We start from the raw sequence: 72,089 nt of genomic DNA on the forward strand, positions 1-72,089 counted from the left end.
CGGTGTAGAAAGTGCCATATCGAGAATATTATGTAATGGATTTGGAACCTTGTTGCCTATTGAGGAGTTAGTGGTTTTCGGGAGATGGGTCAAGACATTACCAGCGGCAGTGAATGGTAGAGAATTGTTAGTTGACTTGATAAAGTTGGCTATGATTGACTTGATGGTAACCTTTTGGCCTAAGGGTGAGGGCCCCTTTGGTATTTGTTCGCACTGTTCATGGACCCTATACCTATGATATATGTACTTAGAGCTAGTGACCGATTGCAAATGGGGTGCATAAGAGTCCTAGCTAGTGTGGTGATTATCACTTAGGTCGTGCCAGTGGGACCATGGCAGACTAGATTAGTCGGTGGATTTTTGGATGTGTTTCCAGAGGATTTGTCAGGATTACCTCTACACAGGTAGATATAGTTTGTTATTGAATCGATGTCAGGGATGAATCAATGACTGGGGCACTGTTTTGAAGGGCTCCAGTGGAGTTGAGGAAATTAAAGGTTCAATTACTGGGTAAGATGGTTTTCTCGAAGGTGGATCTTCGATCTGGTTAATAACAGCTAAGGATCAGGGGGGATATTATTTAGATGGCGGCTTCTTATATCAGATATGGGAATTATGAGTTCTAGATTATGTCACTTGGATTGACTAATGCCTTGATAACACTTATGGATTTGGTGAATAGAGTGTTCAAGGAATTTTTAAATAAATTTGTGATCATCTCAATCGATGATATTTTAATATACTCTCAGTCAGAGATTGTCCAAGGTCAAGGAACACCTTGGAGACCTGGAGTTTCCTTTGATAGGACAGGTTATTACATGTGTTTGGTGGACGAATTCTCAAGGATAGTTACTTCATTAATAAACTAATGCGCGAAAATCAAAAGTGTGCATGGTCAGAAAAGTGCGAGAACAGCTTCCAAGAACAGAAAAGGTGGTTGCCTATGCATCACGTCAGTTGACGAGTATAACCAGAGCGAGAATAGAGTTACTGGTGGGCAAGTTAATGTACATTATGCTATAGTTTACTTTTAGAGAGGATCAAAGGAAAAAGGGGTAAGTGACCCCCCCAACTGGGGAAAATGGAGAGGATGCCCTAGCTGGAATAGCTAAGGACTATACAGTAGGAGGGCATCACAATGGGTTTCATGGTGGGACTGCCCAGGATAGTGGGCCAGCATGATTCATCTTGGGACCATTATGGACCGATATATAAATTTAGCTCACTTTTATTAGTAAGGACGAACAACATAGTTGACCAGTAAACAGATCTCTATGTGAGAGAGATAGTACGCCTTCATGAGACTCCAAGGTTCATCCTATCAAATAAGGACTCTATCATTACTTCCAAGTTTTGGGGAAGGATACAGAAGGCGATGGATACACAATTGAAGTGTAGTATAGCTTATCATTCTCAGACTGATGGTAAATCAGAGAGGATTATCTAGATATTGTGGGGCCATTTGGAATCTTGGAAAGGATCGGTCAAGTGACCTATAGATTGGCCTTATCTATGGTAGTGTTGGCTGTATATAAAGTATGTTATATTTCCATGATGAAGGAACACGTATTAGATGGGACTCAGGTGTTGAGTTATGAGGAGTTGGGATTCCAGACAGATCTCTCATATTAGGAACAGTCAATCCAGATATTAGACAGAAAGGACAAGGTCCTGAGGAATAAAACCATACCTTTAGTTAAGGTATTGTTGAGGAACATCAAGGTCAAGGAAGCGACTTGGGAAATTGGAATCAACCATGCGAGACCGGTATTCCGAGCTGTTCAGGGGATAGTTGTAACATCCCAAATTTCCTAATATGGCCTAGTGCCTGGATTAGGGGGCCAGGAGGCAATAATTGTATTAATTATGTGTTAATATAGTATGAGCATGTTATTATGTGAATTATATTATAATATAATTATGCTTGCATGTTAGAAATGTTAAATACGTGTATGTGGGCCAGTTTCTTATAAGAAGGGCATTTCAGTAATTTTGACTCATTGACTCATTGAAATTAAGCGTTTGTGTGATTGAGACCACATTATTATGTGGATATATTTGGGTTACTCGATTCGAGGCGATTCTGGTGAGAAAGTTAGCAGAAGAGTCGCAACGGGGTGAAATACCCGGCTCGGGGTGAGCATAGGGGTATTTTGGTAACTTAGTACATTACCGTGATTTAGCAGGTAATGGGAAATTATTTGGTAATTATGTGAGAGTATTGGAAGTAAAGGGAATTATAGGATGTAAATTGTGAGTAGCGGGGTATGAGACAAAGGACAAAATTGCCCTTGGGAGCATGTGAAGAATATGCTAAGGGCAAAGGAACAGTTTGGTCATTTCTAGCCATAGATGTGACTTGGTTGGCTGGGAACCTTTGAGAGGGCTTAGGAAACCAAAATAAAACTCTTGGGAGCATCATTCTTTCTCTCTCTCATTTTCTCTCTGTCTCTTGGAGCTTGGGAGGAATTTTGAGGAAAATTGGAGGGCCAAGCTTAGGAAAATGAAGGGGTGGATTGGCTGAGTTGGGGATTCAATTCAGGGTGATTTTATCTTTGAGGTAAGAGCTTAAAACTTGATTTGGTTCTTGGAAATTTTGTAGTTTTGTTTGAAGTTTAAGTGTTTGCATGCTTAATAGTTTGGAGGGTGAATTCTGAAGTATTGATAAGTTTTTAATCTAGTAATTGCTAGGTTTTGCTGCTGGAAAGGATTATGTTGATTATAGGGATTGAATTGAAAGATTGGGATATAATTGGGTGGTTTCTAGTTGGGTTCGGCTAAGGAAAAAACCCAGAAATTCTGGGTTCGAAGGTTGGGCCGCGGCTCTGTTCTTGGTATGTCGCGGCCCTCTAAGGGAAAGTTGGGAGCTAGGTTGGCTCAAAGGCAAGGGCGGGCCGCGGCGCCACAGGGGAAGTGTTGCGGTGCATGTCTAGTTTTTAGGGAGGTCGAGCCTCTGATTAGAGGCGGGCCATGGCATGGGTCCATAGGGCCGTGACCCTTAAGGGGATTTTTGGCCTTGAGTATGTTTTGGGTTTGGGGACTTAACCTTTTGGGCTCAGGATCGATTCTACTCTTGTGTTGGGTGGAATTCGACATCCTAGAGGCTAGGACTCGGTCTGAAAGCCTTTAATCATTCGTTGTTGATGGAATTCCTTATTATGGTTGTGACTAGGTCAACGCTAAGGGCTCGGATTAGGAACCGTACTCAAAGGGCGTCTCTAGTAACTTGCATTCGGATCGAAGGTAAGAAAATTGCACCCATTATGTGATTGTATGATTAGGACTTGGCTTGGTAGTTAAATATAGATATGATTAAGGCTTTGGCCCTGTTGATGAACATGATTATAATTATGTTTGTGAATATCTGGTTAAGTACACTGGAATGTGCATAATTATGATTATGCCTATGATTGTTGTTTGAATGTATTATAATGCAGTGTATCTGTGGGTATGTATGTTAAATGAAATATGTGATTGTCTGTTGTGACTAGATAGCTCGGTTTATAAACCAGAGGGTTATGAGGATGTTAATTGGGAATCGACTTATTAGTCAAGGGCATATTGGACTTCGAGAGACTCGTCTTATAAGCCAAGGGTCCTGAAGCTTGGACTTATAAGTCGAAGGCTTGTGAGGTTCAACTTATGAGTCGAGGATCAGGAGGACTCAGCTTATGAGCTGAGATTGGCATTAAGCACGTGAAGTGCAGGCCACCATGGCTGGGCCACCCTGGGAGTGTAACACGCACTTGACTGGCTCGGATGCCAAACAAATGGAAAGGGAGTGCGACACATACTTGACTGGCTCAGATGCCATACAAATAAAAAGGAGTGCGATGCGCACTTGTGTAACCCTGTGGTTGTAAATCTGTATATCTAATTGGGAAAGTTCAGCTTATAAGCTGAAGATTTGTCTGTGTTATCTGATAAAGGGCCTGGCTTAATAGTCAAGGTTATAACATGCTCTACAAACTCGACTTATTAGTCGAAGGTTAAAGGATTCAACTTATCAGTCGAAGATGGAAAGACTTGACTTATCAGTCAAAGGATGAAAGGATTCAACTTATCAGTCGAAGGTTAAAGGAATCGACTTATCAATCGAAGATTACAGATCCGACTCATTAGTCGAAGGTTACAAATTCGACTTACCGATCGAAAAACAAAGATTTAACTTATTAGTCAAAGGTAAAGCACTCGACTTATCAGTTGAAAGTTAAAGGACTCAGCTTACCAGTTGAACTATAAAGGAATTGACTTACTAGTCAAAGGCTGATGCACTCAGCTTATTAGTCGAGAGTTTAAAGGCTCGACCCAGGAGTTGAGGGCGGTAGTAACGTGCCAAACATTGACCAATAGGTTTAAGCCAATCCAGAAGCGAGATATACATTTGAATGCTTCTAAGGTCGCCAGAAATGTTAACATCACACCCTCTTGGCCAGCTTTGGGGACGATTGTATGAAAGATGGAGACGGGTTGTAGTGTGGCTCTGTAGCCACTCAGCTAAGTTAATTGCATGCATTAGTAGGATTATTATTATTAGGCATGTTAGTTGTAAATCTATGATATGTCAATGTACTGCTTATAAGTATGATTATGTTTTCTTGCTGAGCCTCGGCTCACGGGTGCTAGTTGGTGCAGGTAAAGAAAAGGAAAGGTTGGACCAGCCATGAGTTAGAGAGCTTCAGGGTGGAGTGTACATATGCAGCTTTCTCGTTCGCCATGGCCGAGGTTGTTAGTTAGAACTAGGATTGAACCCTGATTTTTCCGCCTAGGTCGACTGTTGTATTTGTTTTTCGATTTGTAGCCGTTTTTAATTACTATGGAATTCCATGCGTGGAAGTTAAATTTTTTTAATAAAATTGTTTACTTTGATCGAAATTTTTAGTACCTAAACCTATGGTTAGCTTAATTACACAGTTTAAACTCAAATGACTCGTTTAGCGAGTTAAGCACTATTTAAACTACATAGTGTAATGATCCTTATTTGGAGGGCGTTACAGAGGGTGTCCTCGACCTTGACCTGGACCACCCTGTCATCTTTAAGAGAATTCTCGGCCTTGGACTGGGCTCCCTTGGCCTCTTTAAGGTTGCCCTCAACCTGGATTTGAGCTTGATGGGTGTCGTTGACCAGTATCTCGTCGATTGCGACCTTCGAGGACAGGAGGGAGTACTGGCGCATAAATCCGAGGAGGTCCTGAAGGGAAACACATTAACAATTAGAGAATATAAAAATAACAATGAAATTTAAAAGTTGAAGAAATAGAGCGGACTCACAAAAACCCCGAGCTCCAAGGTCTAGTTGAAGAGAGTCGTGGTGTTGTCTCCCCTCAGAAACCTCCACACATTATTGTCAAGGTTGCTAAAGGATTGGCCAGTCCAAGAAAGCAGGTCAGAGCACAGGTCGACTCCTAAGGCCCCAGCCTCGTTCGCCAAAGGGTACTCTGGCATATGTGGCAAGGCGCAAAACTTTCGAAGCACAATTGGAGTCGGGGCACCCGCTAGCATCGATGCCTTGTGCTCCACAATTTTTTTTACCTTTATCCATAGTAAAGAATTTACTGGGGGAAGGATGAGGAGCCTTGGTCTTTGGTTTGCTGGGGGTATCTTTTGAGTTCGCCAATAGAGGGTCCTCAGTAACCCTTGTGGCCTTGGTGGGAGGAGCGTCCTTCTTCGAAGTTATGCAGCCCCTCTTGCTGCCTTGGGCCTTGGGGGGCATCCTAAGGATGTTATCGAGATCTGAGTCCATATTGCCTGAAAAAGGAGAAAAGATTGATTATGTTTGGAAAAAAGAAACTATATATAAGTCCAACATTGAAACTGCTAAGTAAAAGGAACCTAACTGGATGACTCCTTTGAGCTCAAGCTCGGGGACTAGGAAATCCCCCTATCTTTTTACGAGGCTATGGGAGTTACCTCCCTAAAAGTAGGGGATATCCTCAATAGATCCCTATAATCATTAGTCTCGTATTGGACTGTTATCCCATCCCAAACTTCATTTAAACTATATATTGTTTGGTATCTCCCCAACAAACTATCGAACCTATGCACCTTAAGATCTTCCCCCGACCAGACCATAAACTTGTTCCGGAGATCTTTAAACAGAAGTACAACATTAGGTTCCTATCTAAGAAGGGTAGGAGACCACATAGATAGGTTTAGCACAACTTTACCTCCATCAAACGAGCTCATTGAGGCCTCGTCTTGTGCTTCAATTCCCGAGCAGGAAGGTTCGACTAAGCGGGGAATGGGTCTGCGTGACTATGAGCTCGAGTGTTTCTTCCTAGAGGGAAGCTTGGTTGTTGGTAATGGCACGTCTTCCCACCTCGTGAATTTGCAAATCTTGACGTCTTCTACCTTCGCCAATGAGACTGCATCGTCAAAGCCTGTCCTCGTGATGGAGATAGTTGAGGGACTGTCGAGCATACGGGAGCTTGAAAGCCTCTTCCTGGTGGTCTTTCCTATCTTTGGTAGGTTGCAGGTAGTGATAGTTGGCTGAACAATTGATTGGAATAAGCATTATGAGCTCGAAATAAAAAAAAAGGAGATCAAATTAAACCATGGCAAAATACTTACAAATCCATTTAAATGAGTAAAATATGGACGGATAGAGACCATTAGTCTAGAGGAATATGGTGGGTTGACACACAAGCTTCCCAGATAGTTTTAGCCTGTGGTAAGTTAGGAGTTATGGAATCTGTTTGGTAGATGTGACAAAATTCTAGTAATGTTCAGCCTCGAAGAAAGAGCTCTTTAAGACTGGGGCCAAGGGATTTTGGGGGCAATGTGTGTGATTAATTGATTTGATGCGCTCTCCATGAAGTTGAAGGAGAGTTCGCCTGGAGAAAAAGCTATTGTCACCCTACACTTGGGATCAAGTGGAACTGGTCGAACTTCGGGGTCTGGATCTGTATGCATGAAAAATCATAATCTTTTTCTTTTTCCTTCTTTGACCTCGTCAATCTGATGAAAAACATGGGTGTGAATGTCTTCCTACTCGAGGCGCTCTTTGTGTTCCCGAATCAGCTACTGGTTTAGGGAAAATGGAGACTCAATTCAAGGAGATGGTGGGTGGTAAGGAATCGTGAGCTCGGGCCTCCACCGATTCTCTGAAGAGTGCGACATCTAACAAGAAAGAAAAAAGTGAGGGCCCATTATTTAAAAAAGAATATGAAGAATTAAAATCTTGATAACTCGAGTTTGCAAGCTCGAGATAACAAGATCACATTAATCGAGCCTAAAGGTTCGAAATAGCGAGACTGACTCAAATGCCATAACAGTTCGGGGCATCAAGAGTGGATCCACGCGAGAGTGGGGCGGTTACTTCCAGTTTGGGGTATCCCGAATTTCTAGGAAGAAATGGGCAGTTAAACAAAAAGGAGATATCATCGGGCTACGTGCGTTAAAATCCTATTTCAAAACTCTATTTCTTACACTACAAGAAACCTATAACCTATTACCCCATCCCCTAAAAATGTGTAATTTTTTCCAGTTTTACCAAATTTTTTGCCTAAACAAATCTTTATTCACTACAAGTACTCATCCATACAAATCAATAACTCCCTTTTTTACAGAGAAGACTTCAAGAATACAACAAGAACCAAGAAAAATTTCTCATGCATGAAAACTAAAAGAATGATACAAAGAAAACAAACTTACACAAAGTCGATCGTGGAAATGAGTAGATCGTCAATCGGAAGCAGGAATGATCCTATGGAACCAAAAAATTGAAGGGTGCTTTGTTGTTTTGGCTTTGAGAACATGCGAGGATTCGGAACTCTGGTTCGTAATTCTTTTTTGAAAGATGGGAGAGTAAAAGTGAAGATGGAGGAGATGAGTGGGAGTATAAATAGGTGAATGTAGGTGAAAAGGTGGCATTGGGAAATTGATCTAAACCCTTGAAGAGGGTCAGATTATGATTCAATAGACTGTGTTTAATTTCCAGGACGTGTGCAGAGAAAAGAGTACTCGAGTACTCTTAGTATGCAATCCCCTAAGAACATTTGGCCACACTAGAGTGTGGTAGGTGGGCACGTTTTTCAAAAGTAGGAGTTTAAAGTTTCCTTCTCATAGGATTTGAACCAACACTTTTAAGGGGGCAAAATGTTACACCAAAATTTCGAGATTAAATAAATAGCCTCGAAATGTAGGCTCATAAAGAGTAAGCTCGGGATTAACAAGTGTTAGCAGTACACTTGTAAAAAAAATCAAATGGTTCTAGATGTGTTATCAGCGCTCGAGCATGAGTTGCAGGCTCGAAGATATCAACATTCTCTGAGGGATGAGTTCGATAGACTTAGCGAGTGAGGAGGAGGCGACAACTGGAATGATGAGCTTGAAGTTTGTATGGTCTCGAAAGCGAGTTAAAGCAATGTTCAAGCTTGATGATGCGTTTACCACACGGAAAAGCTGTTAGGAAATCCCTATTTCTTTGGGATTAGTTAAAACCGTGTGTCGAATCCCTAGTTTTATGGGATCGTCACTTAAATAATGCATTTAAGTTGTATTATTATGATTATTCAATCATTTATTTGAATTTAAATACTTGATTGTAACTTCCCTAAATTTGGGAGAATATATTCTTGCAACCAGGTCTATAAATAGCCTGGATCTGGTCATTTGTGGACTATGTACAATTTTGTACTGAAAGGAGACTATGCCAAATTGCTTTCACTTGAAGTTTTCGCATAGAGTTCATAATAATAGTGAGTCGTGGATGTAGGCAGAATATAATTGCTAAACTATGTTAAACATCTCTGGTTTATTCTTTTGTTCCTAAATTAATTTTTTATTGCTCTACATAATTAAGTTGACGAAAAATTGCATCAACAATTATATATTAATTCATCCATGCAGAAGTATATAATCAACAAAAATATTACTAATTTTTCTTCGCAATGGCTAAATTAGAATGTCCAAGATATTTATATATACATTTAATTTATATGAATATTTATTTATAGAAAATTATTAGAATTTTTATTCAATAACTGTGATCAATTTTAAGAAAATATTTAATAAATGTTACAAGTCAATGTTCAAAATTAATGGGAATATAGTTTTTTTTTTTTTTATAAAATATTTAATACAAGACTAGATATTTAATAATTATATTAATATAAATTAAAATGTTATAAAATATTATTATGATAATAATATATAATTTTAATTTTTTAGTAATTAAATTAATATGAATTTAATTATTATTATTATAATAATATTTAATACAAAACTAGATATTTAATACTTATATTAATATATATTTAAATACAATAAAATATCATTTATATTTAAAAAAAAAGTTAACATATTATATATATATTTTAAAAAAAATTGTAAACAATATTTTTATTTATGTCATTTTTTATATATAATATTGTTTATTTATTTGAAATTTATATGACGGTGATACAAATTTAATTAAATATTAGTAAATTCTATAAATAAAACTATGCAAACATGCATTAAACATTATTTGTATCAATTGTACATGTGTGCTACAATTAATCCCAGTCCTCCCAGCTTTAGTTTTGGATAAATTATTTTTCCTCTTCTATTTTTAAGCCAACAGAGAGACGCTAACAACAAAGTCTGACTTGATCTAGCTAGCCAACAATACTTTAGAGCTCTAACAAATTCATACTCACTATTTTTTATTTATTTACGGGGAGAGTCAGTGAAGATCTTCTAATGCGCAAAATTTTTAGTTAATTTGAATTTAGTACAATTTTCGAATCTCTGTTTTGTATCTTAATTAAAGCTCTTTTGATTGGTGTAATTTATTCTTATTTTATTGAAGATAGTTATTGTGTTGGGTACAAAATTTATCTCAATTAATACTTTCTACATTTAGTACTTCTTAATTAAATGGAGAATCTACAGACGTTAATTAATTTACACTCTTGATCCCACATAAAAATGATCAAATTGACCATTAAATGTATTGAGTGTAAGTAGAAGAAAGAACCCAGAGTACGTGTAAGAAAATATTAGGAAACAGAGAAGGAAAAGTATTCTTCCTGATGTCTTGTTTCTTATGATACAAAAGAACAAAGAGCTTGCTTTATATAGCAAGTGGGAAAAAGAGATTAATACACTAAACTGAATATCATAACCGACTAACTAATCTTAGGTAACTTAATACTCCCCCTTAAGATGGAGTGTTCAAGTTTTTGACCCCCATCTTGGATAGAAGGCTATGAAATATAGTAGGAAATAAAGTTTTAGTGAGAAGGTCAGCCAAGTTGTTGCATAAGTAGTATTTGCCATTGCTCTATATTTAGCTTCAGCAGAGGAGCGTGAGACAGTGTTTTGTTTCTTTGACTGCCAAGATATCAGTGAGTCGCCTAAGAAAACACATGAACCATAAATAGACCTCCTACTATCAATGCAACTGCCCCAATCAACATCTGCAAAAGTGGAAAACTGAGAGTTGTGAAGATTTTTGGCAAGTGAAGATGAATAAAAGAGTCCCTATCGTGGCGTTGCTTTGAGATATTGGAGAATGCGGAGGCAGCGTTGAGAAGTGGTTGTCTTGGGTTAACAAGGAATTGATTGAGATGGTTGATGGTATAGTTGATGTCAAGAACTGTAATTGTAAGATATATCAACTTCCCAATCAAGCTTCTACAAGCAGGGGGATCAGGTATGGGATCCCCAGAATCTTTGCTAAACTTAACGTTGGGTTCCATAGGAGTGGAAGTTGCTTTGGATCCTAGATATCATGTACCAGACAACAATTGAAGAGTGAAAGGTCTTTGTGACAAAGAAATGCCATTTTTGTTTCAGCCAATCTCAAGGCCTAAGAAAAAACAGATTGGACCAAGGTCCATTAATTTGAAAGTTTTGTCTAATTTAACTTTAAATGCTTTGATAGCATCTTCACTGTTGCTTGTTATAATTATGTCATCAACATAAATGAGAAGAGATAAGAAAACACCTGCTAGATTTCTTGTGAAGAGAGTGTGGTCCGAATGTGATTGTTTGTAGGCATCTTGGATTAAAGTATGAATAAGTTTGGAATACCATTGTTGCGATGCTTATTTTAGTCCATAAAGACTCTTTTGAAGTTTGCAAACAAATTTTAGTGGTAATTCCCCCTTAGTAGAATATCCTTGTGGAAGCTTCATGTAGATGACCTCATCTAAGCTACCATGAAGAAATGCATTATTGATGTCAATTTGATGGAAAAATCAATTATTAGTGGCTGCAAGGGCAAGCATTAATTTAAAAGTAGTTAGCTTAGCAATAGGAGCATAAGTATTGAAATAATCAATTCCTGGCATTTGAGTATATCCTTTTGCAACTAATCGGGATTTGTACCGATTTATAATGCCATTAGGATTATACTTTATTTTGTAAATCCATTTGTTGCCTACGACATGAGCATAATCAAGTAAGAATACTATGTCCCAAGTATGATTATTCTTTAAGGCTTTTAATTCTTGTTGCATGGCTGTCTGCAAAATCGATTATTGGGAGGCTTGAGAATAAGTATTGGGTTCAGAAGCTGCAGTAACTAATATGACAGCTTGAAATGAAGGTGTGCATTTGGAAAAGGAGAGATAGTTGAGTGGGCTATAGAAAAAGAAGTACTAGTGTAAGTACAAACATAGTCTTGTAAGTGTATAGGTTTTGTGACTACACGACAAGCTTTGGTAAAAATAGTTTTTGTTGGAGAGGATTGTGGCTAAATAGGTGAATGGTTTGTATTGAAAATGTGATTATCATGCTATCCTATAGTAGAAACATATTGAAGTAATATACTAGTAGAAAACATATTTTCAATTAAAGATGAGGAAGTAGTACCCTGTAGAGGTAAAATGTTCTCATGGAATTGAACATCACAAGAATGAAAAAAATTATTTGATTGAAGTTCAAGAAGAGCATATGCCTTGTAACGATCCAAAATTGCTAATAAGGCTTAAGTGACTTGATTAGTGTGCCGAGAGGGCATAATTGGTATTTATGTGAATAAATGATTTAATGCATGATTGTGTGGCATGCATGACTATATGATTATATGGAGATGATTAAATGCATATTTATGAGTATTAAATATGCATGTGGGCCATGTTTTATTTATAAGGGCATATTTGTAATTTTGGTCTGTGGAGGGCATAAATGTAGTTATATGTGATAAATTGTTGAGACCACATTATTATGTGGATATATTTGTAGCATATGGCTCAAGATGGTCCTAGTGAGTAGATTGGTGAAATAGTCACAGCGGGGATTTATACCCGGCTCGGGGGAGCCTAGGGGGTATTTTGGGAATTTAGAAAAATATATTGGGAATTATTAGACATTTGGGTAAATAATTGGGAGTTAATTTGATGACGAGATTAATTGGTAAATGATAGGAAGACTCGAGGAATTAGCGAGAATTTGGAGTAAATGTCTAGTATACCCTTAGTTGACTAAAGGTTAAGTGTTATGTGGGAGGGCAATTTGGTCTTTTATGAAATGAGATATACTCAGGCTTAGTAGGAATAAAACAGAAAGGAGTAGAACCTCCCTGCCCCTTCTCTTTCACATTTTTCTCTCTCTCACTCTCTCCTTCATGAATTGTGAAGCTAAGGGTCTAAAAGATGCATAAACAAAGCTTGGGTTGAAGGGAAATTGAAGGACACGGAATGCTGGAATTGTTGAAGGAAGTTGGGGTCTTGGAAGGGAAAACCAGAGGGAACTTCAGCTGGGAAGTCTGGGAGTCTAAACTCAAGAATTGGAGGATTGAAACTGAGGATTAGCTGCCATGGAGGTAAGGTTTCAAGCCTTTGAGTTTGCTGTGTTTTAGTTGAGTTTGATTTCTGAATTTAGGTTTTGGGATGGAGCTTTAAGGGATTAAGCTTGGGAATATGAGGAGCTAAAGCCTGGAATAGTATTCGAGGCAACCTAGGGTCGAATTCCTCTCTAAGGTAAGGATTTATTTAATGTTCTCAGAAGTTTTATGGTTTTAAGTTAAGGTTCTTGAGCTTCAAAGCTCAAACTTTGAATTCTGTGTTTGGTGAGGTTTTAGCTAAGTTTTGATGTTATTGTGTTGTTTTGGATGAGCTATAGTGATTTATGTGGTTAATTTTGGGTTTGGAGGTCTTGAGGGTTGGATTTTTGGAGCTTTGGCTTGGGAAAATTCGAAGAGCAAACCCAGAAATTTGCAGGTCGAGTTGCAGTGTTGTAGCGCTAGATGGGGAGCGCAATAGCGCTAGGCTGTGTTTTCTGGGGGTTTTTGGTTTTTGGTTGTAGCGCCCTATAGGTAGTGCTATAGCGCTACCCTGCCTCTAGAACTTGGTTTCTAGGTACTTTTTAGGGTTTTTCTTGGGGGCTTGGAGGGACGGTTTCACCACTTTGTTTGGTGGAATTAGAGGTCCCGAGAGCATGAGTTTGGTCCCGGGATTGTCCTTTGGAGTTTTAACTCATCAAGGTTCCATTTATGAATTGTGACTAGGTTTGTCGCCATGGCTTGGAGCTAAGGATCATGCTCGGAACCATTTCGCATTCTCCGCTCAGAATTTAAAGGTAAGAAAAATGTACCCTTTTATGTGGATAAGTTGGGACTAAGAGTTCCCTTTACTTGTATATGATGTTGTATGATGGTATTATGCCATGTGAGTATGAAATAAATGACCTAAGAGTGCAGAAATCAATATTGGCGCACAAGGATGCGGCTCGGCCACTGGTAGCTGAGGTTAATTAAATAGCTCACTTGGCCTAAGTGAGCCAGAGTCAGTGGGTTGAACACTAGGCTTGGCCTAAGTGAGCTGAAGATAGTGACTTAAACAGAGGGTGTGGCCTAAGGGCGTCGACCCTAGTTATTGAATGATATGTTTATTGTGTTAATCTGATGAGTATGACATGTGTAACTCCCTACTTCCTTAGAGCCATTACTAAGTGAGTTTAAAAACGTGCTTTCGACTCGCTAGTCGAGGTTTTAAATCAAACAGTGTAATTAAGCCATAAACAGAAGAAAAAAAAATATAGAATTAACTCCATATCATTGAAGATCGTAAAAGTTTGACACCTGGGATCCCAAAATACAGTTTAGAAATATTTACAACATAAAAACTGTACTAAGTCTACTAAACGACAAAATCTAAGTTCATTTACAAGCATCTCCCAAAATCCTCTGGCTGTGGCAGCCAGGCTGGCCAAACATGTACACGCCGCCTCACGCCTGCTGTACTCATGGTTGGTTGATCTTCTCTTTACCCTTACCTGCACCACAGAGCATCTGTGAGCCAAAGCCCAGCAAGAAAACCCACAAACAGATAACATATGCAACACATATATCAAGCATATAAACAGGCCACCAATGGCTAAACACATACGGCCTAGCCGTCCCAGGTGTTTACCAGGCCCTGGGTTCGCGGACCACGCTGTGAGGATATCCTAGGTATCCTTCTAGGGACTCGCCCTGGCAACTCGCACTCCACGTGCTCAACGCTACTCCTGGTCCCTTGCCGTTCTCGGCCTTGCACTCAACGTGCCCAATGCCGTTCCCGGCCCTTCACCGTTCTCGGTCTACACCGTTCCCGGCTCAAGCCGACCATTCACATCATAATATACATAACATAACAAGCAAGTATAGAATTCTAACATATTTAGTTAAAGGGCTATGCCCCGCAGTTCTAACATATTGAGCTCGGCCCTGCATATCAATTCTATTCAAATACATTGGGCTCAGCCCTGCACACAAGCTCTATGGGAACAAGGGTTTTCTTACCTGAGTTCCGAGCTTTCTGAGCACCGATGCCCCGAGCACAGTCCTCTAACGTGAGCCTCGTTGAAACCCTAGTCACAACACATTAACAATGTCCATCCATCAAATTATAATCCAATAAATAACTTCGAGCCATAACCCTAACCTCCGGGACCTTGAATTCTATCAATCCGGGTGATAAAATCCATCCAGAGCCTTACCCATTGAGTTCCCAAGCCTAAATACCCTTAAAAACCCAAATTGGCACTAAGGGCCGCGGCCCCACCCACAAGAGCCGCGGCTAGCCTCGAAACAGAGGCTAGCACCTCACTGACCCCCACACGGGCGGCGGCGCGCATGAGCTTCTCGGCCTCCCATGGCCGCGCGCGCACACGGGCCACATCACACCCCTCCTAGGACGCGACTCTCACCTCCAAACCCAGAATTTTCCATCTTCTTCCCTACCTTTTCCTCAAGCTAACTCATTCAAGGCCTACTTAACAAACCCAGATAAATAACACATGTATACCAGCTCAATATCAACACTAAAACCCATCAGAAATCTGCTCCAAAATACTACTAGAATACCCAAAAACAGATTAAGCTTGACTAACATGCATGCTCCAGCAAACCAGCAAAAATTCTCAACATAATCCCAATAATTAGAGCTTACCTTGCTGAACTCAATCCCTGGGTTGATCCTCAACCCTTAAGCTTCAAGCTCCTAGGATATCACAGCTGAATTCCCTTTAGTTCCTAACCAATTCCTTTGAGTTTCCCTTTGAGTTTTGTCTTAGAGAGTGAAAGAGAAAGAGAAGTAAGAGCTATCTTCAGTTGGGAGGAGGTATGAGTCAGTTTCTAAAGCTTCTAAACAATTCTCCCTTTTTGTTTTATTTACTTAAGTCTATGTGGTTACCTCAAGGCTCGGGGTACCAAAACGTCCCCGAGGGCAAAATGGTAAATTTCCCAAATATTCCCGCCTAGACATTCTATCCTCAAATATATCTCCAAATATTTATTTTCATGTCCCGATAATCCCATAACACACTTAGTACCCAAATTACCCCTCGACTCACCCCGAGTCCGAATCTCAACCCCATTGTGACTCTCTGGCTAAGCGCTCCCCAAGACTGTCTCGGATCGTGCTACACAGACATATCACATATATATAACATTTATCACATTAATACCCCTAATATCCAGATGGGGTCCACATGCTTATCTAACTTAGCTAAACATGCATCATAATAATATATACACATAATTCCACATATTAGCATATTAAATCATTTATGGCCCTCCAGGCACACTAATCAGGGCCCTAAGCCCGTTAGCAAATTCAGGTCGTTACAACATGTTAGATACTTGGTTAAGAGACTGTTGATTTGTCAATTACTATCGCTGACTATATGAATGTTGTGGACTAGTGAATATCTGGTGATGCTTTGTGAATTATTTGGTTATCGATATTGATTGTGTTATGATGTTATAGTTTTCTTGCTGGGCCTCGGCTCACGGGTGCTATGTGGTGCAGGTAAAGGCAAGGGTAAGACGAATCAACCATGGGTTGGAGAGCTCTGGGGCGAGGTGTACATTGTCAATTGATCGGCCGCCACGTTCGGGGGAATTGAATAAGGACGGAAACCTAAAATGTATATTTTGCCATTAGAGTGACCTGGTTTATTTATAACTTTTGGATTTTTTGTAAATATGTCCTTTAAACCCTGTTTTGGGATCCCATGTACTAAACAATTATTTTAATGAAAATTACCTGTTTATGACCAAAATCTTTTAAACTTAACATGTTTTCGACTATAGGATGATGTTTTCGTTTGAAAGACATAGCAAGTCTTGCACTATTTTAAACACATAGTGTAACAGTCTTTGTTATCCAGGGCGTTACAACTTGGTATCAGAGCAGTCTAGGTTTAAGGGTTCCTGAAGACTGGCTGGACATGTACACTTGCCACTAAAGACAAGCTCGACTCGGGGTTTCATAGCTGAACATATGAGATTATATGCTTAAGTGCTTGAATGGAATATGAATGCAATAATTTGTATGATTAATAAGGAGCATGAGATTTTGATAGGGCCTGGCCCTTGACTGCCATGTGATGATATTGAGACATGCTTAATAGCATTGCTATTGCATGTGGATGAATATTTGGATAATGGTTTGTATATTGATTACATGAGGTTAATTGTTTAAATTGAACTTATATGCTTTATCTGCTTATTGGTATATGGAAAGCACGATGAATATGATTATATTTAGTAGCAATGAATTTGTTAGCAAATACATAGTAATGTAGATTGGTGTTTGTTATGCTTTTTGTGTGTATGGTTATTGTGATTGTTTGGACCTGCTCGTGGGATGGTTCTAGATATGAACATCAAGGCTGAGGGGTTTAGTCAGTGATGGCAGATGAATTCAGATTGTTTGTGCTCAGAGTGGTTAAGTGTACCTGGTAATGTTATAGTGGGGGTTGCAGATGATAGCTAGGGTTTGAATCCTCCATCTGCCCCTGAAGGTCACAGCAGGCGTTCGCTGGTATGTGAGTAAGTTGTGAGGTCTGATAGAGGAGACTAGATGGGTGAAACAGCGGGTTTTTCTGGGGAAATAGCTACTTTGTATAGTGTAACAGCAGGGGCACCAGTGTTGGTTGACTTAAACGTATAGACAGATAATAGTACTATATGGAAGGCTTTAGAGGCATTATCCCCTGGTTTTGAGGGAGGTTTGGATTTTCCTAGGAATTGATTAGTGGATGAGCATAGCTAATCCTATCCTTGAATACATGAAGGTGACAGAGTGGTTGCACTAAGTGGTTGTGGCAGAAGAATGCCTGAAAGTAGTACTCTGACCCAAGATGTTGTCATAAAGGGTTGAGAGGAATTCAGGCAGTGATTCAATAAAGAGGTTATAAAGACGTAGTCTGAGCTACGGAGACTAATAAGTTTATGAACTTGGTTGAGAATAATAAGGCAACGATAATGTATGTCAATTAGCTGGTGGGTTGGTTGATTCGCTTGGGAGATTGATATAAGCGGATGTAGCTGGAGATGATGACTCATTTAAGGATTAAAATCTGGGGTGGCCCAGAGCATCAGGGCTGCTCTGGTGCATGAGATTTTCATCTGTGCCTGGGCAGCAGGGAGGGTCATGGTATTTGAGATATAAGGAATGAGGTATGGAGTGTGAATGCCAAAAGGCAGGAAATGTGGATGACAGTAATCCGATTGGTGGGATTTGGTCAGGGCAGATACTCAGTAATCGGAACATAAGAACCCCTGATAGTTCTTTGATTCCTAGTTTTGATAGGAAGGGGTATAGCTTACAGGTTAGCTGTCGCGACAGTAAAGAAATCTAGTGAAATTATTTAGTATGCGGCAGAAGCAGGAGACACCATCTGAGAAGGTGTCAGGTAAGGACATGTGATCTACATGGAATGGTTTAGTATGTTAGGTCGGATTAAGGGTTGCCAGGATAGAGACTGGAATGTCTTGTTGCATTCAAAGGTCGAGGCCAGTTCCTCAGAGGTGACCAGTTGACTTGATAGTCCTTACTCTAGGTTGAATAACGAGCTAAAAGAGTTCGGTGCTGTGTATCTCCTAGGAAAGGTTCATATATGAAGTACATGCCTCAAGGTTGTTATACGAGGGGCTTGAGATATTAGTGCTTGTTGGGGATGAACTATAAACTCCTTAAAGAAGAATTATAATACAGGTAGTAAAGAGATTCATAGTGAATGTGATTGAGCTTGTCATATGAGGGTCTTGTTATGAGCCTGAGTGAGAGCTAATTTGTTAAGAGACTACCATGGATTGCGAGGGACATCACGTGAAGTATATAAGTTGGATTGAATGGAAACTGAAGTGGTTAGTAGGAATTCAGATGAGTATGTAAGGAGTGGTGGGTACACTTCATGATTTAGCTACGGACAGATTCGGTATCAGGGATAGTATGAAGAATGGTATTAGTTTGGTAGAAAGAATTACTGGTTTAGTTGAAGAAGTATCTAGCTTAGGGAGGGATTAGACAGAGCATCGTATCGTGGGATTCATTGACATCTTCTGTGAAGGATATAGAATTTAAATGCCCAGTTACAAGATAGGACAATGTCTTCAGGAATTGATCTTCGATCTGGTTATTACTAGCTAAGGATCGAGGAAAGAGACATTTCAGGAATTATTACTTGTACGCAGTGGGTGTGATGGATTATTAGTAAAGGTTCTTAACTAACTTAAGCTTAAACAACACATGTAAGTTCGACAAGCAGAGAGTACATGAATGATATGAACAAGTCACATCCAGGGTCGTCAAGGATGTGTTGGAATACTCCCCAGATAGAAGCGGAATGTGAATGACTACTACAGTGGTGATGTTAATAATGAAGAAGCAAGATTACAGGTAAGGCTCCAGAAGGTATCAGTTTCAATCTCGCCAAGGGTATTTAAGGTCATGCTACAGGAAGTGAATGGATCAGGTATGAAGAGATTCAATTTCAAGCCACAGAGAAATTACTGAAGAACGTCTGAAGGATAGGAAGTACAACGAGATTGATGAACATGTCATCTACTACATAAGTATATTTGGAGGACGGCCACATCAAAGATTAGAATGACAAAAGAACCTAAGGGTAGGCTGAATGGACAACTTTGTATCAGATATTGGGAAAATGGACTAAGGATTGATTAACACCTCGTGGTATAGAAGTCCATGTGTAATGGATGGTTACACATGTGTAATGAAGGGTAGTGTGAAGGACCTTGACTTTGTTTAAAAACATGAAATTGTAAGCAGTGCATCAAGTCTAAGATGCGCCCAGATATGGATTTAAAGGATGATGGTTTGAGCCTCGCGGTAGGTGAAAGAATAGGAACATGGTCAGTATATAGAGAATATTAAGGTGACAGTGAAGGCTTAGCGTAAGAGATTTTAGCGCTTGGTCATTTGTAGAGGAATAACCTTGAGACCAGGATCCAGTGAGACTTACTGGGTAATTCATATTATAAATCCTTGACTGTACAAGAGGAAAATTAATTTGGAAACTGATCTCTTACATGGGATGGTCTGTGTCGGTTGGATAGGACGCCATGGATTACAGCAAGGTCAGATAAGGTAATAATTGGGATTGATATGGCGTCGGTGATGGGTTGTGGATAGATATATGTCTCAATGGGCAATGAAATTCAAGGAGAGGAACTTGTGGGAATGGTTAAGAATCCTACCATCGTAATATGAATTGAGAAATGAAGATCGGATGAGTGATCCGATGGAGCCCGATGTTGAGGTGGAGATCCTAAAGGAACATTGTATTACCTCCTTAAGCATATTGTAATAAAGAAGTTTAAATGGATAGTAAGATCTGATATTCTTATATTGAAAGGCAATATGGTATAGGAGTGGACCATGTTATACTACAAGTAAGATAATTGGACATGAAAGGTTGTAACTCAATAGATTGATTTGACATACTTTGGTTCGTGTGAACGGGTGACGCAGCATGATAAGTGATAGTGTCGGGTTGAGACCCTTAAATTTTCCAAGTTTTGGAAAGGAAATAGAGAACAAAGGGAATAAGGTTGGAACCTAGAATTATTGGTTGTCTACAGATAGAATGGCAATCTGAAGGATGGATGGTTATTTTAATGAACTACGCATTGAATATGCATGTGTCTGGGGTATCAAGAAAAGTATAGTTCTTTCGTGAGCAGTCACAGTGATGAATGCTGGCTTGCGGCTGAGGTGACACAACATAAGATATGGAAAGATAGGAAGCATGAAGTGTTGATTCTAAGTGAGGAAACAAAGAACAAAGAGTATTATGGTTCAGTATTGGTTCGGGGGAAAACCAACGAAGTTATGAGAATCATTAGGGAAGGAGCATCTGCCCATCTGGAAAGACATAAGAGTTTGCAAGATTCAAGTGTCGGAACACGAAATTTCAGAACGGGAGACTTGTAACTCTCCAAGAATTGCATACAAGAAAGAGTATGGTATTCTGTGGAAGAAAAAGGGTGTTTGATTCTCGATTTAACAAAAGTTCTGAGATCATACCTATGCTTAGGACAGGGGCCTACAAGTTAGCCTTACCCTGGTGTGGGTGGTGGTTTATGGGTGTTAGTGGTGCCAGTGACCAGACGGGAAACGACCGTTGATGAGATAAGCAGACCCTAGGGTTTCAACTGAATTATTGGGCAAGGAAAGGTTAATGAGATTACAGTTATAAGATAAGATCTTATGGAACAAGATTGTCACTCTAATAAGAGTGTTATTGCAGGATTAAAGGTAAGGAATTGGACTCTGGAGTTATGGTCAGAGGTATGAGATTTGTTACCTGATGTGTGTTCGAATAAATTTCAAGCACGAAATTGTTATAAGGAGGGGATAATTGTAACGACCCAAAATTGCTAATAAGGATTAAGGGCCTTGATTAGTGTGCCGAGAGGGCATAATTGGTATTTATGTGAATAAATGATTTAATGCATGATTGTGTGGCATGCATGACTATATGATTATATGGAGATGATTAAATGCATGTTTATGAGTATTAAATATGCATGTGGGCCCTGTTTTGTTTATAAGGGCATATTTGTAATTTTGGTCCGTGGAGGGCATAAATGTAATTATATGTGATAAATTGTTGAGACCACATTATTATGTGGATATATTTGCAGCATATGGCTCGAGACGGTCCTAGTGAGCAGATTGGCGAAATAGTCACAACGGGGATTTATACCCGGCTCGGGGAGCCTAGGGGTATTTTGGGAATTTGGAAAAATATATCGGGAATTATTAGACATTTGGGTAAATAATTAGGAGTTAATTTGATGACGAGATTAATTAGTAAAAGATAGGAAGAGGAATTAGTGGGAATTGGGAGCAAATGACTAGTATACCCTTAGTTGACTAAAGGTTAAGTGTTATGTGGGAAGGCAATTTGGTCTTTTCTAAAAGGAGATATACTCAGACTTAGTAGGAATAAAATAGAAAGGAGTAGAACCTCCCTGCCCCTTCTCTTTCACATTTTCTCTCTCTCATTCTCTCCTTGATAAATTGTGAAGCTAAGGGTCTAAAAGATGCATAAACAAAGCTTGGGTTGAAGGGAAATTGAAGGAAAGGGAAGGCTGGAATTGCTTAAGGAAGTTGGGGTCTTGGAAGGGAAAACCAGAGGGAACTTCAGCTGGGATGTCTGGGAGTCTAAACTCAAGAATTGGAGAATTGAAGCTGAGGATTAGCTGCCATAGAGGTAAGGTTTTAAGCCTTTGAGTTTGCTGAGTTTTAGTTGAGTTTGATTTATGAATTTGGGTTTTGAGATGGAGCTTTAAGGACTTAAGCTTGGGAATCTGAGGAGCTAAAGCCTGGAATAGTATTGGAGGCAACCTAGGGTTGAATTCCTCTCTAAGATAAGTATTTCTTTCATGTTTTGAGAAGTTTTATAGTTTTTAGTTAGGGTTCTTGAGCTTCAAAGCTCAAACTTTGATTTCTGTGTTTGGTGAGGCTTTTAGCTAAGTTTTGATGTTATTGTGTTGTTTTTGATGAGCTATAGTGATTTATGTGGTTAATTTTGGGTGTGGAGGTCTTGAGGGTTGGATTTTTGGAGCTTTGGCTTGGGAAAATTCGAAGAGCAAACCCAGTAATTTGCAGGTCGAGTTGCAGCGTTGTAGCGCTAGGTGGGGAGCGCTACAGCGCTAGGCTGTGCTTTCTGGGGGGTTTTTGTTTTCTACTTGTAGCGTTGTAGGGCCTTATAGGTAGCGTTGTAGCGCTACCCTACCTCCAGAACTTGGTACCTAGGTATTTTTTAGGGTTTTGCTTGGGGGCTCGGGGGGACGGTTTCACCACTTTGTTTGGTGGAATTAGAGGTCCCGAGAGCGTGAGTTTAGTCCCAGGATTGTCCTTTGGAATTTTAACTCATTAAGGTGCCATTTATGAATTGTGACTATGTTTGTCTCCATGGCTCGGAGCTAAGGATCGTGCTCAGCACCATTTCACATTCTCCGCTCAGAATTTAAAGGTAAGAAAACTGCACCATTTTATGTGGATAAGTTGGGACTAAGAGTTCCCTTTACTTGTATATGATGTTGTATGATGGTATTATGCCACGTGAGTATGAAATAAACGGCCTAAGAGTGCCGGAATCAATATTGGTGCAAAAGGACGCGGCTCGGCCACTGGTAGCTGAGGTTAATTAAATAATCACTAAGCTTGGCCTAAGCGAGCCAGAGTCAGTGGGTTGAACACTGGACTCGGCCTAAGTTAGCCGAAGACAGTGACTTAAACAGAGGGTGCCGCCTAAGGGCGTCGAACCTAGTTATTGAATTATATGTTTATTGTGTTAATCTGATGCTTATGACATGTTAGATACTTAGTTAAGAGACTGTTGATTTGTCAATTACTATCGCTGACCATATGAATGTTGTGGATTAGTGAATATCTTTGATGCTTTGTGAAATATTTGGTTATCGATATTGATTGTGCTATGATGTTATAGTTTTCTTGCTGGGCCTCAGCTCATGGGTGCTACGTGGTGTAGGTAAAGGCAAGGGTAAGATGAATCGACCAAGGGTTGGAGAGTTCTGGGGGCGAGGTGTACATTGTCCACTGCTCGGTCGCCACGGTCGGGGGAATTGAACAGGGACGGAAACCTAAAATGTATATTTTGCCATTAGAGTGACCTTATTTATTTATAACTTTTGGAATTTTTGTAAATATGTAATTTAAACCCTGTTTTGGGATCCCATGTGCTAAACAATTATTTTAATGAAAATTACCTATTCATGACCAAAATCTTTTAAACTTAACATGTTCACGACTATAGGATCACGTTTTCGTTTGAAAGACTTGATTAGCAAGTCCTGCACTATTTTAAACACGCAGTGTAACGGTCTTGGTTATCCAGGGCGTTACATGCCCTCATGCCTTCGGGATATTCAATGAATACACAAGCTCTTGAACGAGGTGTGCATTTGGTCCTTGGACCAGCTAAAGTTGAAGCATATGCTAAACAACCATAAGATTTTAAGTGGTCATAATTAGGCATTTTTTTATGTAAGAGCTCGAAAGGAGTCTTATTTTTTAGCACCTTAGAAAGGGATGCGATTTATCAAATAATCTGCAGTTTTGACCAAAAAACGCCAATAAAGTGATGGTAGACCTGATTGAAATGGTAATGCTCGTGCAACATTTAAAATTTGTTGATGCTTTCTTTCCACAACAAAGTTTTGTTGAGGAGTGTCAACAAAAGAATGATAATAAAGTAATTATTTACTAGCATAAAAATAAGTGAGGTTAAGTTCTTTAGCATTGTAAGACCGAATGGCCTTAATGTTATTAGCATATTGAGTATTAATAAAAGCATAAAATTGAGGAATAATGCTACGGACATCAACTTTAGTTGTAAGTATGAATACTATTAAGTCTATTTTTATACTATTTTAGAATGTGTTTTAGGTAGTGTTTTTAATCTTTTAAATTGTTTTGTGAAGTATTATGCTTGTGTTTTGTGTATTTTCAGGTTTTAGCAATTACTCAAAGGTTGTAGTGGATGTGGTCTAAGAGGTGCTAATTTGGGGATAAAATGTTGATGTCATGCATTAAATGGTGTTTCGTCATGTTGGGACGCTTGAGAAGTAGTCCAAGGTCGAAAAGGAGTTAAAAATGATGAGTTGTAAAAATTGAGAAATTTGAGCCGCGACGCATTCAAAGACAAAGAGATGTTATTTCCTAAAGGCGGTAGAGCTGCAACACTTGAATTAGATTTGCGGCGCTAGAATTTATTGATGAATTTGAGTTGCGGAGCTGGAATTTATTGATGAATTTGAGTTGCGGAGCTTTAAAGTAGGGCCTTGGGGTTGGCGAATACAGAGACAATTTGATTATGGGAAATCGTAGGCGGGCCACGGTGCCTGTGTCTGCACACATGTTGAGAAAAAGGGAATTTGTATCTTTTCGAAGGGAAAATTAGGGTGAGCTAAGATTTAAAACATTTTTTGGGGGAGAATAGAAGGAGAAGAATTGTTAATCTTGCATTAGCAAATGGTAGAGTGGAAAGTTGATGAGAATGAAATCCCTAATTTTCTTTATTCTTGATTTAATTATTCTTTTTATTTGTTTACTCTTGCATTTTACATTTGTTTATATGTTTACTTTTAGATTTTACAAACTAAAAATTTCATTAGCCAAATAGAAACTAAAGGTTAATTGTTTTGTAATTGATAATTCAATCTTCGTGGGACGATAATCGGATTTATCAAATTTTATTACATTCCACGATTACGTATACTTATGTAGCTTAAAAATTTGCAACAAGTTTTTGACGCCATTGCTGGGGACTGAAATTTTATCAATATCAAAATAGTTAATTTTATTTCTAATTTGGTATGTTATTTAATTATTCTACTAATTGGGTTTGTGTGCACTTTGTGATCTCGATATCAGGCACTGTTGTTATAAGCGCAATAGAAGGGGAGCTAACAGTTCAATTCATATTAATCTTGAAATAGAGAGAACTTGCAAGCAGATTCGGAGATAGAAGAGAGCAGAATTCAGTATGGGTGATGTCAGGGATGATGAGCCTAATGTTAATGCTACCCAGGGCCAAAAATGCCTGAACACTAAAAGATTATGTACAACCTAATGTTACGGGAGTGCATTCATGCATTAGACCACCAGTGGTTGCTGCAAACAACTTTGAGATCATGGCAGAAATCTTACACATGGCCCAATCCACAATTTAGTTTGGTGGACTCTCCTTGGAAGATCCTCACATGCACATAGCAAATTTTCTGAAGCTATGTGCAACGTTCAAATATAATGGGGTGAGCGATGATGCAATCAGATTGAGGCTATTCCCATTCTCGCTACGAGATCGAACTAAAAGTTTATTGAACACCCTTCAATCCAATTCTATAATTACTTGGGAGGAATTGGCTCAGAAGTTCCTTACCAAGTTTTTCCCTCCTTCAAAGGCTGCAAAATTGAGGGGAGAGATTAATAACTTCTATTAGTTGGATGGGGAATCTTTATATGACTCTTGGGAAAGGTTTAAGGAGTTGTTGAGAAAATGTCCTCATCACGGTATTGAAAAGTGGATGTTGGTCAACAACTTTTATAATGGATTATGCGATACTACTCACACCATAATTGATGCCGTAGCTGGATGGGCATTCATGAGCAAGAGTGCCACTGAGGCATATGATTTTTTGGAAGATATGGCAACAAATAATCATCAATGGTCTGATGAGCGGGCTACTAATAACAAAAAGGTAGTTGGGGTTCATGAGCTAGAAGCAATTACTGCTTTAACTGCTCAAGTTACAACTTTGACTAAGTAGTTGCAGCAGAGTACTATGGCAACTAATATCGTTCAGACACATACGGGTTGGGAAATTTGTGGGGGCTCCTCATTATTTTAGTCAATGTCCAGTAGTAGACCCTCATAATAATATTCCCATGGATCAAGCTTAGGTCCAAGCTGTTGGGAATTTTTAGAGCCCTTACGACAATCCTTTCTCTAACTCATATAATCCGGGTTGGAGAAATCATCCTAATTTCTCTTGGGGAAACAACCAAGGCCAGCTCAATATCAGTAGAATTTTCCACAACAACCCATGCCTCAAGCTTCATCTTCTCAACAGCCTAGGCCACTAGCCCCTCAAGAGAAGACAAATGAATTACAAGCTACTCTATTGACCTCTCACAACCACTCAGCCTCAATTTATGACTGAGACTAGATCCTCGATCAGAAATTTGGAAACACAAGTGGGTTAGTTGGCTAGTATGTTGAATAATAGGCCTCAAGGGAATTTTCCTAGTAATACTGTGGTGAATCCCAAGGAGAAATGTTAGGCTATAACTATTAGGAGTGGGAAACAAATTGATTAGCCTGCATCACAATCATCTCCTGACAATAATGAATATGTGGGAGAGAAATTTGGTTCAGTTGAGAAGGGGTTATTGAAGATCAACTTGTTTCAGAAAAGGCTCCACCAGCGGTTGTTGATTCTCAAGTTAGAATTCCTTATCCTCAAAGACTTCAGAAAAATGTTATTGATAAATAGTTTTCCAAGTTTTTGGAGGTCTTTAAAAAGATGCACATAAATATTCCCTCCGCTGAAGCTCTAAAACAGATGCCTAGTTATGTAAACTATCCCATGAACTATAGGGAATTTTGAGTGCAAGCATGAATTATGTGATTTGGGGGCAATTATTAATCTGATGTCCTTATCTGTTTTTCTTCGACTTGGTTTGGGTGAAGCTAGGCCAACAACAGTTACTTTACAGTTTGTAGGTCAATTAGTGAAGCATCCAAGGGGTATTATTGAAGATTTCTTAGTGAAAGTGGACAAGTTCATTTTTCCTGGTGACTTCATTGTTCTAGATATGGAGGAGGATGCTAATGTACCTATCATACTTGGAAGACCATTCTTAGCCACGAGACAAGCAATGATTGATGTTCAAAAAGGTGAGTTGAGGCTCCGGGTTCAAGGTGACGAAATGGTTTTCATTGTGTTTAAAGCAATGTCTTATCCCAGAGCAAGTGATAGTTGTTTCTCTATTAATGTGATCGAGGGGGTTGTTTATGAAAAAAATGTTAGCACTGATGCTCTTGAGGTGGCTTTAAGACAGTTTGAAGAAGATGATAGTGATGACGTAGAGGTCATGGATTATGTCAAGTGGGTAAATTCTTATGGGTCATATTACAGTAAGAAGTACGAAGAGTGGGGAAAAGGGCCTGAAAGACCATTGCTTTCTATAAAAAAGCCACCAGTGCTAGAGTTGAAAACTTTACCAGACCATATTCGCTATGTCTATTTGGGTGAGAAGGAGACTTTACATATGATTGTGTCCGTAACGCCTTAGATAACCAAGACCGTTACACTATGTATTTTAAAATAGTGCAAGACTTGCTAATTAAGTCGTTTGAACAATAATGTGTTCCTAAAGTTAACTATCAGGTTAGGGTTAAAATATTTTGATCATTAACGGTTAATTTTCATTAAAATAGGTTTTTGGTACATGGGATCCCAAAAACAGGGTTTATGAGACAATTTACAACTCCCTAGAGTTTTGTACAACCAGTAGCCACTCTGATGGAAAAATACAAAAATTAAGGCTTCGTCGGTCGTGGCGAACGAGCAGCTGACAATGTACACCTCGCCCCCAAAGCTCTCCAACTCATGGTTGGTCAAAATTTCCCTTGCCTTTACCTGCACCACGTAGCATCTGTGAGCCAAGGCCCAGTAAGAAAACCATAACAGCAAATACATAATAAGTAATAGCAATCAATCAATCATAAGATAGTCATCCAGAAGTTCAACAAATCACAGGCATCAAACTAATAACAATAAACAAGTATGATCACAAACATATCTTAATCAATATACAAATGTACAGGGTCGGCGCCCTTAGGCCGAGCCCTCTGTTTACTCAACTGACTCCAGCTCGCTTAGGCCGAGTCCATTGTTTATTTAGCTGATCCCAGCTCACAGTGGCCGAGCCGCATCCTGTGCACAATTCATCTGCCCCAGCTTTCATAGGTTGTTCAATCTCATATACCATATCGTTCATTCAGTCATACAACACACATACTCAAATATTTGGAATCTCAGTCCCGTTCATAACCATTCAAGGGTGGAGTTTTCTTATCTCGAATTCTGAGCGGAGAATACAAAACGGTCTCGAGCACAAGCCTCAGTCCTGAGTCTTGGCAATAAACCTAGTCACAGTGGCCAATGGGTAATCATCAATTTCTAATCCATATAAATCTTTAGGAAACATTAGCTAGCCACCGGGATCTCGATTTCTACTAAACCGGGTAGCAGAAATCGTCTTGAGCGCTTAGGTTCGAACCCCTGAGCCCTTCTAATTGTAAAAACCAACCTAGGCCAAAATGCCCTAGGTGGGTCACGGCGCACCCCCAAGTCAGAGACAAAACCCTCAAGCCTCAGAGGGAGGCGGGCCCCGACTTTCCCCCTTATTAGAGCTCAAAAATACCATTTTATTAGTTTTAAAATATAAAATAAATTAAGTTTTAATTAATATTTTTATGGATTTATTGTAATATATTTTATATTTGAAAATATTAATCTTAATTTAATTTGTGTTCAAAATTTCAGGAAATATGTAATTGCGTATATGACGATTGATGTAATATTTTTTAGTTCCATTGTCTGGTCTCTAAAATGTATTTTGACACAAAGAAAAATGAAGAAGAAAGAATAAAAACAAATGGCATTTTTGAAAAGCAATTGTTAAGAAAATTAGGCCCAAAACCGAGCCCAGGCCCAAAGCCTTCAGCAGCCACTCTTTCTGAGCCACGTGAGCCAGCAACCGAGTCGAGCTAAGCCACCTGAAGTCTTCCTGACACGCCTCCTGACGCCACAGCCCCACACCGCCTGCCACGCCTCATGCCGAGCCAATCAGAAAGCATCACGTGGCCTTTTGTCCCCCAGTCTCCTGCAGCTATTCCCCACGTGCCCAACCACAGCCTGCCGAAGCCTACAGATGCCGACACGTGCGCACGTTGTCCCACCAGCTCCTGCCACATTTTCCAAAACCAATCTGAGCCTGCCACGTGTCCCACTTGCCCCATTTTTCATCAGATTTTGAAGTCACTTTCTCCACTTTCTAATGCACGAAAAACCCACTTTGGAGCAAAATTTTCTCTACAAATAGAGAACCAAAACCAGTGTAAAAGGGGGAGATTGTGGAATTAAGTGTGGAGAGTATAGTTAGAGAGAAAAAACATTATTTTTCTTTAATTTGTTTTACACTTTTTTTGAGTGAAAACAATGTCTATTTTAGGATAAATTCTCTTGTGGAAAGGCTAGAGTGAAGTTCATGTTTCACATTATATTTTTAGTATATTGCTTCGTTATTTTGTTCTTCATTTCTATATATTTGTTACAATTAAATTTATTTTCTTCTAATTTTTATTCTAAATTTATTAGTGTGTTTTCCATAAGTCTAGTCTTGCTCTTCTTATGTAATTTAGGCTCTTGATTTAATTTAGGATATTCGTTATATTATATGCTTTTTACTGCATTCTGCCATTGGTATTTTATCGCTCTAAGGTATATATTATATTAAGTTTTTAAAATTAGAAGTTAGTATAATTTAATTAAGAACATATTTTAAGGTGAGCTTTATTATATATATTTTCCAACTATAGTTAATGGTGTAGAATTATAGTTGAGTAAAATGAATCAATTTTACTAAAATATATATATGTTTGCATGAATGAAATTTATGACTTCCATATTTTCTCTCTAATTCTAATTCCTCAATTTTTTTTATTTAGTGTTTAAAAAATATATATTGTTTTTCAAAGTTACATTATTTCAAAGTTTATTATTTCTAATTAACTAATCTTTCTTTTTTACTTGTATTTTACCTCTTTGTGGATACGACATAGCCCGATTACTACTACAACCGATTAGGAGTTTATTGGGCGATATCGATTTTTGGCGCCGTTGCTGGGGAGGTAATTCTACAATTAAAGGTTTGCATAGTAAATTAATTTTTTTATTTTAAAAAAAGTAATATAATTTTTTTAATTTCTCTTTTATTTTATTTTTCCTTAGTAATTTTTATTTATTCATTTATTTTATTTATTTATTTGTTATTGTTTCATTTTATTTATTTTCTAGATTTAGGTTTTTTCGGAAAAAAAAGCATAAAATTTTAACGCTTAAAAAAACAAACAAAGTTGAGAACATTTGTGTAAATTTGGAAATCAGTAAAAACCAAACTTGTTCTGCCTTAGAAAAATTGGTTCTTAAATAAGGTCTGTGTTAGCGTTACCCTCCAACATTTTCTAAGAACCTTGGGGAGTTCTAGAAAAGCTCTGGGCCTAAAGTTGTACCTTGGCAGCCTTCCCAATTGGCCTGGGAAATTTTTTGGTGTATACTTACTACACTATTACACACATACGCTTATAATATTTACAAAATAAAAAATATATATATAATAAAAACAAAAATTTATGCCATGAAATAGAGTAGAAGCTTTAGAAAATTCTCCTAGTTCGTCATTTTCTTCCATTCGTTCAAATTCTCTTGATTCACCCAGACTTCCTGAACCACCCACGATGGCTCATCAAGATGAAGTCCAACCAAGAACGCTACAGGATTATTTACATCCTACGCGTACAGCCACACCTTCATGCATAATGTATCCCAACAATATGCCAAATTTCAATTTCAAACCCGGCATACTTAACCTCTTACCAACCTTCCATGGGTTGGAAATTGAGAGTCCGTACATGCATATACGGGAATTCGAAGAGGTGGTGGCTACATTCAACAACCGAGCTGATGTCACCAACATTGTTAGATTGAAATTTTTTCCTTTCTCTCTCAAAGATAAAGCAAAAAGCTGGTTGTATTCCTTAAGGCCTAGATCTATCAGAACATGGGACGAAATGACAAAAGCATTCTTTGCCAAATATTTTCCGCCCCATAAGACTAACAACCTTAAGAGGCGAATCTCTACCTTCACCCAGAAAGACCATGAAACTTTCCATCAGGTCTGGGAGAGGTTTAGAGATTTGATAAAGCAATGCCCACATCATGGATACGAAAGTTGGCGTCTGATCAGCTATTTCTATGACGGTCTCACAACCGGACAAAGACAATTCGTACAAGTGATGTGTAATGGCGAATTCCTTCAGTGAGATCGTCGAGGTACTCGAAAGCTTCATCGGGATCTTTTTGAAGGAATTCTACAGTTAAACTCCTAAGTGGTCGCAGTAGTATTGGGCTCCGAAAATTGATATCGCCCAATAAACTCCTAAGCAGTCGTAGTAGTAAACGGACTATATCGTATCCACAGATAGGTAAAATACAAGTAAAAAGAAAGATTAGTAAATTAGAAATAATAAAGTTTGAAATAATGTAACTTTGAAAAAGAATGTATTTTTTTTAAACACTAAATAAACAAAATTGAGGAATTAGAATCAAAAAGAAAATATGGAAGGCGTAATTTTCATTCATGCAAACATATATATATATATATATAAATATTAATAAAATTGATTCATTCTACTCAACGATAATTCTACACCATTAATTATAGTTGGAAAATATATATAATAAAGCTCACCTCAAAATATGTTCTTAATTAAATTATACAAACTTCTAATTTTAAAAACCTATCATATGATATATCTTAGAGCGACAAAATATCAATGGAAGAATGCAGTAAAAAATATATATAATATTACAAATATCCTAAATTAAATCAAGAGCCTAAATTACATAAGAAGAGCAAGACTAGACTTATGTAAAAGACACTAATAAATTTAGAATAAAAATTAGAAGAAAATAAATTTAATTGTAACAAAGATATAGAAATGAAGAACAAAATAAAGAATCAATATATTAAAAATTATAATGTAAAACATGAACTTCACTCTAGCCTTTCCACAAGAGAATTTAGCCTAAAATAGCCATTGTTTTCACTCAAAAAAATATAAAAGAAAGGAAAAAAAATAGGAAAAAGAATTTTTTTTTTTCTCTCTAACTATACTCTCCACACTTAATTCCTTAATCTGATAATTTTTTCCTACATTTGGCTCTCTATTTATAGTGGAAATAGGACTCAAAATGTGTAAAATCGTGTACAAATTAATGGGAAAGTGGCTACAAAAACTGATGGAAGTGAGGCAAGTGGTGTTGGACCGTCAGGGACAGACGCCAGGCAGTGGGACATGTGGCAGTAGCTGGTTGGCTCGGCTTTAGGCATGGCAGGAGCATGGGGGACATCGTGGGCCACGTGTCATGTGTGCAGGGAAGTTGACAGGCGCGTGGGATTGTGGGGTCAGGCAGCGTGGGACCGTGTTAGGAGGCGTGGCAGCTGGTGGGACTTGCAGGGAAGGCGCGACAGGTGGTAGGCGGCTCACGTCAGCAGCTTGGCTCTGCTCGCTTGGCTGCTGGCTCGCATGGCTCATGAGTGGCTGCTGAAGACTTTGGGTCTAGGTTAGGTGTTGGGCATAATTTTGTCAAAAATGCCATTTTTTCATGATTTCTTCAATTTTAATTCTTTCTTTCTTCTTTCTTTTTATTTGTGTCAAAATACATTTTATTTCTTGAAAATTAAATTAAAATGAATATTTTCAAATATAAAATATATGACAATTAATCCATGAAAATATTAATTAAAACTTAATTAATTTTAAACTTTAAGACTAATAAAATGATACTTTTGAACACTAATCACAACCCCCAACCAGCTTATTGCTAGTCTCTAGCAATTCAAGTGAAATAATAAATGTCAACATGATATATTTCAGGTCAAAAATTATAAAAGAACTTAAGTATTAACAGAAAATGTTAGTAACAAGTCAACAAGAGTTATCAAAATTACTTTGAATAAATCTAGAATTATGAGTGTGTGCACCAAACTTGAACCTTTTTACCGCAAACCATAGCACATAACGCCTTCGAAATTATGCCAAGTAAAAGTCTAAACTCCATTAACCTCTCATGTAATTGAAAATATTTAAAGTTAAGGGTTTCTCTCATGGAGTTGGAAATAAAGAAGTAAGCACTCATCAGATGAATATATATTTAAGACAAACTTTTAAATAATCATCGAAACGAAGTTAGGAAATAAATTATTTGGACAACCACCATTAATAGTACCACAAAACCTATTTTTCGGAAATTCTAAGTTAAATAGACAATATTTACATTTATTCTAAGAGCCATGAAATTAAATAACACACTTTTTTTTTGGACACTAGAGACAACATAATTGAAAATGATAAACTATTGCTCTTTTGTTTTTCTTCATTTTTTTTCTTTTGTTTTTCTTCTTTTTCTTTTTCTTTTTTTTTCGTCTCTTTTTTTTCATGTAGAACATAATAAAAGGCTCTCTAATAAGATTTGTCTATAGAAAATATTATCCCTAAAACGTTATTCATTCATACCACAGTACTTTGTTCAAATAATTATAACCATTTCTAAGAATCAATAAAAATTTTAAAAGTTGTTTTCTCAAGTCTCATCTCTCACACAAAAGAATGAATCACTTAAACATGGAAATTTTTTTAAGCAAATATGTGCTAACAACCATCTTACCACAATGTTTGGCATGTGCATTAGGTAACTCTAGAGAAACTCTTAGTAATACATATAACAAAAATTGACTCAAAAGTAACATTTTGCAAGAATAGATAAGTAATTTTAAAAAAATTGACCATGAAAATATTAGTATGACAAAAATCAACATGAACATGCATGAATATGCTCACCACCCCCAACCGAAATCAGACAATGTCCTCATTGTTTAAAAATATATGCATGAAGATCGTGAAATGAGAACATGTAGAGAGTGAGCTAATACAAAATGATATGATATTGATTCTTAGAAAAAGAAAAATAAACGACAAGACAAACTATCATCAGCGATTACTAAACTAAAAAATGAATGAAGAAGATCATCGACGTTTTGAGTACTATTATCCAATATATCTCTCTTCACTTCAAAACAATCCAAAATCTAGTGCTACTGAGGGTACTAGCAATTTTAGAGGTGCTCATCAACTTAGCGAAAGAGAGTACCTTAAATCTGAAGTAGAATTCTTGACTAGAGAATTCGAAAACTTGAAAGCTAAGTATGGTCAAGAAAGTAACGAGGTCATAAGGGTAAAGTATGATGAACCATATTTTGACTATGAAAGAGTCGACCATTTTGCTCAAGATTACTTAACTCTTTGAGAAAGAGAGGAAGCCTTTCAATACCATTCTTACTACAAGAACAATAATCTTAGCTGGAAAAACCCTGTTTCTTCAAGTTGGAAGTCTAAGTACAACTACCGTGCACCGATTTGTTGGGAATTGACACCAACTAGTAGGAATGTTGAGCACGATTTTTCTAATGCTTACCATGAACCTCCACATAATGTCTAGACTAATACAGATTCCTTAGAGGAAACATTATATACAATTATGGAGGAACAAATAAACTTTACTGAACACATAAGAAACATTACTAAACACATAATGGAGGAACTTAGAGAAATTCAGACTCACTTTTCAGAATTGACCGACAAAGTTAATTCACATTATTTCAATCAATTCCAATCAGATGATGAAACAATGGCACCAATCTTTAATCCTATTTCCTAAAAATTTGATGAGGATGATGCCATTGCTATTCCGAGTGAAAATATTTCTCATGCTGAAATTCTTCCAACAACTCCGAATGAAAACAAGTGTTATCATACTAATGTGATAAACCTTATTGTGGAGGAAATTTACAAACTTTTCTCAAAGAATCAATCACACTATTTCCTCCACGATACTGAAAACGAACATTTTCTTTATCCTGAAAATGTTACTAATGCTTCCATTTTTGAGACACAGGATAAAAGAAAATTCATTTTTGATACTGGATAGTCTAGAATATTGAGTTGGTGAACCAACCTGAGGAGACTTTTATTCGGTTTGCCAAGACTAATCAGGTTCTATCTTTCCTTGCTTTCTTTATTTTTAGTATGTTTTATTTTTGTTTTTCCTTTTTATTTTATTATGATAGTTTGTCTTGTCATTTATTTTTCTTTTTCTAAGAATCAATATCATATCATTTTGCATTAGCTCACTCTCTACATGTTCTCATTTCACGCTTTTTGTGTATATATTTTTAAACAATGAGGACATTGTCTGATTTTGGTTGGGGGTGGTGAGCATTTTCATGCATATTCATGTTGATTTTTGTCATACTAATATTTTCATGGTTAAATTTTTTAAAATTACTTATTTATTCTTGCAAAATGTTACTTTTGAGTCAATGTTTGTTATCTGTATTACTAAGAGTTTCTCTAGAGTTACCTAATGCACATGCCAAACATTGTGGTAAGATGGTTGTTAGCACATATTTTCTTAAAAAATTTCCATGTTTAAGTAATTCATTCTTTTGTGTGAGAGATGAGACTTGAGAAAAAAACTTTTAAATCACTACAACAATATTTAGTATATATTACATTAAAGACTAGCATATATTTAGAAGTGCTATTATTGGAGGGGATTAAAAACACACAGAAGACTTGGCGCCATATGAATAAAACTCAGGCGCCAAAATGAATTTTTTTTTGTTAGTCTCACATCTGCCAAATTCCCTAAATCTAAGTTACCCGAAAGTTTCTCTCAGCCTCCATCTCTCACTCACGAAGACTCACTCCACCCTCTCCGCCCTCACGAAGTCTCTCTCTCGTCTCGTCTCTCCGCCCTCTCCGCCTCACGAAGTCTCTCTCTCGTCTCGTCTCTCCGCCTCACGAAGTCTTCTCAACTCATCTCTGCCTCACGAAGACTCGCTCCAGAGTGGAGCTCTTTCTCCGCCTCACGAAGTCACGCTCCAGAGTGGAGCTTCTCTGCCTCACAAGTTCTCTGCCTCACGCCCACTGTCTCAGGTTCGTTTCTTATCTTATATATGTAAAAAAAAACACAAAATCTTATTCTGCTTCGTTCTTTCTTTTCTATTTTCTATTTTTTTTTATTAGAAACACACACAAATGACATCTTTTAAGTCTTATATGTAGAGGGAAGAGATTCACATCCCAAAATACATCAGAAAATATTTCAATATGGATCATTAGTCTTAATGGGGAAGTTTTCTGCACTAAGCAGTTTTGTCTTATTGTTTTGTTTTGCTTTACATTATTATTCTCATAATTGTATTCAGACACTTTTAGGTCATCTTCTCATGATATTAGTACAAAGAAGTTTCTTTTAGAAAAAAAATTAGTATTTATTTTTTCCCATCTGATACTGTTATGGCTGTAGTTTTTTTCCCTTTCAATTTGGTCAATTTTTGATGTGTTTCATCTGTTTTAACATTCATTATTAGCAGACATTATGAACTAAGTTAAAGTACCCAGTATTTTGCTTGAGATCCTACCAAGGATTGTTGGGTACTTTTTTTTGAGCTGACTAAGGGTTGCAGGGGTTTGGTGCAATGACCCATTATGATATAATCAATGTTCAGCCTGACTAATGTTTATTAGCTTAAATATTTTTTTAAAGATTTCACATATTTGCCTGTATTTACTTTTAGGAATATTTATTATTATCGTTGTTTGAGATTATTTTGTTATTTATCATTTTATGTATTTTTATTATTTTATTATGTTTTTGCAGAAGAGAGCTGGCTAAGGAAGTTGTTGAAATTTTGACCACTGCTGCAGATGGTGCTAAATCTTTGATTGATGCTAGTGATAGGCTGATATTATATGTTGAATTAGCTCGATTATATGGTACTCTTGGTTATGATCGTAAGGCGGCGTTCTTTTCAAGGCAGGTAGCTCAGTTATATTTGCAACAAGAAAATAAGTTGGCTACTATTAGTGCTATGAATGTTTTGGCATTGACAACAAAAGCATATCGTGTTCAGAGTACAGCATCTGTTTCTAGATCTTCTGTTGTAAAAGTGAGTATATAAATATTATCTGGGAGATGGTTTTTAATTTTCGGGGATCTCATGTCTTTACGTGTATTAAGCAGCATTCTTGGCTCATATCATTCATTTGACACGAGGAGTTGGGTTTCACTTTGTCTACTTTGATTGTCGGTGGACTCTTATGTTTCTTATAGCTATTTTAGAGCTCGTTCTTTACCACTATCTGTCATTTATTAAACATTTTTTTTTAATTTTCACTGACCAGATCCTCTTATTTTGTGGAACATATCTTGTAAATATGTTGTTAACAAGTTTATTTGCCTTTATCTTACTTGGAAACTTTACTGAAGGAGGCTGGATCAGGTCATGCTGATAGCACAAAAATGTTGCACCAGGCCGTAATCTCTCTTTTTGAGTCTCAATGGAGCACCCTGCAAATGGTTGTACTGAGAGAGATTCTGCTATCTGTTGTCCGTGCTGGAGATCCTCTTGCTGCCTGGAGTGCAGTTGCACGACTGCTTAGGTCATATTATCCTTTAATTACACCTGTAGGGCAAAATGGTCTTGCTAGTACACTTTCAAATTCAGCTGATAGGCTGCCTTCTGGAACCCGCTCTGCTGATCCTGCTCTACCTTTCATTAGGTAAGTATACAATATCTTAAGGAGGCTATTCTACTTTTACGAGCAAATAACACGATATTTTTTAGTGATGTATGCGCACAGAATGCATAATGCTTAAGCAAGGGTAGTGCTTTACTTTGTGAGTTGTGAATTGCTGAACTGTAGACAGACTGAGGCTAGGTTCTGGCTTTCCTTTCTTTGTAAAAGAAAAACTTTTCATGGTGTTTATCTTGCTATATATGTTTGTATGGATAATATGTGTATGATAATCCACTTTGATTTATTGTTTATACTTGGCTGTTGATTTTTATAATTCTTGTCCAAATCTGTCCATTATTGATAATGTGATAAATGTAGCTGATACTAACTTGCATGTGAATATTTCTTTTGCTAAACTGAGTTCTCGACTGTTGCTTTTGTTTGATCAATTTCACTTGTACATATTACTAAATCTAGATTACTATTAGAGATGGTAAACACTCTTAAATTAGAAGCAATTATGGCGACATTTGTACTGCTTAACTTTGATTTGAATACAATCTGAAATATTTGGCAACTTTAAGATATAGTATGACATAGATACTGCTAGCATTTTTTCCCCAAAAATAAAAATGTTATGGATGGTAGATGTTTTCCATATATATATTTGTTTTCTTTTACTTCTTTTCAACTCAAAATTTCTAGCTTCAGTAGCAGTTTCAACTATGTTATTTACCAGTCTATCTTTTAAATTTTCCCAGGCTGGATCGTTAAAAATAGGGTAAATTCACTCTTAGAGCTCTACTTTTATCATCACATATTATTCTGCAATTTTCAATTTATTCCAGATTGCATTCTTTTCCCCTTCATCAATCACAAATGGACATTGTTAAGCGGAATTCAGCTATAGAAGATTGGTGGGCTGGATCAGCTCCTTCTGGACCTTTTATATATACACCATTCAGCAAAGGAGAGCCAAATAACAACAGTAAACAGGAGTTGATTTGGGTTGTTGGGTTTATTTTGGAAAGTCCTATTATTTACTCCGGTTAAAATTTGTTGATATGTGGAAATTGGTTTCTATTTGGCTCATGAATCAATACCAGAGACAGGATTTATTATTTTTGCCATCTGTGCGCTCTGCTACTTTCTTGGTCACCTTTTAACTACTAGCTTCAAAGTTTCATCATTCATTCATTCATTAACCACAACTGTGTGTAATCCCAATTGTCACTTTCTCATATGCAGGAATTTGGTAACATTGAGTCTCCAATGTATACCAGACTTAGACAGTTTTTTTCCACTATTTATAGCAGGTAGCTCCTCTCTTTTTCTTTGCTTTGGCTTTCATGAAATGAGCTTCTTTACTCACATATGTATATTTGATATGTCTTTTACAGGATGCAGGTAAGAGCACCATCACAGCCAGTGGTTGTGTCTATACCAATATTGCATTATGATGGTCAGCTTCTATATATTCATTGCCTTTTCTGTAATTTAGATAGTTCAATTTTTTAGAAGTTTGGTCGTGTAATTCCTTAGTGAGACACTTGAGAATTGTGTGTTTTTCTTGTTTGAGACACTTTCTGTCCTTATGGTGTGGTTTCTGTCTTTTTATTGCAGATACTAAATCTGCAAAAGCATCAAGACGACAACTCAAGGAAGCTATATATACAGCACTATTTAACATGAATGTTCCTGCTGTTTGTGCAATTAATCAGGTAAATTTCGCTAAGCCTTAACTTGCCGCTGCTGTTTAATATTCTAAAATATTTAATACTAAAAGAAATAAGAGTAATTTTTTATTTTTTTAAAACTATGATTCCGCTAACAATTGCTATGTAGGTATCCAAGAGAAACTTAAACCTCATACCTTGTGATATAACAAGCCATATGCCTTATCATTTGAGCTACCCCTCTTTGGTAAAGAATTAAGATTAGTTTGTTTCATGCAAAAATGACATTTACCATCGGATATAGATTTCGAGGCCTTGATCCAATTTTCATTCTTCATTTTCCTTTTGTAAAGCAAGCTTCTATGACTTGAGTGGTTGACAATCCTGAACAGGCACCAAATTTACTTATTAACACTATAAGCTAAGATGCTTTATGTACTTATGCTTGTTTATGAGTAATTTGGACCTTTTGCTTTTGGCTTAAAATGTTCGATTGATTCTTTGATAGATGTTTTTTATTTGTAAGATCTTATCCATTTTCTGTTTTTGAAAATGTAGGCAACTTTAGCTTTGTATGCTGCTAGAAGAACTTCAGGAATTGTTGTAAATATTGGGTTTCAAGTCACATCAGTTGTTCCAAGTAAGGAGTGATAGTTTCTCTTTTATCTTTTATATGCTTTATGCTTCCTTAAACTATCAACAAGGTTTCATTTACCTATGATATATACTGATTAGCCCTGCAGTATAAGTTACAGTTTTAACTTTCCATGCAGCCTTGCTGCTTTTATTCTTCTTTTTTCATTTTCATTCTATGGATTTTCCAGTGCTTTCTTTTATATCATATCTTGGTTGCATTCAATGTTTGGGGATCTGAAATATACTCTTTTCTTTTCTTTTTCGGCTTCTAGTTTTACATGGTAAAGTAATGCGCAAAGTGGGTGTGGAGGTTGTGGGACTGAGAGCACTAAAACTTACTGGGTTTCTTAAGGAGTTGATGCAGCAGAACAATATTAGTTTTGAATCGCTGTACACCGTTCGCACTTTGAAAGAGGTACAAGTCTTGCTTGTTTCTTAAGTGCAGAATATTGTTGTTGAATATTTATCCTCGTTTTTCCTGACTGTAGTTATTCTGTTTTAATACTATCAGCTTTGTACCCTCAAAGAAAATATTTTTCTCATGGTACATTAAACTACTAATACCATTAGTATCCTGTGTTTTAGTGGAATGTTTCAATTTTGTTTTCTACTGCTCTTCTCTCTCATTTTTGTAAGGAGACCTTGTTGAAGCTGAGTTCTATTTATGACCTTATTTCTATACAGAATCTCTGTTATGTTGCCTATGATTATGAGGTTGAGCTACTCAAAGATACACGAGCATCATCTGACGCAGCAGGAGAAGGTCAGTTCACTCTTTCAAAAGAGCAGTTTCAAACAGGAGAAATCTTATTCCAGCCACGAATGGCAGGAGTGTAAGTTCTGGAACTTATAATATTTATTGCTTCACGAGCACTGTCAGGAAAGTTCCAACTGTGTGGATGCATGTGAGTGTGTGTGTGTGTGCTGCAAGGATATTAAAACTTCTACCATATAATTCATCGAAAAAGATGTCTAGAAATGCTTTATGTCTTGATTCTAGGCGTTAAAAATGTGACGAGAATACAGTTCTTCTAAGAGAATATAATTGAGACTTCATGAAAGTATAGTGTTTAAATTGTGAAAAACATATGAATAATATGCATATAATCAGGTAGTTGTTTCATTATTCTTCTGCAAATTTGGTATAGCTAATCTTGTTTTTCACTAGAATTGGAACTCTATAATATTGTAGTTTTTGTAAGTTACTATTATGTCTAGAATAAGGATAGTGGTATTTGTATATCTCATGTATTAATGACCACATAATGCCAACAAATGTATACATAAATAATAACCAGGCAATTAAAATATAACAAGTTACAGAAGTCTACTTGACACATGTTTATCTTATAAACCAGAAGTACAGTTGATGAATTTATAAGTTACTAATTTTCTCTCGACAACCTTTTGTTTCTTGCTAACTTACATGCAGTAAAACACTTTACTTGAACCTGGTTAGGCCATTGTAACCCATGAACACTATTTATGTCTTCCCAAGTTGGTATCCTAGTGCAATATGAACCTTAATTTCAGGCCATCAAACAATGAAACCATTTGAACAATTTCATAAATTTCAAGTCAAATTCTTTAACTTAATTCCACCAAATAGAAAACCCAACATCATGATTGCTTCAGATCTCAGGAACCATGTAGAATAAACCAATAGCTATCTATACAAGAAAAATTTATAACTAAGAATTGAAACTCATTTTAAAAAAATATATACATATAGACAAATGCATATACCTGTTAAGGATCATTGTAGCCAAGAAAAACTTGGAAAACATCACTGTCAAGAGGCATGTCTACTATTTTATGACCTTTTCTAACAAAAGTGCTTGTTTCACTTCCATTACAGATCAAGGAACCAACAAAAAACTGGTACTAAAATAAAGTAACACACTATTTCATGGTAATGAAATTCTAATTCATTAATTGAACCATTTTTAGATAAGAATTATTTGTTCTTATCTCATGTAATTGTTATTAATTTTAGACTATTTCAGTAAAAAAAAATATAGTACATTTGACAATTTAATTATTTTGTTTTCTATCCATTTCATAAAACCCATTTCAGCATTCCATCCTCCATCCCAATCTGTAGTTTCATAAAACAATACCTGGTCATAATCATATTGGAATAATCTTACTACATCAGGAGTACAGCTATTGCTTATGGTTAAACAGTTTGATGACATTTCCTGGTCATGATATGGTGCTTATGGTTAAACAGTTTGATGACATTTCATGTTGATCAAGAATAATTGAAATTAGAGCATATGCATATAGTCCATGATTTATTACATGAAGATCTTAAAATAGGTATTTTAAAACACTATTGCTGTCTTGTGCCAGCAAAATAGTACAAAATGCCCCATAACATACCAATTGCAACTGAAATTGTGAAAGGCAAAAAAAAAAAACATAAGTTTATAGCCTCTGCATTTGCTTACAGTAGGAAACCTCTGCATCTGCATTTAGTATACTGTTTCATACTGAAGTCACTGAACCATGAATGGCTCATATCATTGATGTTTCATTTCATTTCCATGTATAAATGAGAATACAACTCTTCTTTTTCCTGTGCTTATATCAGTGTTTGGTTGTTCTACTAAAAGTTCTCTGTCATTGTTAATTATAAAGTTCCATAATTTTGATAATGATTGTAAAACTAGTCTAAAAAACAATAAAAAATGGATATAAATCTTTTGCAAAGTAAAAGAGAAATCACATCTGTAAAAACGAGCTTGTGTGAGACTAAATATGCTGATATGTATGTTGAGTCTACTTTGCTAAAGTTTATTTTAAGATTTTGGTATCAATATCAACTTTGACGAAGTGGGTGAGTTCAAATAATAAAAAAATGCAGGGGTCAAAACATGAGATTCTCAATAGTGTGTGAGTTATTAATACATCTGCTCATCAGTTTTTTCTAAGGCTTATTGGTAGCAGTAATAACACTCCCATGAAATGTTGCAGAGCCTAATTTCCTCATTAAACTTGGATTCTTGCAGGTAAAACCACAATGATAAAACTTGAATACTAATAAAACAGTCCCAACATGGACAAATTACTCATCTAGTTAATTTTCATAACAATGATCAAAGTTACATATGAACAAACATGGAAAACCACAAGGTTTCTTTTTTAAAAGAAGGATTAATAAAGAAATAATATAAGATAAAACCACTGTTGTTACATTTATTTGATATTCCAACTTTTATTTTTGGTTGTTTGAGCTTGCTTGTCATGTTGTTTAGTTTGTTAGTTTATCATACATGCTTGTTTAATATCTATTGACAAATTTTAATTTTGTATTAATCTTTTAAGTATTGATTATATTCTTTAGGTTGGGGATCGAATTGGCAAGGAGCATTGCTAAGGTAATTTGCAAGAGATACGGAATTTGTTCTTTTAACTCTTATTATTAATATCTTTAAAATGTTAGAGGAGTTTGAATATCTTAAATATTCATCCATAGAGAAGTAGGTTCTGAGATTAAAATTGTGTCCTGCGGTGATAACGGAAGGTTGAAAACTTGTGTGTATTAGAGAAGTAGGTCCTGGAAAATTTGTTTGTGTGCTGCGGTGATATAAGGAAGAAAACTTATTGTGTGTTGTTTGAATTTTTTGACTTGGTATTGATAGATGGTTAGGTAAGCTTTTATATGTAAAGATTAGATTTTTCATTATATGTATAGATTAAAATTTTCATTTAGTCATATTGTTTTCATTATTTCCATATGTATAGATTAGATTTAATTGCCACAACCCAAGCTAAAATCTTGTCTTTGATCCAAACCCAATTAGTTAGTGGCTACCATTTTAAAATCTGATTTTTAAATTAAAAACAACACTAGAATCTCTTGAAAGCTTAATGAAACTAAAGTACTAGAAATTAGTAATAGATTTAGACCAAGAAATCTTTAGTGGGACTAAGAATCATGGTACTAGAAAATCAAGTAACTGCTATAACATACAATTAAAAATCTCAGCACTAGAACAATCAAAACCATTTGAGCAATAAGGAATGAATTTTAATAGATAAAAAAAGAAAAGACCCTATTCATTTGATAATATGTTTTCAAGTGGTCCAGAAGAACATAAGATAACAGTCTAGTTTCAATCATTTTGGTTGGATCATTTTTCATTTTTGACCCTTTGATTCTTCTTTCTCAATGATTGAATGCTATTCATACGTACCTACAAATTATGATTACTACAAAATCAAAAATAAATAAATATACAACATTTGAACCTCAAAATTTGATTCAAAATATCTAGTGGATCCATCCAAAACAAATGTATATTCACAGTTCATGTCAACACTAACTATATATCTATAACTAACCATCACACAGTTTCAATTTATTGCAATTATTATGGTTTAATTTTAGTTTTTTTTTTAATTTTAAATAATTTAAATTTACTTTTAATTAATTATATTAAGACACATGTATATAATTAGTTAGAGCACATATTTTGTCAAGTATTAAATCATCTCAATAAATTTGAACCCTTTAGTTAGGCCTTCAAATTGGGATTTAACTTCCTTTAATGAGTTTGAAACCTCTGTAAACAGTAGTATCCCTTTTGTATACACTTATAAAAGATTAGAGGATCAACTTAATGAGTGAAGGAACAAAATAGTTCAGTAGTTGATGAAAAATATGTTAAAAGCATCATAACAAACAAACAAAAAAATATTACAAACAACCTCAACTATCGAATGAATCCCTCGACCTAGTGAAAACTGAATTCTGTCTTCTCTTTGATGTAGAAGAGAAGAAAAGAGAAGAGGAAAACAGAGTGTTTCTTGACTTTTCTTTGTCAGTTTTTTTTTTTTTAATTTTCCTCCCAATTTTTAATGACTAAATAAATGAGTTTGGAGAAAACCTCTTCCGTAGAAGATTTCATTATTTTTTTCTCACTATTTTTTATATTTTTTTCAACACTATTTATATTGCCACATTTGCTTTAATAGTTGATCATAAAACACATAAAATACTTTTCTTAACAAAATATTTCTAAAGAGTAATAATTGTAATTTGACTCGTAATAATTAGCATCAAAATAGGCAAATTCTACTCGTACTAAATTTGTTTAACGATTTATTGGTTGACAAAAAAAAAATTGTTTTAAAGGTTAAAAACAAAGTAACAAAGTAGGTGTTATTGTACTATTGTATACGTATTAGTACTTGTTAGAAGAAAAAAAATCATATAATTCAAAAAGTGATATATGTTGTAACACTATTTATCATTTTTAATTGTTTACTGGCCCACTTATGGTACTATATTTGAAAGACAAAATGCAACACATGGAGCAACTCATTGTTTCTTTAATGAAAAATCAAGTAAGTATTTTGATGCTGAAACTATATTTTCATGTGGCTGAATTGCAATAATAACTAAGATTCATGTTTAATGTTTTGGTTAGTCTTTACTTTTGTATTTTTTTAAATTTTGATGTTGAATTCATGTCTTTCTATCTTACTTGTAAATAGAATACATCTACTCAGAGTGAGGAGCAATCAAATGTCAATGTTCAATCAAATTCTTATGTTCATTCCACTCAGGTAATTATGATACTAATTATATGAAAATGATCAAATCTAAAACATATAATATTCAATATAAAATCATTTACTGCTGCTGAATTTGTTATATTGATATATTGTTAGAGTGTCAAGAACCACACATTTGGCTCAAAATGCAAAATATTAGATTGGATTGGATCTGGAGAAATTATTGCAGAAGGTTATTTTATCTCAAGTGACCCAAAGGATGAGGTTCACCATGTTCCTCTTGGGCCTAGTGCTATGAAAGTGGGGATAGATCTTGTGAGAAAGAATGATGCATTTCTGTGGAGGCCTTCAACAATTATGTCTACTATAGAAGATGTTGTAGGTAGTATAATTGCATGGCCAGCTAATAAAGTTATAATTAGGTAATTAACTTTTTTTATGTACTCTTTTAGTTTACTATAACTTTAAGTTGAAGCATTACTTATTTAAATTTTGTTGTAGCTAAACAAATGGACTCACAACAAAGACAAGTGCACAAAGGATGATGAATTGAAGGATGGAGCAAGTTTCACGCATGGTTTACTTTTGTGTATCTTGTAATGTTTCTATTTTTCATTTTTGAAGTAAAAATTGTTCAAGATTATAAAACTTTATTATGTTATGCTTTCAAACTTAAGTTAGAACTAAGATCTCATGAAGTAGACACATTCGTGGTTTGAATTAGTTATTGTTTAATGTAATACTTATGGTTTATCAATCTATTGAGAATTACATTTTATGATTAATTTTGAATTTTTTTTATCAAAATACAATAATGAAAATCTTTTAATTAAAAAAAAACCATATAAGTATGCTTATCAAAATAAAATTTAAAATTTTATTACTATATGTTATGATTTAAAAACATATTATAAGCGTAAAAAATTGTTATGGTTTATATAATATAACAAACTAAAAATGTTATCAAAATAATCAAATGTAACAGTTGAAAAGTGTTATGAAAAAAGTACAAGATTAAACTTCAAGTTTATAACCAAAAACTTTATCTAAATGTTATTATTTGAATATTATAGCACCTAAAAATGTGTTATTGAATAGTTTAAGATGACACCGAACATAACATTAAAAAACTGTTATAGAAAAGACTGGACTTTTAATAACAGGGGCTATGTTAGCATTTTCAGAAGTGATATCAATAGTCCCGGTTAGCAGTTTTTAAGTGTTATGAATACTGTTTTTTCTTGTAGTGAATTTTTTATTGATTCTTAGAAATGGTTATAATTATTTGGACAAGGTATTGTGGTATGAATGGATGATGTTTCAGGGATAATATTTTCTATAGAAAAATATTATTAGAGAGCCTTTTATTATGTTCTTCATAAAAAAAATGAAGACGAAAAAAAAGAGAAAAAGAAAAAAAATAGAAAGACACAAATGCAATAGTTCTATCATTTTCAATTATGTTGTCTCTTGTATCCAAGAGAAAAAATGTATTTATTAATTTCATGTTTTATTTTGTGGCTCTTGGAATAAATGTAAAGATTGTTTATTTAACCTAAACCCGAAAAACTTGTTTTGTGGTACTCGTTATGGTGGTTGTCCAAATAGTTTATTTCCTATCTTCGTTTCAATAATTATTTAAGAGTTTGTCCTAAATATATACCCATTTTGGTTTCTTAAAAACAGGCATGGATGACATGGCAAACGTTTAATACATGTGGTTGACATCTGGTAGGAGTCTTGTTCGACCATCGACCAGAGAGATGTCTATGGCGCAACGCTCAATCTTTATATATGACCAGCCTGGTCGTATACTCGCTATATTTGGAGAAAAATTATGCAGTTATAATCATATCCGAAATTATCTCCCATGATTTCCTGAGTATCTGATTATTTAGGAAAGAATATTTGTAACAAATTAATGTAATCTTCCTTGAGCCTATAAATAGAGAAAGATAGCTCAAGGGGAGGGACTTTTGGCTTTCTAATTATTGGAGATTAGAGTTTTACGAGTGTATTAGAGCTATCACATTCGATATATTGCTTTGTTCTTCAGAGGTTTGTGAAACTCATTGAACCCTAGTTCTTTGATCACTCCTTTGAATCTTATATCAATAATAGCTCAAGTGGAGGTAAGTTATTACCAGATTCTGGGGCCGAACCACTATAAATTCTTGTGTGTGTTTATTGTTTTTGTCATTATTTTCATCTCAACATTTCTATCCACATCAAGCAATTTTGACTCCGTGTCAGTTGACCAAAATCTGGGTCAACATATTGTAATATATTTTATATTTGAAAATATTAATCTTAATTTAATTTGTGTTCAAAATTTCAAGAAATAAAATGTATTTTGACACACAAAAAATGAAGAAGAAAGAATAGAAAGAAATGACATTTTTAAAAAGCAATTGTTGAGCAAATTAGGCCCAAAACCGAGCCCAATCAAAAAGCGCTACGTGGCCTTTTGACCTCAGTCGCCTGCAGCTGTTCTCCACGTGCCCAACCACAGCCTGCCAAAGCCTCCAGATGTCGACACGTGCCCAAGTTGTCCCACCAGCGCCTGCCACCTTTTCCAAAGCCAATCTGAGCCTGCCACATGTCCCAGTTGCCCCATTTTTCTTTAGATTTTGAAGCCACTTTCTAATGCACGAAACACCCACTTTGGAGCAAAATTTTCTCTACAAATAGAGAACCAAAACCAGTGTAAAAGGGGGAGATTTTGGAATTAAGTGTGGAGAGTATAGTTACAGAGAAAAAACATTATTTTTCCTATTTTTCTTTCATCTCTTTTACACTTTTTTTGAGTGAAAGCAATGCCTATTTTAGGCTAAATTCTCTTGTGGAAAGGCTAGAGTGAAGTTCATGTTTCACATTATATTTTTAGTATATTGATTCTTCATTTTATTCTTCATTTCTATATATTTGTTACAATTAAATTTATTTTCTTCTAAATTTATTAGTGTGTTTTACATAAGTCTAGTCTTGCTCTTCTTATGTAATTTAGGCGCTTGATTTAATTTAGGATATTCGTTATACCATATAATTTTTACTGCATTCTGCCATTGGTATTTTGTCGCTCTAAGGTATATAATATGATAAGTTTTTAAAATTAGAAGTTATTATAATTTAATTAAGAACATATTTTAAGGTGAGCTTTATTATATATATTTTCCAACTATAATTAATGGTGTAGAATTATAGTTGAGTATAATGAATCAATTTTATTAAAATTTATATATGTTTGCATGAATGAAACTTATGCCTTCCATATTTTCTCTTTGATTCTAATTCCTCAATTTTATTTATTTAGTGTTTAAAAAAAATATATTCTTTTTCAAAATTTATTATTTCTAATTTACTAATCTTTCTTTTTAATTTTATTTTACCTCCATGTGGATACGACATAGCCTGATTATTACTGGGACTGCTTAGGAGTTTATTGGGCGATATCACCCCCTAGGGCCGCGACGCGCCTTCAAGATAGGGAGCACACCCAGGGCCTTCTGGGTATGCAGGCCGCGGTGCCCATGAGTTGGGTCGCAATGCGCCTCCACGTACCTAGAACTTTTGGGTTTTCTCCTCATCCTTCCCAGCCAAAAACCTCAAAAATTCAACCAAACTCTTAGCCAAATTCAGAACCAAATTTAGAATCCTTATCCCCACAATTTAAACATCATATCCAACCTTATCAACAATCTCTACCCTTCCTAACAGCCAAAACCAGCTAACCAAAACTAAGCCTCATGCAACTCAAACCTCTTAACATAAACTTAGTAGTAGTAGAGTATTAGACTAGAACTCTTACCTCAAATTGTAGCCTAGTTTCCCCAACAGTAATCTTGAATGAACTCAGCTTAATCCTTAGGTTCCCACAGCTGAATTTCCATGGTTCCAATCTTGAATTCATCATAATTCCTCAAGCTTAAGGGAGAGAGAGAACCGTGGGTGAGAGGGGGTGAGAATGAGCTGAGAGTCTTCCAAAATCTTTTGGTTATTACTTAGGATTTTACTGAGTTTCTCCCTTGCTTAAATAGAAGACTTCTTTGCCCCTCTAAGCTTATCGGTCCACTAAGGGTACTAAGGGGTAAAATGGTCATTCTGCTCCTAGTTCCCGCTAATTCCTCAAGTGTTCCTACCATTAATCAATTAACCCCGTCACGTCTAATTAATTACCAAATATTTGCTCATTATCTAGTAACTCCCAAAATATTTCTCTATGTTCCCAAAAATACCCCTAGGCTCTCCCCAAGCCGAGTATTAAACCCCGCTGTGACTATTTCGCTGGTCCGCTCACTAGGACCATCTCGAGCCATATGCTGCAAAGATATCCACATAATAATGTTGTCTCAATCATAAATGACATAGAATCACATTTAAGCCCTTAGTGGGCCAAAATTACAAATATGCCTTTATAAGCTATAAAGGGCCCACATGCCTATCTAATACTCATAAACATGCATATAATATATCCATATAATCATATTAATCATGCATGCCATGTATTTAACTAATTAAACATACACATAAACCAATTATGCCGTCCCAGCATACTAATCAAAGCCCTAAGCCATATTATTGATTTTGGGTCGTTACAATGTCTTCTTTTCTTTCTAACATGCAGGTGGAGAAATTGTTGAGAGTGTTACGGGCTCACAAGTTGGCTATTGGGTGGACACTAGCAGATATTATAAGGATAAGTCATTCGACAGTGATGCATAAAATCATGATGGAAGATGAGAGCAAGCCCTCTATTGAAGCTCAAAGAAGATTGAACCCAACTATGAAAGAGGTTGTGTGAAAAGAAATACTTAAACGGTTAGATGCTGGTGTGATTTACCCTATTTCTGACAGTGCATGGGTGAGCTTAGTGAAAGTGGTGTGAAAGAAAGGTGGTATGACTGTGGTAAACAATGAACATAATGAGCTCATCCCAACTAGAATTGTGATTGGATGGAGAATTTTCATAGATTACCACAAGCTGAATAAGGCGACAAGGAAAGATTATTTTCCTTTTCCTTTTCTAGATTAGATGCTTGACAGGCTTACGGGCCTAGTTAATACTGCTTTTTGGATGGTTATTCAGGGTATCATCAGATAGCCATTGCACTAAAAGATCAGGAGAATACCACTTTCACTTCTCCCTATGACACTTTTGCTTTTCAGAGAATGCCATTTGGGCTTTGCAATGCCCCGCTACCTTCCAACGATGTATGATGGCAATATTTTCTGATATGGTTAAGAAGAGTATTGAGATCTTTATGGAAGACTTCTCAGTTTTTGGGCCATCATTTCATGAATGCTTGAAGCATTTAGAAGTGGTGTTGCAGCGATGTGAGGAATCTAATTCTGTCTTGAATTGGGAAAAGTGTCACTTCATGGTGAAGGAGGTAATATTTCTTGGGCACAAAATTTCCAGAAGATGTATTGAGGTAGACCCAGCAAAAATTTCAACTATTGAAGATTTTCCACCTCCTGTTTCAGTCAAAGGGGTAAGAAGTTTCCTTGGGCATGCTGGGTTCTATAGAAGATTTATCAAGGATTTTTCGAAAGTCTCAAAGCCTCTCTCTACCTTTTTAATGAATGGTGTTACATTTGACTTTAATGATGAGTGCCTTAATGCATTCAAGGTACTTAGGAGAAGTTAACTTCAACACCAATTGTTGTTGCACCTAATTGGGTTCTCCCTTTTGAGTTGATGTGCGATGCGAGTGATAATGTTGTGGGAGCAGTTTTGGGGCAGCAGGTTGACAAGGTATTCAGTCTATATACTATGCTAGTAAGACTCTCAATGATGCACAACTTAATTATGCAACTACAGAGAAAGAGCTTCTAGCCATTGTGTATGTCTTTGACAAGTTCATGTCATATCTCATTGGTAACAAGGTGATTGTATACACTAAACATTCAACCATTACGTATTTAATGACCAAGAAAGATGCCAAGCCCCGTCTCATTAGATGGGTATTATTACTTCAAGAGTTTGACATAGAATTTCGTGATAAAAATGGCACATAAAATCTTGTAGCATATCACCTGTAATGGCTTGAAATATAGGAGAGCAAAAATGCCAAGGAAGTGTAAATAAATGATTACTTCCCCGATGAGAAAGTATTTGGGTATGTGATAGTTCTATGATGCCACGGTTTGCTGATTATGTGAATTTTTTGGTAGCTAAGAATGTGCCTCCTAAGATGTCAAGGCAATAGTTGAAAAAGTTCTATTCCAAGGTGAAGCACTACTATTGGGAGGAGCCTATTATTTATAGGCACTGTGTTGATCAGGTAATAAGACATTGTGTGCCAGAAGATGAAATCGATTCAATTCTTACTCATTGTCACACTTTGAAATGCGGTGGGCATTTTGGAGCTTCAAGGACAGCAGCAAAGGTATTGCAATGTGGTTTTTATTGGCCAAGTTTGTTTAAATATGCTAATACTTTTGTGAAGGCTTGTGATCACTATCAATGTACTGGAAACATATCAAGATGGAATGAAATGCCAATGAATGTGATTTTAGAAGTTAAGCTTTTTGATGTTTGGGGCATTGATTTCATGGGCCCTTTTCCATCGTCTTACAACAATCAATTCATCTTGCCAGCGAATGATTATGTATCTAAGTGAGTTGAGGCAGCAACAACTCAAGCTAATGATGGTAAAGTGGTCTTAAACTTTCTGCACAAACACATATTCACCCAGTTTGGTACTCCCCGAGCTATCATTAGTGATGAAGGGAGTCATTTTTCTAACAAGAAACTTGATTCTCTTCTTGCTTGATATGGAGTCTATCAGTGAACTGCTTTTCCTTATCACCCTCAATCAAATGGTCAAGTGAAAATTTTGAATCAAGAAGTGAAAAGCATCCTTGAGAAGACAATGGATAGTTCAAGGAAAAATTGGTCCAAGAAGTTTGATGATGCACTTTGGGCTTATATGATGACATTTAAAACCCCTAATCGAATGGAAAGGCTTGTCACTTGCCAGTTGAATTAGAGCATAGTGCCTATTGGGCCATGAGAAAGTTGAATATGGATGAGAATGCACCATGAAAAAATAGTCTAATGAAGTTGAATGAGCTTGATGAGTTTCAGAATGAAGCCTATGAGAATGTAAAGATCTACAAGAAATGCACCATCATGGCATGACAGGAACTTGTTTCGTAAAGAGTTTCAACCAAGGCAGCATGTAATTTTATTTAATTCAAGGTTGAGATTATTTCAGGGCAAGTTGAAATCAAGGTGGTCTAATCCATACATTGTTCTAAAAGTATTACCTTATGGATCGGTGGAGGTACATGGAAAGAACAACGAAACATTCAAAGTGAATGGTCAACGTTTGAAGCGATACTTGGGGGGTACCGTTGATAAGGCCAAGTCTATCAATGTAACACCCTAGATAGCCAGGACCGTTGCACTATGTACTTTAAATAGTGCTAGACTTGCTAATCAAGTTATTTGGCCATAAACATGTAACTAAAAGTGATTAATGAATTAGGGTTAAAAGTTATGGTAAAAAGGAATGATCATTTCATTAAAATGTTTAACATCGTACATGGGATCCCAACTTATGGCTGGTACAGCTTCCCTTTTCCCTTACCTGCACCACATAGCACCTGTGAGCCAAGGCCCAGCAAGAAAACTTAAACATGCTCATAAGAAATTAATAGCATATTACATAATCATAATCAACATGCATAGTAGTAATAACCCTACTCAAGAATGCATTCAATCCAATAAGTGACTATGGAGTCACACTGTGGCCCGTTGCCCTATATAAGTGACTGTAGAATCACCCCGGGGCCCATTGCCCTATCCTCTATATAACCAGCCTTAGGGCTGGCCAAGCGTACCTAACGCTTTATTTTCCAAATGACCATTAGGTCGGTCAACCGTATACCAGCTCATGGATAGGCCTAACCATATCGGGCAGTGCTCAGTGAGCTATTGCCGCCCTTGAATTATAATTCAAGCCTTTCGGCTAGTGCTTAGCATGCTATTGCCACCCTTGACTCATTAGCCAAGCCTTTTCAATCAAATAATACAAATAAGCATACATCATATACCACAAGTATGCACAACATAGTTAACATGTCTAATAAAACAGTCCAAGCATGGTAATAACCATGATCAATAACTAGGCCAAGCCCTAATCACATATATCACATAATAGGGGCATTTTTCTTACCATTGGTCCAGGCACTGGCTAAATAAAAATGACCCTTGAGCATGTCCCCCTTCTGAGCCCTAGTGGTACCCTAGTCACAACCACAATAAATGATATTCATCAATATTGAGTAAATAGAGGATTTCGAAATAGGTCCTAGCCTTCAGGACCTCAAATTCTACTAAATCGGGTAATAGAATTCTTCTCGAACCCTTAGGTTTGAGTTCGCACAACTCGAAACCTCACTTGGAAAACTTTTCGAACTAGCATCATGGCGCACCCCTGAAAGGTCACGGCGCGCCTCAATTCAGAGAGCCCTTCAAGCTATCTCCCTGGACACGCGCTACGGTGCCAAGACAATTCAGAGAACCGCCCTAGCCTTTAAGTTCAAGTCGCGGTACTCCAAGAACAGAGCTGTGGCACAACTCACCGAACCCAGGTTTTCAAAGCTTTTCTCCAAGGAAAATCTCACAAAATTCACCCTAACTAACAACCAAAGTAAGAATTGAGTTATAAACTCAAAGCAATTCATACAGAACGACAATATAACACCACAATATAACCAAAATCTCCATAGAAACCCATAAATCCCATCTTGAGCTTTGAAACTCAAGAACACCAAAAATGAAAAAGGAAACCCAGAGATTACAGGACCAAAAATGTTACCTCAGTGGGGATTCACCCTCCTAACTGCACCTTAAACAGTTTCCTAGTTATATGATCTCCTCCAAGCCTTTAAATTCAAGAATCCTTCTTCAAAAATCTCAAAACCCCAACACCCACTAATAGAGAAAGAGAGAACCAAGAGAGAGAGAGTGTGAGTTGAGAGTAACCAAGCGGGTCACTTTCCAAGCGTCAAAAAGCTGATTCACTTTCCAAAGCTACCAAGCGGGTCATGAAGACCCCTGATAAGACTCCCTCTCAGAAAAAGGTGCAAACACCATCGTGCAAATCAGGAAAAAGCAAAGGACTTTCTGCAGAAGAGGTAACCCATACGGCCACTACACCAGAGCTAGCCACCCAAGCAGAGCCCAAGAGGGCGTTGTTGAAAACCCTACAGAGGAGGCCCACGGACCTTTGAAGAAATACCTGGTCATCCAGCAAGGACATATAAAAAGGGTGTCCACCTCCCAAACTGAATTCATGGATACCCTATGGACCAAATCCCTAGATTACATCACTAGCATCAGTATTCATGATGTGGCTAGGGTAAATAATTTATAATTTACTTGTTATAAATTTCTTCTTTTCATATTGCAGGGTATGCTGCTCTCAGCTATGCTCATTACCGAGCCAAGGGGGTGAGCAAACATGTGGTTGGCTTATTGAAAGAGTCTGAGGATGAAGCCTCTCAGGTTCCCCAACTAACTGAGCAAGTCTAAAAACTTCAGCAGACCATTGAGCAAATTTCCAAAGACAACGAGGGGCTCAAGACTGCCACCGAGCAGAGGAATCTTGATGTCAATCTACTTGAGAGGAAAGTGGAGGAGCTGAAGGACATTGCCATGAGGAATGCTGCCGAGGGAAGAGCCATTCAGGAAGAGATGGATGAACTAGTGAAGGCCCTTGATTAAGAGAAAGCTTGCAGCGTTGCTGATGTTGCGGCCTATGAGGCTTTTGGAATAAACACTTTCTATTGCTTTTGGGTGTGCAATAACGAGGTGGATTACAGCTATGTGGGGGAGGCTTTTAATGAGCTTATGCAATATTGTACTCAGCGAGAACAAGCTGAGGCCCACTGTGTCCACTGAACAAGTTCTAGTTGTGCAGGATCCTGCTTTCTCAGTTGCCGAACAAGACAACCCTCCTGCTCCCGAGGATTCTACTTTGCCCTCCGTTCTGAATGTTTCAGCTAACACTTCTGTTCTTGCCAACTAGCCTCAAGACTTGCTTGCCGACCAGCTTCAAGACCAACTGACTTCCCAGACTCAAGACCCTTGAAACACTTAAAAATGGCTGAGCCGAGCAGCCTCGAGCAATATTTTACTTTGATCAAAAGAGAATGGTTGAGTCGAGTAGCCTTTAATCTCAAGAAATATTTTACTTTTCTATAAAATTCTTCTCATTTTAACTATATATCTGCTTGTGCCTTTATTTTTTCTTGCTACTCGGCGTATACTGTTTTTGGAGCTGTGCGACTCTGTAAATCGGAGCTGTTCAATTTTTTCGAATGGGTTGTAAACAAAAATTATTCAACCCTGTCTACTGCAATTTTTTTATGGCTCTTTTAGTTGCATGGTATATACTGAGAAATGCGCAAGCACTTTAACATTAATAAAGATTAACGTTTTTAAGTCCTTTTAATTACACGTTTTTTCTTATGTTTGTCCATGTATGACTATGGTGCCCCCCAAGTGACCGAGCAGGATTCATAACACATGGGTTATCTTCTTGGTCACTTATTAATTGACCAGAGATGCTCGTAATAACCTGCCCGGGACCACTTAGGTTTGCCAAAACCTGAAAAGGTCTCATACAATGTCGACAATCCAGGACATAAATCACTATTTAGGAAGGTAATCATTGCAAAGTAGTGTTTGTAAAAATGGACAAAAATCGTGTCTTATTTAACCATACAAGCTGCATCGCTACACTGTAGCTTACATTCATAAATATTAATTATTACAATAAATGGACAAATCGTGCCTATGCATAATTAATAAAGCTAATTTTGGCTGGTCGGTGGTAGGGCAATCCGTGCATGTACCGGCTAGTCAACGATTACAGGAAAGTAATCTCTATTGGCAGTACTTCCCTAGGTGTCCCCCATTCCAGTAATAGGGGACAGGTACTAACTAGAGATCTTGGTCATACCATCCCAGCTTGTACGGGCCAAGCGGTACTATTTCCATAACCTGGTAAGGACCTTCCCAGCTTGGACCTAGCACTCCTGTCGAGGCATCTCGAGTTTCTGGGAATAGTCTTCGTAGGAATAAATCACCCATGTCGAACTTTCTTTCCTTAACTCTGAAGTTGAAGTACCTGGCAACCTTTTGCTGGTGGGCAGCCAAGCGTATGTTGGACTTTTCATGTCTCTCTTCAATCCGGTCTAAGGATTCGGCCAGCAATTGGTGGTTACAATCTTGGTCGTATGTTGTACACTGGTGGGATGTTGGAGCTACCTCTACTGGTAGCATTGCTTCATATCCATATGCAAGTGTAAATGGGGTATCACCAGTAGTTGTTTGCTCAGTAGTCCTGTATGACCAGAGTACCTCGAGCAATCTCTCAGGCCAGTTTCATTTAGCCTCTTCTAGACGCTTCTTCAAAGTGTCTTTGAGAGTTCTGTTAACTGCTTATACATGCTTGTTTGCTTGAGGATGCAAGATTGCTGAGAAACTTTTTGCAATGCTATGCTTGGCACAAAAATCAGTAAACAGTTGGCTGTCAAATTGGGTGCCATTGTCGGACACAATCTTCTAAGGTAGACCAAATCTGTAGAATATATTTTTCACCACAAAGTCCAGTACTTTTTCGGAAGTGATGGTTTCTCGTGGCTCAGCTTCCGTCCACTTTGTTAAGTAATCAACTGCCACGAATGCATACTATACTCCCCCCTTTCCCTTTGGTAACCAACCAATAAGGTCAATTCCACAAATAGCAAAGGGCCCTGGACTTTGCATTTGAGTAAGCTCGTTTGAGGCTGCTTAGGGTATCTTGGAAAACCTTTAGCACTTGTCATAACTTCGAACATATGCAAAGGCATCTTCGTTCATAGTTGGCCAAAAGTAGCCTTGCCTTAAAATCTTCTTAGACAGACTTTGCCTCCTTGCATGGTTCCCACAGAAACCCTCATGCACCTCCTCCAGCAGCCATCCACTACAACAAATAACCCTTTCTACAACACATGATCATAACTTTATTATAAAAGTATTATAATAGGTGAATGAAATAAGCGGTACAATAAAATAAAAGAATAAACGGAATAAAAAAAAGTATCATAATAAATATAGGGTTTGTTCGGTAAACTTGATTTAAACACTTTTATCATTAAATAATTATAAATTTCAAAACAACACAAGAAAATGTATTTGGTATTCTCATTTCAATTTTAATTTTTTTTTAATTTTAATTAAAATTTATTAATTTTTAAAACAAGATTTTCACACTTTTAAAATTTTTTAAAACTTATTTCCATTTCTTCTCTTTCTTCTTCTCGTAGCCATACAAGAGCCAAACTCTCTCCTCAATCATCAATGGCTTCTAAGCTCCCTCCAAGCTTTGTTCAGGTACATCCGTATCTCATCTCCTCTTATTCCCTTATCTCTTTCATCATCTCTCCCTCATATGATTTTTTTCAATCTATTTCTGATTTTTTTAGGATTAGGGTTTGTGGTTTGTAATTTTTTCTGATCTATTATTGTTATTCTACAGTTTTTTATGATTATTTTTCTGATTTTATTACGATTTGCTGACTTGAAGATTATGGGCTTGAATCTAGGTTTTAATTTGCAAAAATAAACAAGGAAGAAGAGGAGAAGAGGTCGAGAGGAAAGGGAGAGAGTTTGTAAGAGTTTGTAGTTCTGTGCTTTTTTCCTTTGCGGTTGATTTTCATGAATGGTACATCATCTACATGCTTATTTCTCTTTTTGTATTGAGAATTCTTTCCATTTTATCCATTTCATATTTCTCCTGAGGATATTCCTTTTTACTTTGAATGTGAACGTCTATTGGACGAATCCAATTGTAGCTTTTTTTTTGTTTATATATGTTTCGGCTATTTCTAAGATGGTTTTAACTAAGAATAGTTTGATCATACTGTTTCTGGTAAATGAGCATTGGATTGGGAAAGAATGACGAAACAATTTGATGTGTGAAGGAGAACTTCTCATTCGATTTCTTCATTGTTTTAAGTAATAAATTTTGTTAAGCTCAGCCCTTGGGATCCCTTTCCTCAATCATGGAAGTGTGTTGAGTCATAGCTACGCAAGAGCAATATGCTGATTTGGGAAGGTCTTTTAAGGGTTCTCGTTTTGAGACCTTCCCAGTTTTACCACTTTAAATTTCTTCCTAGGGCATATCCCTTTACTATGGATCTGAATTTTTCCCATTTGTCAAACCCTATTGGGCACTAGCTTAGTTTCTAGTGTATCCTTTCTAAGTTTTGGCTAATGGGATTTTAGGTCTTTATAGTTGCTCTGGGGGAATGCCTTTTATTTTGAAATGCTAACATTTTCCTACCTATATTTTAGATTTTTTTCAAGTGATTTATTAATTTCGATTTGCTGTGTTTGGAATTGGCAAGAATGATGATTCAATTAGATGTGTGAAAAGGAGAACAAAAACTCCTTTCATGAACTCAAAACATTTGAGGCATTTGAATTGTCTGACTTGTTTACCGCAACACCTATATTAAGTTTCTGGTCTTAGTTGGTCACAAACACTTCCCTGGCATAGCATGTATGTGTTTGTTTGTTTTTTTTTTTTTTTTTTTGAATTCTTTCCATTTTATTTATGTTACTTCTGGAGATATCCCTTGTTACTCTAGTCCAGTAGCTTTTTTGCTATTATATATATGTTTTGGAATGGTTTGTTTGTATTGGTTTTGGTAATTTTGTAATGGATTGGGCAAGAATGACGAATCACTTAGATGCGTGAAAGGATAACTCTTTATTGAACTCAACTTTGAGGCATTTGAATTGTCTGACACATGCCTGTCACAACCATCCTCACCATATAAATGTCTATACATTAGAGCTATAGGGAGTATCTCAAGCATCTTTAGCTTAATCTTGAGATCAAGTTGTTATATCAACTTGGATAGAAATGGTCTTACTCTTAATTACTATTAAGCTAAAATATTGAAGAAAAAAAAATGTAACAAATTTTATTGACTTAATGTATAATTTGTTTATACTTCTAGTTTTATTATTTCATTTTGAAAACTCTAGCTAGCAATTTAGTCTGCCAATTTATTTATCCTTAATGGAATACTGGTTTTTTTAATGTATCAGTCATTTTTTCTCTTTAAAAGTTGTGTACCACATTGTGTCATTTTTTATAATGATATATATTAATAGTTCATACATGGGTGGGAGTGGCACTAGATGACAATAATAGATTTCTCTGCAGGGAATATGCCAATGACTACTTTACAATGCAATATCAAATTATGCTTTTTTTTTGGGTACTATTGTTGTATATGCATATTATATTTTTAAATTTGTGATCGGTATTATTTATTATTTGTGGTCTTACTTTTTCTTAAATAATACAGTGGTTTTCCAAATTTCATATAAATAATAGAATGGCTTTACATTTTGTTAATTTTTTAAATTAATTTGCCAAATTGGTAAATGATTTTTCATTTGTGAATCAGCTTATTGTTACCTTAATTTGTTCTAAGATATCTTTCTCATGGTTTACGGTATAGACATTATTGTGTTGGGTCCTTGATGTTCACTTTAATAAATAATGTTTTGTCCTGTGTTTGTGGCATTTTAGTTTAACTTTTAAGCCTTGAATAAGAAGCTGTTTTTTATTTGTGGCATTTAAGTCTACTATGATTCTCTTAAATTATAATTTAAAAATTTATGGTAGCATCCCACTTGGTAATTAGTTGGAACTTCTTTGGTTGGGCAATATAGTTATATATGCTTATTATATACCTCACTTGAATAATTTTGGCTGGTTATATATTAGTATAACTTGTTTTGATCAATGATTATACATATAATTGTTATTTTAGTTATTTTTCATCAGTATTTATGGCTGAAAAATCTAATCTATACATATGGAAATAATGAAAACAATATGACTAAATGATATGCTAATTAATATTAAGAAGACAAAGTACTAAATTCTTATTGGTCAACGCAGGACAACGATACAAGGAATTACAACCAACGATCGTATTATTTATGTCTAACAGTCACAACAATGAACTGGGTCTATCATCTGTTCTAGTTTTGAATTGATCGAATCAAGTTTTCATCGTTTTAAGTTTGTTCCTGATTTTGGATGCCTCAAAATTTATGTTTTTGCTCAACTTTTCTTTTATGTTTACAAGAATTACTCTGTTTTTCAGTTTACAAGAATTACTTTATATGCTTTCTTTGGGGGCTGATTTTCCCATGACTTTTTTTAGTACTTACACATTATTCTTGGAATATTTTAAATTTCTAATATGAATGTTTCTAATAATAACAATATTATATATGCAGAATTATGAACCAGGATACCCAGCACCTCCAAAATTTCTCCTCTAACTGAAGCAGCAGTGACCATTAGGTACACAAATTTCAACTATTAAAAATGGTTAGTCATTTTATTTTTCACTTTTTCGAGCAAAAGGGTAGCTTTAAATTTAAACATTAAGCTAAGAGAAGCTATTTGTTTTTTTTTCATAGTTTTGTTTTGGTTCTTGAATGGCTTATTAAATATGATCACTTTTCATTGGTTTTTTATAGTATTTTATTTGTTTGAATTTGGCATATTGTGTGCCATTTATTTTTCTAGTTTCTTATTTCGTAAGATGCAATTACTTAGTTGGCTTCACAAAATTGTAGGAACTATAACTATTTTGCATGTGTAGTAAATGTTTGTTTATGTCAGTCTACCTATTTTAATAGCTAGAATAATCAAATTTGGATGTTGACCTAGAGTAGGTAAGGAATGGAATTACTGGTAGCATTCTTATTGAAATTTATTGACTATTTGTTAGGTATCAAATGTTCATACGAAGTCTAACTATTTGCTAACTCTGTTTACAAAATGTGCAAAGAATTCATTTGTGGGTTTCACTATTTTATATAATTAATAATTCATTTGTCAAGAAAATAGTGTTTCGTTACATGGCTTGTCAAGGGTGCTTTAAATTTTCACATTAAGCTAAAAGAAGCTCTCATAGAAAGCATGTTGTAGAGTAATTTGCAATGATTTTTTAGAATGATTTCTTTGGTTTCATTTTTGTTGTTAGAGTGCTCATATATGATATCATAATTTGGCTGAGTTATTTTGATTTGGCTTGAATATTTTCCTTTAAAACCAAGACAGTACAATCTGATTTAACAACTCCTTTAGGTTTGGTCTTTGCTTTAGTTATTATTTTGTGTACTTTGACAGAAAAGTTTAGATAATTAGATTGGTCATGTGTTCTACGTAGCACCCAACTCACAAGAGCATAAGGTGCTATTTGAGGTTTTGAGAGCTGTTGAAGAGACAGAGGTCTCCCTTGATAAGTAAAAGGATATTCTTGTGAACAAGGTGTCTCTATTAGTTTTTAATATATATTTATACATATACATATACATATATATTAATATATATTGTATTTCTTTATGCATAATGAATTTATGTTTTAAAAGAATGGAGAATACCATGAAGCACTAGGGAAATGGGAGAGTGCTCTTATGCATGGAGTGATTTAAAAACAACTTCTTGTTTGATGTTGCCTTTTGTGGTTTGGTTTAAGCTATTATGGTATGCATGTGGAGGACTGATTATAGAGGCTTGGGCATGTCAAGTTTCATCCTCTACTCATTTAAAGTTAATTTTTTTTTGATGAATTGATAACCCGATTGATATGTGATAGTGATTTCATGGTTCTTATTATGCTTAGATGAGTTAATGTCATATATAAGAAATTTGTATGTTTTTTACATTAAAGAAATTTTTTTCAATTCAAATTGAATGTTCAACTCTTTATTGAATATCCTGGTATTGCTTGAGTTTCTAGCTAAATTGATCTATGTGAAAAATCAGTGCAAGGAGAGAAAAAGCGAGAGGAAAGCAGAGGAAGAAACTTGTTCATTGGTTCAACGAAGCTTGTTTTTTTTTCTTTTTCTTTTTCATAGAAGTATACTGTGGCATTTTTTTCTTTCATTATATTATATTTGGATCATCATATGAAAATTTTGATCTATTGAGTTGTTGCTTTTAGACATAAAATCATTGTTTTGCTTGCTGATTTTAGAAATTTGAGTCTTCAATAAAAGCCTAAGGTATACTTTCACTCATTGTTTTGCTTGCTGATTTTAGGAATTTGAGTCTTCAATAAAAGTCTAAGGTATACTTTCACTCAAATTTTCCTAAGGTATAAAAGGCACATACATATTTAGATGGATACTGTAATTTCACAAGCTCAAGTGACATTTGGTTCTCTGTTCTTTGGTTTTTCATGTATATGAGGATTTCTCTGATTTTTTTTATTTTGGTTTGATAGAACTACCTGGTGCAACATCAGTAGATGCTTAAGGTGATGCCCAATATTTAACCAATGAGATGTTCAAGAAACCATTTCTGAGATTTTCAACAACTTTCTTTTGATTGGAAAATCGGAGGTCAGTATATTGAACTATGATTATCTTTCTATGATGGTTTAAGATTCTCTTAACGTATATAAGGTGAACATATGCATGTTCTCATCTGCATCTGTACAAGCCCATAGAGATGGTTTATATTTTCTAGTGCTTTTCTTGGAATTTTCTTTGATAATGCAATCACGTGAACAAAATTCTGGTATGGATCTAAACTTGATTCCAAATACAGTAGTCCTGTCTTGCATTATTTGAAGCTCCAGAACCAAGCTCAAGATAAGGATGAGAAACTTAATTGGTAGATACTCCAAATTTTCATTTTGACTGCAGATAGTATTACCATGATTTTGAATAAACTGCATATAAAATTGGTATAAGACCTTGTAATATTTGATTGTTGATAGTAGATTGAAAAAGATTTCCCTCTTATGGTGTTGTTCTTGATTTTTTTGTTTGTTTGTGTTCTCTGATTTGATCTTGTTTTGAGGCAAAATGGCTGCTAAAATTAGTTTTACTTAGCATGGCATGAAATTTATATATTTGGTCTTTGATTATAAGCCTTGTTTATTTTATAAAACAATCTGCACCTTCTTGTTGATTAAGATTCTAGGTCCTGTATATGGAGGTTTCACTTAGCTCTCTTCCTAGATAAAAGAGCCTAATTTGTGGAGTATTACTAACATATTGGATTTATTGCATTGCAATTTAATATTTTTATGATCATGATTTTTTGTAGCTTTTGTGTTGTAAAGACTATTGTTTCTCTGTTCTTCATCAATTAAATTGAATCCTTTAGTGCAAAAATTAGCTATAAATGATTTTAGTACTACAAAATTTATCTAGAAATTAGCTATAAATGATTTTATTACTACAAAATTTATCTATTAAGTGGTAGCTGATAGATCTGATATGGTTTGCTATGAGTCTGTAGTCTTACTCTAATTTTTAGCTCATTACAAGTGTTGAATCACAAATATTCAACACTTGCATATATTTCGATAAAGTTTAGTTCATTCATTCTCTATTCTCTCTTATGATATGTGCACACAAACATTTTACACATGACATGCCTTTTTAAACCAGTGAATAATTTTTTGGTTAGAAATAGTAGATTCTTTCTTTATTGGATATTTTTTTTACTAGTATAAATGCTTGTTCAACATTAACCGATATGCAATCCAAGATTATGATAGTATTATTGACTATTTTAGATGAATGGTATGATATTTCATGACCTCACTAGTTTTTCTTTTATGTTTTATTTACCAGATTCAACAAGTGAAGTGCAAAAGAAAGTCTGATTTGGAAGGCTTTGGTGTGCTGGCATTTAGAAGATCATGAATTCCTACTTTTACTTTTGAATATGCAATTGTTTAAGACTATTTTTTTGACTATTGTGAGAATGTTTTGTTTATGTTAATTAGGCAGTGTTGAATATCACAAGACTTTTGGATTATTTTTTAGATAATCTTGAATGTATTTTGACACAATTATTTGGTTATATGTGTTATGAACCATATAATTGGTAGTCAAAAATATATTTGTACAATGTTAATGGTGTCTAAAGTATATTAAATGAAGCAGATTTGAATTAATGAAATAAAAAATAATTATAATGTACAAGTTTATATATTAATAATTCAAGCTTATCCAAATATTAGAATAATACAAAAAATGTGTTATTGTATCTTTTACAATAACACTGGTTTATAAGCATAAAATTATGTTGTGCAAAGTATTTTTTATAAATGAATATATAATGAGAATTTAAGCTTATCTAAATATTAAAATAATACAAAAAATGTGTTATAATATCTATTACAATAACACTTTTTATAAGTAAATAATTTTGTTATGCAAACTTCATTATATAACACAAAAAATGTGTTATACTAAGGTGTAGTATAACACAAATTTATAAGTATTGAAATGTGTTATATAATTGACTATAAATAATATAATTAAACACTTATCTATTTATTAAAATAACACAGAAAGTGTGTTATCGTTGACAGTATAATAACACATCTGTATAACAATGATAAAGTGTTATGTAAAGTACCCTGACCTACGATAACATAGTCGGTCTTAACACGTCAAAAAGTGTTATGGTATGTTTTGATAAGACATTTTTGGTCTTATTAAAAGCATTTTTTCTTGTAGTGATAAACTCAAAGCAATTCATACAGAACGACAATATAACACCACAATATAACCAAAATCTCCATAGACACCCATAAATCCCATCTTGAGCTTTGAAACTCAAGAACACCAAAATTTAAAAAGGAAACTCAAAGATTACAATACCAAAAATGTTACCTCAGTTGGGATTCACCCTCCTAATTCCACCTTAAACAGTTTCCTAGTTATATGATCTCCTCCAAGCCTTTAAATTCAAGAATCCTTCTTCAAAAATCTCAAAACCCCAACACCCACTAAGAGAGAAAGAGAGAACCGAGAGAGAGAGAGAGAGAGAGAGAGAGTGAGTTGAGTGAAATGTCTTTCCTTTAGTTTCTGAAGGCTTCTCCTTAGCTTACTAGACTTATCCTTAGGCTTGGAAAAGACCAAAAGGTCCATAACCTTAACTTAGTTCTTCAATGCCCTCAAGGGCAAAATGTTCTTTTTCCACCATTTCCTGCCAATCTCAATTAACACCTCATAATTTCACAAGTAATCGCCAAATAACATCCCATTACCCGATAAGTCCCGTTAATGTACTAAATTGTCAAAATACCCCTAGGCTCACCCCAAACAGGGTATTTAACGCCATTGTCACTAAATTACTAACTTGCGCACTAGGATCGTCTCGTGCTAAATAACTCAAATATATCCACATAATAATGTGGTCTCCATCATAAAACACATATATTTATAAATATACCCTCAACGGGTCAAAATTATGAAAATACCCTTCTAATAAGAAACAGGCCCACATGCATGCTTAATACACCTAAACATGCAACACTAGTCATATCATATTATAACTCACATAATTCATATAACACATGCATTTAATCATAAAAATGCATGTAATATCACATACACACATAATTAATCAAATTATTTCCCTCCTGGCCCCCTAATCAAGAACCCAGGCACGGTGGTAATTCAAACGTCTCAAGCTATCATAGGTGGTAGCCCCTGAAGGAGCATTTCCTTCCTTGTCCCATATGTGGGCACCAAGTCTGTAGCGAACTTGGCCAATCTGTTAAACCTTAGAGCATACTTTTTCACTGACATATTTCCTTGTAGCAGCCTACTGAATTCCTCTGCCATTGCAGCCTTAATTGCATCATTGTAGTACTTTTCATTGAATATAGTTCTGAACTCTTCCTAATCCATGATTTTCACATTCCTGGTGTGGGATATCACTTTCCACTAAATTTGGGTGTTCTTCTAAAACATGTTTGTGGCATAGGCCATTCTCTCATTACTTTCCACCCTCATGAAGTCCAGGATAGTGGTAATCATGCTCATCCATTGCTCGACCTTTGCCGGATCTGCATTACTCTCAAAAACTAGAGGGTGTTGTTTCCGGAATCTCTCATAAAGAGGTTCCTATCTGTTCCCAGCCTCTGGCAGCAGTACTACTGCCAATACCAACGTAGGTGGCACCTTTGGATGAACATTCCCTGTTGGAACCTGTTGTTGTCTAAGTAGGTAGTTCTCTTCTTCTTGCCTCTGTAATCTAGCTTGCATATCAGCAAACACTTGCTGCAAGTTCTCTAGAGCTAGCGAAGGGATCTGGCCCTGATTATCATTCTCGACCTGTTAGGTAGTAATAACAATACCTCTTACCACCCTACGGTCCAAGACCGAACAAGCAAACATTCACACTCAACAGTCATGCTAATAAGCATGTCGATTCATATTCATACTTAAATATGGTGCTAATAAGCACTTCCTAACATTTATAAGCAGATAATGATGCTAATAAGCATTTTCTGGCATGTATAAGCATATAGCGATGATAATAAGCATTTCTTTAGCATTTACTAGCAGTAATAGCACTAATAAGCACATCTTTAGCATACACACACCAGTTAAGGGTTAGGCCCTATCAAAATATCTCATGCTCCCTAATAAGGCGGGCAAATAAGGCATTTATATCCTATTTAAGCAGTTAAACACATAGCCACATAAATAGTTATCAAACTTTGAGTCGAGCTTTTCTTTAGTGGCGAGTGTACATGCCCAGACTATCTTCAGAAACCTTTGCATCTCTGATTCCAAGTTGTAGCACCCTGGATAGCCAAGGCCATTACACTGTGTACTTTGACTAGTGCTAGACTCGCTAATCAAGTTATTTGGCCATAAACGTGAAACTAAAAGTGATTAATGAATTATGGTTAACATTTTGGTAAAAGGGAATGATCATTTCATTAAAATGTTTAATTTCATACATGGGATCCCAAAATAAACATTTGAATGGTCATTTACAGTTTAAAAAAGGTAATTACAACACAAGCCGGCCTAAGCAGCAAAATTAGAGTTCGACCTTAGTTCCTCTGTGAATCTCCGACCATGGTGGTCGAGTAAGCTGCATATGTACACGTTGTCACTGAAGCTCTCCAACTCATTGCTGGTCCAACTTCCCTTTTCTCTTACTTGCACCACATAGCACCCGTGAGCCAAGGCTCAGCAAGAAAACTTTAACATTCTCATAATCATTTTATAACATATTATAGAATCATAATCAACATGCCTAGCAGTAATAACCCTTCTCATGCCTGCATTCAATCTAGATAATTGCTATGGAGTCACACTGGATCCCGTTGCCCTATATAAGTGACTGTAGAGTCACCTCGGGGCCCATTGCCCTATCCTCTATATAACCAGCCTTAAGGTTGGCCAGGCATACCTAGGGATTTATTTTCCAAATGACCATAGGGTCGGTCAAGTGTATACCATGCTCCTGGAAAAGCCTAACCATATCAGCCAGCGCTCAACACACTATTACCGCCCTAGACTTATAAGTCAAGCCTTTTGACCGGCACTCAGTGCACTATTTCCAACCTTGACTAATAAGTCAAGCTTTTTCAATCAGATAATACAGATAAGCATACATTATATATCACAAGTATGCACAACACAGTTAACATGTCTAATAAAATAGTCCAAGCATGGTCATAACCATGTTCAATAACCAGGCCAAGCCCTAATCACATATATCACGTATTGGGTGCACTTTTTTTTACCTCTGGTTCAGGCACTGGATAAATAAAAATGACCCTCAAGCACGAGCCCCTTCTGAGCCCTAGAGGTACTCTAGTCACAACCATAATAAATGTTATCCATCAATATCGAGTAAATAAAGTCTTCTGAACCAGGTCTTAGCCTCCAGGACCTTGAATGCTACAAAACGGGGTAGTAGAATCCTTCCCAAGCCCTTAGGTTTGAGACCGCACAACTTGAAACCTCACTTGGCCAACTTTCCCAACTCACACTGCGACGCACCCCTGAAGGGCCGCAATACGCCTCAAGTTAGAGATTCCTTCAAGCTATCTCCCTGGACACATGCCGCAACACCAAGATGATTTAGAGAACCGCCCTAGACTCTGAGTTCATGCGAGTCGCAGTGCTCCAAGAACAATGCCGCGGTGCAACTCCGTAAACCTAGGTTTTCAAAGCTTTTCTCTGAGCCAAATCTCATAGAATTCACCCCAACTAACAAACAAACACATAATTGATTTATAAACTCAAAGCGATTCATCAAAAATGACAATATAACACCACAATATAACTAAAATCTCCATAGAAACCTATAATTCCCATCTTAAGCTTTGAAGCTCAAGAACACCAAAAATGAAAATGGAAACTCAAAGACTACAAGACAGAAAATGTTACCTAAGTTGGGATTCGACCTTCTAGTTGCACCTTAAACAGTTTTCCAGTTCTAAGATCACCTCCAAGCCTTTAAATTCAAGAATCCTTCTTCAAAAATCTCAAAACCCCAACACCCACTAAGAGAGAACAAAGAGAGAGAGAGAGAGAAAGAGAGAGAGAGAGAGAGAGAGCTGAGTCAAATGTCTTTCCTTTAGTTTCTTAAGGCTTCTCCTTAGCTTACTAGACTTATCCTAAGGCTTGGAACAGAACAACACACCCCTAACCTTTACTTCAATTTTTAATGCCCTCAAGGGCATAATGGTCTTTTGCCACCATTTCTCGCAAACTCAATTAACACCTCATAATTTCCCAAGTAATCGCCAAATAACTTCCCATTACTTGATAAGTCTCGACAATGTACTAAATTGTCAAAATACCCCTAGGCTCATCCCGAGCTGGGTATTTGACCACATTGTGACTAAATTGCTAACTTGTTCACTAGGATCGCCTCGTGCCAAATAACTCAAATATATGCACATAATAATGTGGTCTTAATCATAAAACACATATATTTATAAATATACCCTCAACGGGTCAAAATTATGAAAATACCCTTCTACTAAGAAACGGGCCCACATGCATGCTTAATACATCTAAAAATGCAACACTTGTCATATCATAATATAACTCACATAATTCATTTAATCATGCATATAATCATAAAAATGCACGTAATATCACACACACACAAAAGTAATCCAATTATTGCCCTCTTATCCCTCTAATCAAGACACTAAGCCTTATTAGGGAATTTGGGACGTTACAATCATCCTCTTGAAGCCCATCTGAAGAGGAGTTCCGTGTCCGGCTAAATAACGTTAATGACAGCGTCAATGGGAGGCATCCCAACAATTTTATTCGTTTTGTTTTTTATTAGTTTATGAACAATTTTAGTTGTTTTGTTTTATGTTTATTTCTGACATTTTAAGCTTCATTTTTTTCGTTTTATTGTATTTTGTAATGTTATTAAATATGTGGAAATCGTGAAAACTAAAAAAAAAAAGAGGCAATCTATGCCGCAACTTAGCAGGAAACAGAGATGGCTCGATTTTTCCTAGAGCAATTAGAGTCGCAACGCAAGGTATAAGGGTCGCAGGGATGAAGACTTCCAGAGGCTTCAAAAAGAACCAACCAAAGACACACGCCATTTAGAGGCAGGCCGCAGTGCTACAAAGCACGCGCCACAACACTACTTTGGGCCAAGGGATTAACACACAAAAAAAACACTATTCTTACCCATTCTCTTCTTATTTTTTTCAACTTCTTCATTTTTCTCTTCATCTCTTCTGAAATTTTCCATCATTCAATCTCATCTAAGCCACAAAAATCACCCATTACTAGCCAAATCCTCATATTTCTTCCATAGATTTAGCCTCCTACACTTATAAATCCTCCATTTTCACCCAAAATTCACTTAACCCCAATTCCAAACCCTAACTCCTAATTTCTGAAAAATTGTGGTCAAAGTATAAATTTCTTGGGCATTTGACTCAATTAAGGCAGTGAAGAGTATTTCTAAACTCAAGTAAGTTTTAAAACTTGATTGTTTCTCTTGATTTGGTAGATTTCTTATGAGAGGAAGAACAGGGGGGTTTGTTTTATGGTGATGTTATTTCATTGGTATTGTGATTGTTGTGTAGTGTTGAATTGCTCTAAATTAGAAAAAATATTGTGTTGAAAATATTTGGGATAGTGAGAAATCTAGGGGAGGTTCTCCTAGATTTTCAGTAGACTAAGCTTAGGATACTATAAGAGATAAAATGAAGAGAAAATCATTATGGATCCAAAGAGAAATCCTACTCGAGGCTTGACTTCCAAAAATACCTCTAGATCATCGTCCTCTTAGAATCCTCTACCACCATTGGAGTTTGACCCTGCAAAATTTGCCAACAAAAGTGCTTTTGATCTATATGAGCGCTTATGTGCACGATCTTTGGTGCTAGAAAAAGGTATGGAATATCAAGATGACCCATATGAGACTCCCACTTATGAAATCATCTGGGCTGAAATTGCAAGAAGGAAATGGACAATGTTTGTAGAGGAGAAGATGACTAGGGCTAACTGTTCCCATGTCTATGAATTTTATGCAAATTTTCTTGAACAAGAAGATTATGAGGATTTTGTAAGGGGGAAGAAAGTTCCAGCTCACATCGAATCTATTAATACCTTATATGGGTTTCCTTCTCTTGATTAGGAGGAAGATGAATACCACCAGTGGGCTTAGTGAGGTTGATTATGTTGATGTTGCAAAAATTGTGGGCATGCCCGGTGGTTATTTCACTTACTCACAAGATGCCCCTAAGCACATGTGGAGATATCAATTAAATCCAGTGGCTCATGCTTGGACATATTTTGTGAGTGCTCGTTTACTACCCACTATGCATATGTTAAATATTTGCAAAGATCGTCTACTCTTGGTATATGCAATTATGAAAGGGTTGTCCATTGATGTTGGTAGAGTGGTTCACATGAGTATTCGTAATCTTTGTAGGCTTACTACTACAGATGGTTTAGCTCATGGGTCCTTGATCACAAATTTATGTTATACATGGGATGTACCAATTTTTGAGAGCGACATTATTCGAGCTAAGGTACTAAAATATCTCCTGGCGTCCTTAGAACCTTCGCCACCTACCCAAGAGAATCTGAATGTCAAAAAATGACATCAACGTGATGATGATGATGATGATGATGATGATGGTGATGGCAGTGAGGTTACTGATATTCTGCATGAAGCACGAGCCTCGCAGCAAAGTGCACTACTTTTGGCCATTGGTGGCCCCATCGACACCAACATGCAGTATATGCATGACCAATTGAATTATATTGTACAAAGAACCAATATCAAATTGCACAGAACCAACATATGCACTAGTTCATGGCCTAGCAGAGCGAGTATGATATCACTCATGTGGATCAATTGAACACGTTGGTCAGTCGGTGGTCAATTCATCACAATGAAGAGTCAGTCCCTTTCACACACGCACCTCAATTCTATCTATATCAGCCACCACCGCCTCTGCATCATTTTTGAAGAGTGTTGATATCTAAGTAAGTTCTCTTCACTTTAATTTTCTTTTAAACATTGTGGACAATGTTTATATTAAGTTTGAGGGAGGGAATTTACTTTAGTTAGGAATAGATTGTGTTGTTTGTCTTAGTTATGTTTGTGTTTTAGTTATATCTTGTATCTTGTATCTTGTTGAGTCTTTTATGAGTTGTGTTGTTGTGTCTAGGATGTTGGATGTTTAGAG

At 36.1% G+C, this 72,089-nt stretch overlaps 1 protein-coding gene, 1 long non-coding RNA gene, 3 other non-coding genes and 1 pseudogene across 5 annotated transcripts; 4 read left to right on the forward strand and 2 right to left on the reverse strand.

The window, feature by feature from the left end:
• Window positions 1-25,666: 25,666 nt before the first annotated feature.
• Window positions 25,667-25,773, reverse strand: LOC133827971 (small nucleolar RNA R71). Its single transcript, XR_009890617.1, has one exon. It is a non-coding gene; the product is annotated as a small nucleolar RNA R71 (small nucleolar RNA).
• Window positions 25,774-31,164: 5,391 nt separating this feature from the next.
• On the reverse strand, window positions 31,165-31,271 carry LOC133827842 (small nucleolar RNA R71). The gene has a single exon (XR_009890493.1). It is a non-coding gene; the product is annotated as a small nucleolar RNA R71 (small nucleolar RNA).
• Window positions 31,272-38,820: 7,549 nt separating this feature from the next.
• LOC133821504 (uncharacterized) lies at window positions 38,821-39,154 on the forward strand. Its single transcript, XR_009887629.1, has 3 exons — window positions 38,821-38,846; window positions 38,941-39,008; window positions 39,093-39,154. It is a non-coding gene; the product is annotated as an uncharacterized LOC133821504 (long non-coding RNA).
• LOC133825339 (actin-related protein 8-like) lies at window positions 39,152-41,132 on the forward strand. Its single transcript, XM_062258297.1, has 5 exons — window positions 39,152-39,158; window positions 39,316-39,413; window positions 39,927-40,008; window positions 40,277-40,419; window positions 40,689-41,132. The coding sequence occupies exons 1-5, from the start codon at window positions 39,152-39,154 to the stop codon at window positions 40,839-40,841; spliced, it is 483 nt and encodes a 160-aa protein (XP_062114281.1). The 3' UTR covers window positions 40,842-41,132.
• Window positions 41,133-58,927: 17,795 nt separating this feature from the next.
• Window positions 58,928-59,032, forward strand: LOC133828412 (small nucleolar RNA Z266). The gene has a single exon (XR_009891031.1). It is a non-coding gene; the product is annotated as a small nucleolar RNA Z266 (small nucleolar RNA).
• A 222-nt stretch (window positions 59,033-59,254) lies between these two features.
• LOC133828419 (small nucleolar RNA Z266) lies at window positions 59,255-59,351 on the forward strand (annotated as a pseudogene).
• The last annotated feature ends 12,738 nt before the right edge of the window (window positions 59,352-72,089 follow it).

The sequence above is a fragment of the Humulus lupulus genome, chromosome 3, assembly GCF_963169125.1.
Source record: "Humulus lupulus chromosome 3, drHumLupu1.1, whole genome shotgun sequence".
Lineage (NCBI taxonomy): Eukaryota > Viridiplantae > Streptophyta > Magnoliopsida > Rosales > Cannabaceae > Humulus > Humulus lupulus.

Coding starts and splice junctions, on each gene's coding strand:
- LOC133825339 (XM_062258297.1), top strand. Junction 39,414..39,926: donor CTGTTTGTGCAATTAATCAG/GTAAATTTCGCT, acceptor TTGAAAATGTAG/GCAACTTTAGCTTTGTATGC. Junction 40,009..40,276: donor AGTCACATCAGTTGTTCCAA/GTAAGGAGTGAT, acceptor TTCGGCTTCTAG/TTTTACATGGTAAAGTAATG.